The sequence below is a fragment of the Mixophyes fleayi genome, chromosome 5, assembly GCF_038048845.1.
Source record: "Mixophyes fleayi isolate aMixFle1 chromosome 5, aMixFle1.hap1, whole genome shotgun sequence".
Taxonomy (NCBI): domain Eukaryota; kingdom Metazoa; phylum Chordata; class Amphibia; order Anura; family Limnodynastidae; genus Mixophyes; species Mixophyes fleayi.
In genome coordinates, this window is record NC_134406.1 from 229,797,636 (window position 1) to 229,869,724 (window position 72,089).

Below are 72,089 nucleotides of genomic sequence, written 5' to 3' on the forward strand. Positions count from 1 at the left end.
ACATTTTCAGTGATAGTCCAGGGGCCAGGACTGACAATGGGACATAGAACTGTCCCATTCAAATTCACTTGAGTTGGATGCAATTTAGGCTCAATTGGATTCCCATAAAAATAGTGTATTTATGTCAATATGCCGAGTCGGCGCCATCTCTACTCCTGTAGCATATGCGCAAGGTTTGCATCAGTCATATGGACACCCACATACACACAAACTGATTATAAGCACAAGAAAATTTTCTTAACATTTGTTTTGGTAGCGGAAAAAAAACATTTGCTATTTAGCTTTTAAGAGAAAAACCTTCTGTAATAATGCTGCTATAATATTCCTTCTCGCGTACCAATGAAAGTAGCAATAAAATATCTTTATTTTTAAAATGCACCCACAATATCCTATTGTATACTGTTATGTTCAAGGGAGTTCCTTAGTCAGTATTTACACTGGCTTAGTAGGGAGCAGAGCCAAGAGTCAGGAAATGCAACCTGTTGCTCTGACACGAGGCTTGTGTCAGAGCGCGATCTTTATACAGGTGGAGGGGTTTAAAATTCTCCAATAGGGTCACGAGAGCAGGACTGCTGCGGCCCGAAACTGACGGGCGGCCAGCAGAGCGGAGAAGCACACTGAAGGTAAGTGTTACAGTACCCCCCTTTTTAGGGGTGGACTCTGGACACCCTAAAAGGCTTGTTGGGAAATCTCTTATGAAAATGTTTTAGGAGATGAGGGGCATGAATATCCGGAGCCCTGGATCCAAGAGCATTCCTCGGGGCTGTAGCCTTTCCGATCGATCAAGAACTGAAGGGTTCCTTTGGAGTTGCAAGAACTGATAATGTCCTTGACTTCAAAATCTTGGTTCTGTACAGAAATAGCAGGTGTTTTTTTCCTAAAATAAAGGTGAAGTTATTAATGACCACAGGTTTAAGCAGGGAGACATGAAATACATTTGGAATCATCAAGGTAGACGGAAGTTCTAATCTAAACGCCACAGGATTAATAACCTCCAAAATCTTGAATGGACCGATTAACCTTGGAGAAAATTTCTTAGAATGCAGTCGGAGATTCCAAGTGGACAACCATACCTTATCTCCCGATTTAAATAGGGGTGCAGGTCATCTTCTCTTGTCGAAGAATCTTTTATTGGAAAGAGAGGCTTGGGTTAGATTTTGTCTGACTTGAGCCCAACAGGAGGAGCAGCCTTGGAGTAGAGAATCTACTGCTGGAACTCAAGAGGGGAGAAGGTTGGAAAATGGAGGGAGTTTTGGGTGGAAGCCATGGAAGGTGAAAAAGGGTGAAACAGAAGTGGATTCATGAGATAAGTTGTTGTGGGCGAATTCGGCCCAGGGTAGCAAGTCAACCCAATTATCATGGGATGGTGAAATATAGCATCTTAGGAATTTCTCTAATTCTTGATTCGTTCTTTCAGTTAGGCCGTTGATCTAAGGGTGGTAGGCGGAGGAGAATTTTAGCTTGATTCTACAGAGATGACAAAAGCCTCTCCAAAATTTAGGCATGAACTGAAAAACCAGGTTGGAAATTATTTCATCGGGGCATCCGTGTAACCGTAAAATCTCTTTAATGAAAAGTTAGGCTAAAGAAGGGGCCAATTGAAGAGATTTTTTTGGGTATGAAGTGGGCTGCTCGAGAGAGGTGGTCCGTGGCTACCCAGACCGCTGAATATCCTCTGGATTTGGGAAGGTCAGTAATATAATCCATTGATAAATGGCTCCATGGGCAGTCAGGTACAGGAAGGGGGTGGAGGAACCCGTATGGGCTTTGTCTAGGAGATTTATTTTGTGCACAGATGGTGCAAGAAGAGACACATTGACGGGTTTTACTGGGTAAAGATGGCCACCAATAGTTGCGGAGGATAAGCTCCTTGGTTTTCTTGATGCCAGTGTGGCCCGCAAAATGAGAGGCATGGGCCTATTTAAGAAGACTACCACAAAGGTGGAGGGGCACAAATGTCTTCCCCCTGGGTATTGCTAGGGTCGTGGGTGTAGTTGCCACAATTTGGGATCAAATGGGAATGTGTTTCACTTTGTTTGGTTCCTCTTGGTCAGTGGTGTCAAAGGAGAGGATGAGGGAGGGCGCCCGCTTTGATGTTCTTAGCTCCTGGTCTGAAAGTGCACAGATATCGAAACGCAAGATAAACAGGGACCATCTTGCTTGCCGTGGGTTTAAACAAGTTGCTGATTGACGATATAGCAGGTATTTGTGGTCGGTAAAGATAGTTACAGGGAAGGAAGCTCCTTCCAGTTGGTGTCTCCGTTCTTCTGAAGCTAGTTTAATGGCGACTAGCTAACGGCCTCTGATACCGTGATTCTTTTCTATAGGGGACAGTTTACAGGAGAAGAATCCATAGGGGAAAAGTCTTCCCGTAGAAGATCTTTGTGACAAGACAGCCCCGATTCCGACTGAACAAGCGTCAACCTCCAGAATAAAGGGACGAAAAGTATCAGGTTGTTGTAAAACAGGGGCAGAGGTAAAGGCCTTTTTAAGTTGTGCCAAAGCTTCCACTGCTTCAAGTGGGCGCTTTAAATCCCAAAATATCACTGTAGGTCTCATAAGTGACGTAAGTAGAAAGTGCCGTAATTTACATCAATATGGTATATAACAGAAGTATGTCGGCCATGTACATTGTCATTTTTATGATAAATCTGCTTTTTATTTCTATAGGCATTGAGGAAATCATATTTATTTTGTAGATATATTTGCTGACGGCATAATGACAGCCATGAAATCGTACCCAACCCTTTTTGCTGTGTGACCTTGGCGAAATCGAGCCAATGCTCATGTTTAATTTTTATGCAAAGACTTGATTTCCTCATGTGCTGCCATTTCCCATTTCCTGGCTTCATCTTTTAGCAGCTGACGGTTCTCTTCTGAAGAGCTAGATTTCAGTACTCTGTGTGTGTAAGCCTTGTATGAGGGGTTGTGGGCTGATATGCCTTCTGTGATTCGGTTTCGCTTTAACAATTCAGTTCCTCTGCGATTTCTATTTTTGTGGATTTGCAATTTAGATACAGATTGATCTTTTTCATTGAGTTGTTCTATTCCTCCTGTTACACATTCTGACATTTTCTTGCATATTTTTTGGTTATGGAGACTCATTGAAATATGCGCCATGGCTTGCTGTCTTGTTTTGGGAAATTAGAATTTTGTCATCTTTTTTCATCATATCCTACCAACACACCTTCTGTCACTCTGTCTTTCAATTTGCAGCACTTGGGATGTCCTCATAAGTCATATTTGACAATTTTCTCCCATTCAATGCGATTGGCCTCATCATGGGCACATCCCCCACTGCACAATGTCACATCAGTGGGGTCCAGTATGACACGATTAGCGGTAAATCACATCATCAAGCCTTCTGCCCACTTCAGTAACAAATGGGCAGCATGCAAAAGTGTAGTTTGTTCTCCAAAGAGTCCAGGAGAACCACCCAAAATCCGGGAGTCCCCTGCACATTCAAGGAGACTAAACACGTATATCAGTATATCATAAGCCTTGCAGCCAGTTATTCTTAGATTGCTCACACTGGGGTTTTTTTTTTTTACTGCTCCACAGTTTAAAGGTGTAGCTGTTATTGGTTTTGATAGGTAGGTTGCTGTGCTTAGTGCATCTCCCCAGAATTTGTTTGGAAGGTTGTCATCCATCCTGCCATCTCCAAAAGGGATCAACTCTGTTTTTCTCTGGAATAGACACAGTTATGTGCTGTTCAATACTCAGTTCTTAAAATATGGTGTTTCTGCTCATAGACTCTCCTCTATTGTCAGTTTTAAGTACTGCAGTCTTGTGTTGGGAGTCGTTAAATTATGCTGTTTTAATGAATGCCTTGAGTTTTTTTGTGTCTCACTTTTGTGCTCCATTAGATAAGTCACAAAATACTTGTTTACAGCTGGTGTTACCGTTCTTATTTGCCAGCAATCAACACTATGGATCATATCTAAAGTATAATTTGTCCTGCACTGACTTGCTTTAGGTAGTGGCACCTTTTGTGCCTTTTGCATTAATACAGTAGATACATGTCTTAAGCATTTTGCATGGTGATAGAGTTAGATCAGAAGTCATGGGTCCCAGTTGCCTATGCCATGTGTGAGTACACTTTGAGGGTACTAAGTAGGGACTTTTGCTTAATTTTCTCCTCTTTTGGACTGCCTGCTTTTCCCTTTAATATGGTTTTTGAATTGTTAATACTTTAGCTTTGAGCGTCCTGCCTTGGTTGTTTTATGGATAGACAGCTCCCCTATATATGTGTATTTTGAAAGAAGTGTGAATTTTCGTCCAAGATTTTTGGCAAAGTACAGATAGCCTTGGCCAACTCCTTTCACAATGACACTTTTGTAATTGGCAATGAACACTTTATCATTTGTGTCACAGGCTGCAGGAGCATATTGGAGATTCTCAGCAAGTAATAGGTGTCGTGATACACTGCAGGGTCCATATGGACGGCTCTCTAACCTTCAAAGCACCGCACATTACCCTTAATCTCAGTAACAAGTAAAAAAAAATACAATTAATCATAGAAATGGGCACATATCTGTAATGACATGTCAGCGGGCATTTTAAACAAGTGTAACAACCTAGAGTAAATCTGGCAATAAAGCAGGAAGGACCTATACGCTAGTCACTCTCCTTTAACACTAACCACAATCTTTTTACACAGGGCATTGTCTACAACAATAAATATATGTATATATATATATATATATATATATATATATATATATATATATATATATATATATTATATGTTTATAGATATATAGATATACAGTATATATGTATATATTGTGACAAAGGGAAGGGTTTTCCACAGGCCTCTAAGAGGTCTACGCATCAAGCATATTTAAACTACTGTTTCTGCATCTTTTATGTATGTTTGCTATGCATTACATTCACAGAAATCTCCATCATTTAGGCAAATATCATGCAGCATCGCAGTCCCCATAAATTACTATGGGGACTGCGATGTTCTGCAATGCATCAAGCTTTGATAAGCTTTGCATTGCGCAGACAGGTGACGCCATCTCAGGATGGCGCTACCTGTCATTTCATATGGGATTCTGCTGAAGCCTCTCTGGCTTCACAGAATCCAATACAGTGTCACTGGCAACACTAAGCTGCCGGTAAATAGAAAAAAAAAGTTTGCAGCACAGGGGTCACTTTGCCGAAGCTCTAAGAGTAGTCCCGGTATGGTACATAAATATGCATCACTGCGATTTGCAGTGATGCATATTTAATTTAGCTATACCTCATCTTATTGATGCATAGACCGTTCCTAGAGGAATCAGCTATTCAGCTGACAGTCTGCAGGTAAAAGGCTGCAGACCGAGCTACGTACAGGTATAGCAGTGCACCTTGGTTCAGAAATATACAGGTCTGAGACATATGTGACAAAGGAAAGTGTGATTTAACTTACATGCTTTAAAAGTGTCTTCCACAGCTACAGCAGAATGAAGGAGTGTGTCTGCAGAAAAGTAATTACAGAACACCTCTGGGGAACTCCTTTGTGAAGGCAAGGGGGGAGTGTCACCTGTCCGTCAAGCTGTCTCAACTATAAAAGACTGTATTGTGCACTTGTGCATTGTGACCGATGCCAGCTAGCGGCCGGTGATCAGAGAGGGAAACTGGGACTAGCCAGTGTTAGGTTGCCTGGTGATGTCCTGACAAAGTGTTTACTGTATTATTGTGACGTGAACAATAAAGCAGTGTTTGCTTCAAGCAAGAAGTTATCTGTGTGCATCATCAAGAGAGTAGCCGTGTCACAATATATATATATATATATATATATATATATATATATATATATATCTACTATATAAGTGCCAAGTGGCGTGTGTGGAAAAAAAAACCAAGCTGCAGCGCCACCTGCTGGGCAGAGTTATACACTGACCTATATATTTCTTGAAGGAGAAGTGACAGTTGGGAGTGGTTGTTGGTTGCCGGGGGTGACAGTGGGGAGTTTTTAACACCTTAAGTAGCTTGATGAAGGATGTGGCGATGAAGATGAAGGATGAGGTGATGGAGAAAAATGATGAGGTGGCGACATGTGGACAAAACCACGTTAAAAAAGGGCGCTTGCGTCGGGAAGTAACGCTCTTCCCCTGAGCAGGCCTGGGCTAGGCCCAAATGCATGACAAGAACCTTTTTAACACCTTAAGTAGCTTGATTTGACTAGAATGCATGAGTATCATGCACGGGTTAACTTGTATATATATATATATATATATATATATATATATATATACTGTTCAGGATAAACCTCCCTCTCAGCCCCTATCTGTCCCTAGAGAAGGGCCGACTGTGTCTAATGAAGAATCCAGCCCTAGCGTTGTTTGGACATATGAGATTTCACTGTTGGAAAAGAGAACTGCCATCCTTATTACACAAAGCATCTACTAGTGATAAAGTCTTAATTTTTAATAGCTGCTCAGGATCCTTAAAAAAATATTCCTATGATACATGTAACTAAGGTATAAGGAAATTTCACATTCCTACACTTTTTCTAAAACATTTCATACTTTATTTACTGTCTTTGTATTATTGTTAAAGGGTATTTTTGTATATTATCAAAAATAAATAATTTACCAATGTTTATATATATATATATATATATTTAGATAACAGTCTTTCTTAATTACTAAATCGGGAGAGAGTATTGCATGGTGATAGGATAGATGGAGTATATTCCCTGTACCAGCTATTTTCAGCACAGAATGCTCCAGAAACATAGGTTTAGTACACTTGTCATAGGTCGCCCTCTACTCAACTTACTTGCTCCGAAAATTCCCTGATATCAGTAACTTAAAGACACACTTGGGTAATTAGTTTAATGGAGTGTAAAGCACTTACATACAACAGCCAATTAAACAAACAGCAAAAAGCTTTCCAGAGTCTCTGAGCATATGATTGGGGACTATTTGTGTTTAAGAGCTTATTTTAGGCATACAAATAAGATGGGTGTTTTTAAAACAAGATACCACAGGGAGTACAGTACATTACTTACCCTGAAGCTCCATGTATATTTAATATGTGCCATGAACCATTAAATATTTGTTTTATTTTTATATCAGAAACTGCTAAACTGAATACATTAAATATACATTAGATAATGGCCATTCCATCTATAAACCATATTACCAGCTATGTCTTGTGATATAGGTATCATATTTTTAACGTGAGGTGAAATTACAGGTCAGACGCGCCCCACTTAATGTTTGAACAGTTAGTTTTCAATTTCTAATAACCTGTCAGTCCAAGGATTTGAATGTCACAATACAGCTGACAGCAGTAATGCTACAAGGCATCGCTTTGATGAGAGCTTTGGGCAAATCATGAGGAATATTCCTAGTCCACCTCATCAGAAGGTTACCAAGGAGATCCTTTCATCCTCTCCTGACCCTATGATCTGACGACTGACACCTACATAATGAACAGCTCTCTAGTTTAAATTGTTTAACTGTAGCATGATCAGTTTTATCATCTTACTAATCCAGATATCAGCCATTTCATCAGAATGGAAGATATGCATATCATGAATTATTTTGACACGGAGACCTTTTAATTTTCGCCAGCAATATTTCATTGCACCAATCAGGGGATGCAGTCAGTGAATGCTGCTCGTCTCCCGGGATGTCAGAGGACAGTGCACTTGTGACAGCACCAAATCATCTGGGAGCTGTAAAGAGCCACTGCGGCAATGATTATTATCTCTTGTACTCATGCATTTCATTACAGGACGGGCTGGCTGAGCCCTTGGTTCCAGATAGACCTTATTCAGGCATCTGTGTGTTAACATTACACCTGAGATTACAGCAGTAGACCTGTCAACGTTTTTTTTTTTACAGTGAGATGGCCAATAATAATTTAATGCAGCAGAGCTGCTCATCGCTGCACTAAAGTGTTAATTTGCCTTAGCAGAGCACCCCACGAAAGAATGTATTAAATTAATGTCGCACAGATAAATGAACACGCAAAATGATATATGTACTGTCCGGCACATTGCAACCAATACATTATGGCATTTGAAGCTCACCTCCAAAATTTTACATTGCTCTAAAAAAAAATTGCATGGTACACTATATTGTAAAAAATATACACCTGATATGTATGGTTTGGCTAAAAAAAATATTTATTACTGGCATAGAGGTGAATACAGAGCTTGTGCAATGGTAATTGTAGACTTTTTTTTGTGAAAATGATAATACTTAAAGTTTACCATAAAAGTCGCTACTTTTGTATGCGCAAATACATGTCTGCACACTTACATTCCCATCTCAGTATTTACATACATTTACATGCATCTTGTGATAAGTGCAACATTAAATCTAGTGTATAGGTGTGTCCTGAGCTACAATCATTATCATGAAAACTACACCTGTCATGTGTAGGCGCAGAACGTATGCATGATAAGCAAGGCCGGATTAACCCGAGGTCTAACTGGGCTAGAGCCCAGGGGCCTCGGTCTATTGGGGGGCCCGCCGGCATTCATCTGGTCGGGGGCGTCCCCACCCCCGGCTCCGGCTGTTAGCTGGCAGTTGATGAATGGTAGGCAGCTAACAGCAAATGTTATGCTGTTAGCTGCCTGCTGTCACTGTAGTACTTCCGTGGCGCGCAGTAATCTCCTTACTGCGGAGATCTTGTGAAAGTGAGACTATGACTCATAGTCTCACTCTCACCAGATCTCTACTACAGGGAGTGACAGAAGAACGGAAGGAGACAATCGCTTGGGGGGGCTCACAGGGGGAGGGGCCCTCACAGTACCCTATGCCCAGGGGCCTCCATTCTCTTAATCCAGCCCTGATGATAAGGAACGCATTTTAGAAACATGGAAACCAAAGTCTCATCTCAAATTGCATCCTTCACATGCATGTGCATACCATTTATCCTTCACTTGCACATGTACATTCCTGATCCATCAATTGCATGTGCACACCCCTGATCCTTCACTTGCATGTTCACACCCCTGATCCTTCACTTGCATGTACACCACCCCCTGATCCTTCATTTGCATGTATACCCACTGATCCTTCACTTGCTTGTAACCACTCCTAAACCCTCACTTGTATGTGCACACCCCTGATCCGCTTCTTAAAGTACAAGGTGCTGCAAATGTTAGATACATGCAAATTAGAGCACTAGCTGAAGTGGTCCACATGTGCAGTGTGACCATTTTTATATGACGCACAAGTTTAGGAGGCACAAATCCACTTGGGTACAACTCTAATTCATCCCCCTAGTGTGCACAACATGTAAAAAGAAATGTCATGTACATCCAAATGCTTCCATATAGACTCACATACCCCCATATAGTGAATATGCCAACAAATCTCTAACAGATGATACACCTCCAAACATGCATACATGCCAACACATAGCCAATATACCTCCATATAGCTTCACATGTCAACACATTGTCAATATTCCTCTATATAGCCTTACACACCTCAACAAGGCCTCACATGCCAACACATAGCCAATATGTCCCCACCAGCCATTATGTCTCATATAGTCATTATACTTCCACATAGCCTCACATGTCACTAGATATCCACTATGCTCATATGACTGTATATGGACAATGGCCCATATAGTCAATGTGCTGATATAGCTTCATATGACCCCACAGTGTATATGGTGTATATGGAGGCATATATATAACAAAACAAATCTACAAACACAAATGAGACATGTTCAGCAAAGTATCATATATTTATGTGTTTATTTATACCTCAGCAGCCTTTTATTTGTACTTTCCATTTTGAGGGTCGAACCAATATAATGCCTATTAATTCACTGCAAACTAGTTATATCCTAGTAAATTGATGGGCTACATTCCCTTGAAAATTGGCTAAGACCACAAAATGGCTGCCTCCATTGTGAGTAGGTGACAGATCGACTTTCACATTCCTTAGTGAGAACATAATGTAATACAGTCACAAAAGGGGACTTTATAACACTTCTGCACATGGGAGAAGTGAATGAAACTTAAATATATACACAAAGACTAACATTTTATGGTAAATGGTGAATTAATAGGCATATAACATCTCAAAGGAGGGTGGGGCAGATATTGCAAGATAGGTTCTGTGTAAACAGTAAGTATAATAATATTATAGTAATATTCATTAAGGAAAGGAAAGCAAAAAAAATGAGTAACTTTGAACCTTGGCAAAACCATGTTGCATTGGAGGGGGAGGTAAATTTAAAATGTGGGAATTTATAGTTGTGGTAGGGCATGTCCTAGATCCACTTTTAAAGTCAGTGTAAAAATAAAAATAAAGCTATCAAGTATGTGTGTGCTACATGAAAAAACAGTCAGTATTTTCCTTATGTGCAAAATAATAAACTCATTTGCACCCCTTGCATTGTAACACAGTTTTGCCAAGGTTCAAAGTTACTAATTTATTGTACTTACCTTTATGAATCAGACCCAGGCCCGGCGCTCCCATTAGGCAACCTAAGGCAGTTGCCTAGGGCGCCGGTACCTGCAGGGCGCCGCTGACTAGATCTTCTAAGCTAGTCAGCGGTTCAGCGGCTCGGGAGAGAAGTGCAGCGGCGGCAGGGTGCCACCACTGTTTTTCAATGTCCGCGGCGCATTTTACTCTCACACATGATCACTGTGATCATGTGATAGTCTGTCCGGCGGCGCCTCTGAAGTATCACACTGTCTGTCACTGACAAACAGTGTGAATAAAGTTCTTTCTGACGCCCCCCTCCCCTCCCCTCCCCTCCCAGCATGCATCGCGAGGAGCAGCTAGAGGAAGAAAAGGTAAATAAAATCAAATTATTTTTTTATTTAGTGTGTTCGGGGGGCGGGGGCGCGGCGGCGAAATTTTGCCTAGGGCGCCGCGAATCCTAGCACCGGCCTTGATCAGACCCTAACTTATTAATGATAGAGAGAGAGAGAGAAATGATACAGAGAGAGAGAGAGAGAGAGAGATCAAAATTATTTAGAGAATACATGGGGTTTCTTTTACAAACTATTGGTTAGTTGTTTTTTTTCAACTCAATTGAAAAAAAAAATCCACAGTCATTTTCTACAGTTAAAATATACTTCACAGGCAATGGGTACGCCTTAAATGAAAAAGTCTTCATGATAACAAACTGAAAAATGTAATTAGAATTAATTTTATAAATAAAAAAAAATGCTAGTTTTACCTGAACAAGAAAATAAATGTTGTAAATAAGGAAGAGGTGTTATCTAGATTCTAACAATAAATTAGCTATACAAACCAGAAAAAAATCCTTTCAAATATTGCTCAGCATCTGATCCTCCATGAAAGATTAATGTAGTTTAGAGGTTTATTGAAGATTATCATTCTGCCCTGTCACATTTACCACAAATGATGATTCAGTCACAGTTCAGTAATATCCAAGCATATTATTGCTAGAGAGATTGGAGAGCCGAGAGAATCATAGAAGGGCACAGCGCACACATTTAGTTGTAAGGTAAAGCACTTTTCAATATATGATTTCGACAAATGAAATGAATGTTCATTTTATTTCACACTGTTAAACTGGAGCAAGATCTCTATTTGAAACAAAGATAGAGTTCAGCCCTTTCATTTCTGTCTAAATCTGTAGACATTACACAAGAGCACACTACACAGGGCTAAAAATAGAACCATCTGCACAATTAAATACTACAATTACATTTTTAAACATACATTTTTGTGCATTGAATTACAAATTTGTTTCAGTGGCTTGTTCTTGGAGTTCAGTTTTCCCACAAGTGTGAGACCCCTGGAAATCATTTATGCCCAAACCTAGTCGTACAATCCATAAAAGTCCTTCTTTCTTCCTTAAGGTAATACATAAATGGATAACATAGCTCTTAATTTTTTAACAGATTTATGTTTATTTTATATTTACATACAAACCATGGATAAAATGCAACAAAGCAAATGGACAAATATACTATTTATAACATATAAATACAATGGATCTAAAAAGTCTACACAGCCTTATTGAAATTGCAGGTGTGAAAAGTGAAAATAAAAAACTTACAACCCTGGTTGTAGAAGTGTGCATACCCCTAAACTAATACTTTTAAGAAGCGCCTTTTTCTTTTGTTATAGCAGTGAGACTTTTTGAATTAGTTTCTATCAATGTTACACACCTGGACTTTTCAATTCTATCCCACTCTTCCCTGCAAAAAAGTTCAAGGTCACAAAATTATCATGGTGGGCTTCATAGGTATACATTATTTTCTCTATACATCACCCCTGTCCCAGCTGAATAAAAGCAGCCCCAAAGCTTGAAGCTGCCACCACCTTGCTTCACAGTAGGTATCATGTTCCTTGGGTAATGGGCTGTGTTGTCTTTGCGCCAAATGTTTCTTTTAGAATTAAAGCCAAAAAGTTCCACCTTGGTCTCATGAGACCATAAGACATTTTTTCACATGGTTTTGGGTGATTAAATGTATTATATTTGCAAAATGTAGATATTCTTCTTGTGAGAAATGGCGTCTGTCTTGCCACCCTACAATGGAGCCGACATGGAAGACTGTTGTCACATGCAGGGAGTGGCCAGTTCCTGACAGAAATTCCTAAAAGCTCCTTTAATGTTTCCGTAGACCTTTTGATAGCCTCCCTGATGAGTTTTAGCCTTTAAGCACTCCTGAATTCATCAAGGCTTGGATCTCAATGTACGTTGCTAGATCAATATGGTAGTATGGTAGCGTAAAAACTGGTCTGGCGTACAGCTGCTTCTGACTGGGGGAGTCTGTTCTGCCACTGACCACACAGCACACGTACATTTGATTACGCTAGGCATTTGGATTACCTGTTTGTTATAAATAGGATGCTTCAGCTTACTTTGCAGGGGAGCTCATAAGAGCTACCAGGGTTTTGATTTTATTTGAATCCCGCAATTATTACAGATGAAAAGCCTTTGATGTAGGTGACCAATAAACATGGTCAATGGGTGTGTAGGGGTGTATTTATGGCATTAAAAATTAAGTTTACACTTCTGTCTGTGTTTTATTTACATGGCATTCATCAGCTAGGTCACTTCTCTCAGCTACATCCCGACACCTGCAATCTACACCCACAACACCATCCTCATCAATATCCTCAGTAGCGATTGGAGTTAGACCTGCATCCAAGTTGCTAAGGCTAGATGACTCCTCCACTGTCCTGAGAAGTCTTGAGCGTTAGTCCCACTGCTGCTGCTGCTGGGGGTGAATCTTCATCCCAGAAGCAGACCAAGAAGAAGACTGTTAAACAATCCTTTGCAAGAGGAAGCAAGTATGAATGCTGTCACCCAGTCGCCAAGCGGATCACAGACGCCATGGCGACTATGCTAGTATTAGATCTACTTCCAATATCCACTATTAATGCAGCTAGTTTTAGACAATTACCTGAGGTCTTGTGTCCCCGTTACCAAATTCCATCACGACACCAGTTTACTAGAAAAGCTATTCCTCACCTCTACCAGAAGGTTCATAAAAAATGTAATTATTGGGCTACAAAATGCCAATCTACACACTGTACACTTAACCACAGATATAAGGACAAGTGGAACTGGGAAAACTAAAGATTATATGACTGTGACAGCCCACTGGGTTGGTGATTCGCCTTCACCAGCAGGAACAGCAGCAGCATGTACCCAAGTACATCACATTTGTCAGAGGCAGACTACTCTGTGTATCACCGGCTTCACTAAGAGGCATACAGCTGACAATCTGTTACAAAAACTAAGGGATGTCATTGCAACATGGCTTATACTGCTTTGACTCTCCTCAGGATATGTCATTTCTGATAACGCCACCAATATTGTGAGAGCATTACAGCAGGGTGAATTACATCACATTCCTTGTTTTGCTCACACAATAAACTTGGTGGTACAGAGCTTTTTAAAAAATGACAGGGACGCAGGAGATGCTGTGTGTGGCCCGTAAAATATCTGAACATTTCTGGCATTCGGCAACAGCATGTAGGTGTCACACTCCGTTCCCCGGGTGTCTCTACTTGAGCCCCTAAACATTGACTGTCACTTTTAATCTCTCTTCTTAGTACAGATTGTCAGCTATGCCTTGTATCTGTGATTAGTTCACCTGTGTGTTGGTCAGTTCTGCTATTGGTCAGTCTCTCTTTATAAGGTTCCTCCTTTCACCTGTGCATACTGGTTCTTCAAGTCATACCTGACCTGATTCTGATGCCTCCTCTGTGTTCCATATCTCTGTGGTAATCGTGCTTCAATGCTGCTGGGTGTCTGGACTTTGCTGACCTCTACACATCGGTTTGCTTACCTGTGGTATTGCTATGATTAACATCCACTGCCTACTCGGCCTGCACTACTATGTTTGCAGTGTTCCACGTCTCTGTGGTAAGCTGTACTTCATCACTGCTGTGTTTGGACTATGCTGACCTTTATGCACCTATTCCGCTTACCTGTGGTAAATTGCTGTGATCAACATCCACTGCCTACTCGGCCTGCACTACTGACTACTACTGCCGTATTCCACATCTCCGTGGTAAGCTGAACTGCTTCGCTGCTGTGTGTCTGGTCTTTGCTGATCTCAACGTACCTGTTCCGCTACTAGTGGTAATCGCTGTGATCTACATCCATTGTCTGCTCGGCATGCACTACTGATTTCTTCTGTTATGTTCTACATCCCCGTGGCAGCTGTACTTCTTCGCTGCTGTATGTTTGGACTTTGCTGATCTCAACGTTCCTGTTCCGCTACTTGTGGTAATTGCTGTGATCAACATCTACTGCCTATTCGGCCTACACCGCTGACTACTACTGTTATGTTCTACATCTCTGGATAATTGTTGTGATCAACTTCTATTGTCCACCTGGTCCGCACCATTGACTCCTACTGCTGTCTTTTACATCTCCGCGGTAAGCTGTGCCTCATTGCTGCTTTTATCTGGACTTTGCTAATTGCTGTACACCAGTTCCACTACTGTGGTAATCGTTATGTTCAACGTTCGCTAATCATCTTGTCTGCACCGTTAATTGCTGATGTTTCGTTCCACTTCTTGTGGTAAGCTGTGACTCATCACTGCTGTGTGTTTCTGAGACATTGGGAAAGGGGGATGTATTTTACTCAAGCGCAGTGGAGAATATTTTCTGTGTTGTGCAAGGTGCTGAAAGTGTGAAGTGAGTTCAGACCCTGCTAACTTGAGTCAAGTGATTCCCTTAGTTAGACTTTTGGAAAAACAGCTTGTGAAGCTGAAGGAGGAGATTAAACAAAGCAATTGCACTAAGTATATCGGACTTGTAGATCAAGTACTTTATTCGCTTCTCCAGGATCCAAAGAGTTATCCAAATCTTGAAATCTGATCACTACATTTTGGCAACAGTGCTTGATCCTCGGTTTAAGAGCTATGTCTTCTCTTTGTTTCCAACTGACCCAGATCTGAAGAGATGCAAGGAGCTCCTGGTGAGCCAGATGATAGCTCAAGTGTTACATGATAGGACGGCATCTCCTCCTTCAGTTTCTCACTCAACTGCTGCTAGGAAAAAACTTAGCTTTCCCAAGAGACCTAGGGATGATGCAGATGACTCAGCACAACATCTTGACATCTGGTCTGGTCTAAAAGAATTGACCAAAAAACGTGACACCTGATCCTACTATCAACATGCAAAGAATGGTGGAGCATTATTTTCACGACAACATAGAAATAGACACATCACACAGTCCCGTTACATACTGGGAGGGACTTGGAGATGCATGTACCAACTCGCTTTGCACTGCCTTAGCTGCCCACCCTCCAGTGTGTACTCTAATGAGTTTTCAGCACAGCCGGGAACCTTGTCAGCGATCGGCGTAGGAGGCTACTTCCTCACAATGTGGAAAAGATGATGTTCATAAAAATGAACTTCAATTTCCACGAGGAAGGCCTTTCCCGCCAAATATATCAAAATACTGAGACTTCTGTAATTTTGAATTCCAGCTGTGATAAATTAATAATGTGTGAGGATGATGTACTAACTGATTAAGGTGAGGATGAGGCTGACGATGATGACAACATCTTGCCACCGTAATGTTCATTAACAGCACTGTTAGATTGTTTTGTGGGGGCCCAAACAAACCAAGTATATCAGCCTTAAAGTGGCACTCCTTGTCGCTGAAGTGCTTGGTTTGTTAAAGTGTGCATGTCCTTTTCAAGATTATTTTTATTATTATTATTATTAATTTTTATTTATAGGGCGCCACTAGGTGTCCGTAGCGCCGTACAGGGACAAACAAAATTACAATACGAGGTGAGACAGCACAGTACAGTAAACAATAAGCACAGTAACTCAGTGAGCTCAAAGCACAGCTAGGGGCGGGGGGGAGGGTTAGAGGGGAAGGCCTGCATACGACGGAGCCCAAGAGGGAGGGCACGGATGACAGGGAAACCCCCAGAGGGGAGAGGAGGGAGCGAGAGGGGCGGGGGGAAGAGGGTCCTCGAGGAGGAGGGCTAGGTAGCTGGAGAGCAGAGTTAAAAGTGGTGAAGACAGGAGGAGAGATGACCCTGCTCAAAGGAGCGTACAATCTAAGATCCAACATAAGGGTGGGTGGGAGGGCCCAAGGACAATTCCATCTTGCACCACTATGACTCATTTTAGTGCATTGTCTGGCACCCTGGATTGGTCTGGGTCTGATAAAAGCATGCATCCCGGGGGGGAGGGGGGGTTCAGCGCTTGTCGCCATGTATTAGCTGTAGAATTACCACAGATATCCAAGGAACTGGTGGAGCGATCAAATGAACCATAACTGATTTCATGATCCAAGGACAATTCCATCTTGCACCACTTTTCTTTACTGACACTGCTGTGTGGCAATATTTCCTAGATGTGCTAGGAACTGCCTTGTGTTTGAGTCATAGCTCTGTCGCTTAGCATCCAGCCAGGTCACTGCAGTCTTTGTTTGAAAGTGTATGAAAATAATATTGTGACCTGTGAGGTGCTCAAAATTGACTGCAAATTACTTTAAATTAGTGTTATTGAGGTTAATAATAATAATGTAGGGGGGGGGAACAAAAATATGCGATTTTAGCAAAAAACAAATAGGGATTTTAGAATAAATCAGGATCCAAAACCAAAACACGCAAGGCGGGTTTTGCAAAAAACCAAAACACGAAGTTAATCCAGATCCAAAACCAAAACCAGAACACGGGGGTCAGTGAACATCTCTAATTATAACATCAAGATACTTATATCCTTCAACAGCCTTCTCCTCCTGGCCCTCCTCCAAATGTATGGCCTCCTCGGCCTCCTGCATGGGCTCCACCCTCGCCCCACTTCTTCGCTGGCATTAGGTGTAGCCGGCAGAGCATTCTGTTGGAATGAATATGACACATTAGTTGATTTCTAAAGGTTATATGTGTCTCACAATTACATGAAGACAACAAGATAATGTTAGGCTGCATTGTGGAATATCTAATACACACATAGACAAATGTGTGGCTAAATAAACACACCTCTATACCACTTACAAATGGGAGAGGGAACTATTGATCCCTACCATTTTGTGATTTAGGATCTCATCTGAATTATGAGCTTCTACATTGCTGTAATATCTCTGAATGTTTGTTTGAGACATCTCTTGGTCTACAATCTGCCCTCCATTCTGTTCTATTAGTGAGTAGCAGGCCCTATTTGAGCCACTTTACAGGGCAATAAAGTACTGTAACTAATGTCTGTTCATTTACTTCTCTGTAGACTCATGTCTGACCACAAACAGCCAGGGCTGAGTCAGGCCTCAGGGTCCTCTGCTTCAGCCTCAAAGCGGAGGCAGGCCAATTTTACATCACAGGAGGTGAAGGTATTGGTCTAGTTGGTTGTGGACAGGCTGCACTCCACCACCCAGCAGCTCTCCAACCCTGAAAAATCTCATGCTTGAGATGACATAACAATGCAGGTCAGTGCCGTCGCTCCTTCCCCATTAGCACAACACCTCACTCCTGTCCATCATCCTATGTTACCCACACAAGACCCTCTGTCACCGTATAAGATGTTAGAATAGACCACAAAACCTGCTCAGGTGATGACTAACCTCCAAGAGGTGTGAAGTCTAATGGACAGAGAGGTGTTCACCAGGGATCTCCACAAGGAAATATGGGCTTGGCTGCTCTCTAACCGCATGTCGCGGTCCTCTAGGAGGCATAGAACAGGGCATGGCAACCAGGATTCAAAAGAGACGGGAAGCTGAGCTGGAGCTCCGGAAGGTAAGCACATAGATAGATGGATTTGAGGAATGAGGTAGGATGAGCAGCAGAGCACTGGATCGCTGTGATCCTAATAGGTAATAGAGCATAGGTTCAGGATCAATGAAGATGCACGGTGTTCTGCGGAACAGGCTACAATCTGGATTGAAGAGTAGATGACACGGACTAGACGATGAGGCGATGAGCTGCAGAGTACAGGAGCGTTGAGGTCCTGGTGGGCAGTATAGCCTCGAAACAGGACAGTTGATGATGCGCAATATTCTTCAGATTAGCCACAGGTCTCGATCGTGGAACAGGTAACACAAGTACAACAGAGAGTTGATAGCTGCAGGGAGCTGAAACGCTGAAGTCCTGATGGGCAGTGTAGCCTGGAAGCAGGACTGATGATGTGCAATGTTCTGCAGATTAGTACAGGTCTTGCTCATGGAACCGGTAACACGGGAATAAACGATACTAATAGAAGATAACAGGAGTTAGAGAGAACTGCACCCTCACAGGAAGAGAGACCTAAAGATCTGACAACGGAAGATAGGAGGACATGTCTTAAATAGTGAACTGACCTACTGTCAGCCAATGTGAATCCAAGGGAGGTTTAAAAAGTGCCGGGCTTGCACATGCGCAGCAACTGCAGGCCAAAAGGCGTCAGAGAGAAGAGGAGCGTTGTGCGGGCCAAAAGGTAGCGGTAGTCAAGGGAAACCACAATATTAGTCGTCCCGAACAGAACAGCAGCTGAGATGCGTGATACCCTCTGTCAGTCATCAAGCACCATTTTCCCATGGTTATAATCCCCACTTTTGCAATGCTGCCCCACTACCCTCTCCAACCCAAATGCATTTTTTGGCCCAAACCCATTTTTGCAACAACATAATTTATCAGTACCAGCCTCTTATTTTCAAACCATGTCTGCCAACCCCCCCGGCCACCTCTTTCTTCCAAGCCCCTTCTGCACACCCTCCAGATACTTCTGTACAACCTCCAGATACTTCTGTCCCTACATTGTCTGTCACACCATCACTCTCTGATGCCCCAATGAAACTCTGCTTCTTCTACACTGTTACCTACCACACCACAAGTAACCACAAACCAAGTTCATTATCTAGCCTAACGTGAAACAACGGGCAAGAAGCGCCGGGAAAAAATACATTAATTTATGTTCAGTTTGCTTCATGTGTGTCTTGCGTGAATTTATTAATACACTTTTTTACCAAATTCAAAACTCAAATCTCTGATGTTTATGTTCATTTACTTAAAAATTTACATTTATACAAAATTTAAAAAAAATTACTTACAGGAAAAATAGGGGGAAAGTACATATTCTTTATCAGTGGTTGAAGTGGGCGTGTATACGGTGGCCTTTATTATTATTATTATTATTAGATTTGTAAGGCGCCACAGTGCTCTGCAGCGCCGTACAGTAGAGAAAACAGGACAAACCTAAAACAAGGACATACAAGGCGGACAAAATAAATGCAGATATGAAAACAAAGGGTATGGAGGACCCTGCTCATTAGAGAGCTTACATTCTAAAGGTAAGAGGGCACAGCTGAAATAAGAGGAGAGAGTGTGGCTCAGAGTGGAGATTGGGACAGCCGTGAGGGTGTATTAGTGTAAATAGTATCATCAGGGAGGGATAAGCTAAACTTTAAAAAAAGATGGGTTTTTAGAGAATGTCTAAAGATTTGCAGACTGTGGGAAAGCCTGATAGGCTGTGATAAGGAATTCCCTAAATGGGGAGTAGCACGGGAGAAGTCTTGTAGTCTTGTCAAACTGTAAAACTATCAAATTACTTTCACTTACATCCCCATTCCATTTTTCATACCGCCACTTCTGAATATACACTTCAATGACTGTTCTTTATAATAAAGCCATTAATGACAAAACAGCAAAAAAAATTAAAACAAGTGTTTTTTTTTAAATAATCCCCCACCCCATAAAGACATTTATTAGGCTGTTCTTAATGTCTACTGAACATAAAATAAATTTTTACAGTTGCTTATGATTGCAGACACATGCATACGATACTGACATAACTAGGACTCAGGACTTAGACTATCCATATAGTTGGTGCAAGAGATACGGCACAAAAGCAAGTAACTTTGAGATGTGTAGAGCTTCATTCGGACATACGCTTGAGCATGGCACATCCACTCTGTACAGCATCTATGGAAAAAAACGCCCTTCCCCGTCCTTTTAACTCCTCAAAATCGTAGGCTGTAGTAAGTATCCTTTGCGTTCGAAGACGCAGACAGGGCTGCGTTCACGGACGTATCTCTCAGTTCTGGGCATGCGCAGAGTGATTTTGCGTACGATTCGCTCAAACTTGTCAGATATGTACCTTGATGAATCAGACCCTATATGTGCTTATTCATTAAAATATTCTACACACCAGACATTGTGTCGATGCTCATTCACCAAAATTTCTCAGACATATCCATTGCAGAAGCAATTCTGTTTGTCCTTAAGAACTTTCCAAACTTGCGTCTTGAGGAGATTTCACTCCAATGTACACATAAAATGAACAAGTGTAAAATGTCAATTTTACTTTTTCTTACCCCCATATGTTATCAAGGTGATAAAGAACCTAATAAATTCCAAGTCTCCACCGAAATAAAATTCCAATCAAGTGAATGTTCCAATATTCACCAAATCACATTTCATAGGTAGTGACCTCTCACAACACTGCCCTTGTGTGCTTGCACTTACTGGATGTTAATATTTCTCTAATACAGCAAGTTATACTGCATTTGAGGCCGACACCATGGTAATTTAATGACTTTCTCCACTGTTAAGCCCCCAGTTAACTCTGTACATTATTATTGCCACTGTATTACCAACATTACTTAGAATATAAAATATAAGGTGCTTCTCCTAAAAATATTATCACCTAGATATTCTGTGCTTCATGTCTCTGTTATGTCACTGCTTACTAATAAACATTAAAGGCTACATAAATATTGATTCAGCCCATGAAATGACATCCTCAACAGTGTGTAGATGATGGGTCAAAACACATATCATAAAATATTTATAACTGAAAATGTTTTGCAATTGCTTCTGTACGATGATAGTAAGAAAAGAGGCTGCCAAATGTTAAAAAGTATAAAATAGTTGCAAAAAGCAGTCAGAACAAGGCAAAAGACAGAAGGATTTTAAACACAAATCTCCAGTAAATGTAGATACGATTTTTTTAGGTTAGTTTTTCAGTGGAATTGTGGAGACACTACTTGTCCCTCGCACCGGTATTTATAAACGCACCCCATAATTTCGTCTTCAATAAAGTTGAGTGACTTAAATAAAGTGGCGGTCTGAACTGGATATATGTAAAATCGCAAATCCCAGAGGGTGCCAAGGAGTGCAGGAACACTGTCCCTTAGTAACACTGTCCCTTAGTTACACTGTCCCTTAGTAACACTGTCCCTTAGTTACACTGTCCCTTAGTTACACTGTCCCTTAGTCACACTGTCCCTTAGTTACACTGTCCCTTAGTTACACTGTCCCTTAGTCACACTGTCCCTTAGTTACACTGTCCCTTAGTAATAACCCTGTCCCTTAGTTACACTGTCCCTTAGTAACCCTGTCCCTTAGTTACACTGTCCCTTAGTCACACTGTCCCTTAGTCACACTGTCCCTTAGTTACACTGTCCCTTAGTCACACTGTCCCTTAGTTACACTGTCCCTTAGTAATAACCCTGTCCCTTTGTAACACTGTCCCTTAGTAACACTGTCCCTTTGTAACACTGTCCCTTAGTAACACTGCCCCTTTGTAACACTGTCCCTTAGTAGACATTTTTATTTAGTCCTAGTTGTAGTTTCAGTGCAACTAACAATATTCAAAGATATCTAGTAAGGATAATGTGCTCCTTACTGTAAATTCTAAGCATACTGTAAGTCCCCAGGGAGCTCTGTGACTATATACAGGCACGAGGCCACAGATCAAGTGCTTTAATACAAATCATGGATCTCTGAGGTGACATATAACATCCAAATACTTTACTGTGTTATTCCTTATAATACACAAGTAATGACATTCTTCTGCCAAGTTTATAAATTCTCAGTAACTACACACTCTGCTTTACAATATGTAAAGCAAGTCTGGAATGTAAAACATATTAACCCCTATAGAAAAACCTTTTGATACGTCTAATTAAATAAGCCGCATTTCAAGCATGGCTCAAAGTCAGCTGAGAGTGTTAAACTTGAACTGTAAAGATCCACTCCAAACCTCTGACAGCTCAAGACATGAAGGCCTGAGAAATGTCCATACAGGACTAAAATGTTGCTTGTGTATATGGGATAAAAAATGTCTTCAATTGATAAAATCATATGGTGCTCTCACATTATGCTGTTAAATCACATTTTTCTTAATACTTACCCCCATCCTATCCCAAAGCAGGACTTTTAAAATCCCTGTGGATTTTAAAATAGTGCTGACCCCGCACTGGGCCCTGACAATTCAGCTACAGTAAAACATCCCATTCAGAGGCACTTGCATTTTGTTACAGTGCACCCTTTATGCTTGATTTTAATTACTCATAATACACAGAGTGACATACTGTGGCACACCAGATATAATTGAGACGAATCCGCTCATTTACAGCCGTTGTAGTTTAACCTGAAATTATAAGCAAATTATGACAAATAGCTCTGTGGACACAAAACAATTCACACAGATATAAATCTTACCTTTTGTGTGTTCTAAGTATACAGTGCATCTGTGTACACACCACAAATGCTGGTAGTTTAATGTATACTCACAACAAGTCCTAACCCTAGTTTCTAGTGAGTTGATGAGTTGCAGTCTCATGGATATTAATTACACTTACAAAAATGCTGCCTCCATCGTGAGTAGACTAAAAGGTGTCCTTTAACCCTGTAGTAGCCACGGGTACCTTATATCTTTGTGACCAGAACAATTGTCCTGGTAGAACTAAAATAACCCTTTAATTTGTCTGTGTATCTACCAATGGGCCAATTACCAATATAGCATAATGGTAGTTATATCATTACATCAAGGGAAGAAGCTTGTGCAGGCAAGGGAGCAGAGAGGCTGGCGCAACAAGGGAAGAGCAGAGAGGCTGGCATAGGCAAGGGAATAGCAGAGAAGCTGGCGCAGACAAGGGAATAGCAGAGAAGCTGGCGCAGACAAGGGAAGAGCAGAGAGGCTGGCGCAGACAAGGGAAGAGCAGAGAGGCTAGCAAAGGCAATGGAAACCAGAGAGGCTGGAGCAGGCAAACGAGGAGCAGAAATACTGGCGCAGGCAAGCGTAGAGCAGAGAGGCTGGTGCAGGCAAGGGAAAAGCAGTGAGACTGGCAAAGGCAAGGGAAACCAGAGAGGCTGACACAGGTAAGGGAAGAGTAGAGAGGCTGGCACAGGTAAGGGAAGAGTAGAGAGGCTGGCACAGGTAAGGGAAGAGTAGAGAGGCTGGCAAAGGCAAGGGAAGAACAGAGAGGTTGGCGCAGGCTAAGGAAGAGCAGAGAAACTGGCGCAGTTAAGGAAAGATAAAAATATGATGACACTTCAAGCCAGCAATATCAGCTCAGCCCATAAAATGGCTGCCCATACGTAGCTGATGGGTGCACTTTATTACAAGTTCATTTGTTTTGCCACTACATGGTAGTATTATGAACACAGACCATAGTAGATATATACAGTAGCATCTTAAATCAGCATCTTATTTTGTAAAATGTAATTTTGTTAAATTTGAACCATCTATCACACTCTTCCTCTCCTTTAATACACTGTTTTCCTCCTTCATCAAATTGGTCTCTTCTTCATCACACTGCTCCCCTCCTTCACCACATCGCTCCCCTCCTTCATCACATTGGTCTCTTCTTCATCACACTGCTCCCCTCCTTCATCACATCGCTCCCCTCCTTCATCACATTGGTCTCTTCTTCATCACACTGCTCCCCTCCTTCAACACATCGCTCCACCTCCTTCATCACATTGGTCTCTTCTTCATCACACTGCTCCCCTCCTTCATCACATCGCTCCCCTCCTTCATCACATTGGTCTCTTCTTCATCACACTGCTCCCCTCCTTCATCACTTTGCTCCCCTCCTTCAACATACTGCTCCCCTCCTTCACCACCTCACTCCCCTCCGTCATCACACTGATCCCCTTCTTCATCACACTGATCCCCTTCTTCATCACTTTGCTCCCCTCCTTCAACATACTGCTCCCCTCCTTCACATCACTCCCCTCCTTCATCACACTGCTCCCCTCCGTCATCACACTGATCCCCTTCTTCATCACATTGGTCTCTTCTTCATCACACTGCTCCCCTCCTTCATCACATTGGTTTCTTCATAACACTGCTCCCCTCCTTCATCACATTGCTTCCCTCCTTCATAACATCGCTCCCCTTCTTCATCACACTGCTCCCCTCCTTCATTACATTGGTCTCTTCTTCATCACACTACTCCTCTCCTTCCTCACACTACTCCCCCACTTCATCATTGCTCCAATCCATCATCAAGCTTGTCATCTCTTTCATCACACTGTCCACCTTCTTCATCAATGTGCCCCCTTTTTTATCACCCCACTGTGTCCCCTTCTTTATTACCACACTGTGCCCCCTTCCTCGTCCTGTTTTCCGCTTACCTTTCTATGGTTTTCTTTTCATCTGTCTTCTTTCCTTCTGAGCGTGGCTCCTCACTGACATTGTTGGAAAGTTATGATGATGTCACACTCGACAGTCAGTAAGAAAGAGGGCGCCGGAAAGTAATGACAGTAATGCCCCGGTGCCCCTCCATCTGAATCCGCCACTCTACAGTTATGGCCAAAAGTTTTGAGAATGACACAAATTTGCTACTTCAGTGTTTTTAGACCTTTTTGTCAGATGTTGCTATGGTATACTGAAGTAACATTACAAGCACTTTATAAGTGTCAAAGAAATTTATTGACAGTTTATGCAAAGAGTCCATATTTGCAGTGTTGAACCTTCTTTTTGAAGACCTCTGCAATTCACCCTGGCATGCTGTCAATCAAATTCTGGGCCACATACTGACTGGTGGCTAGTATAGAGTGTGCTGCTGACAGGGTGTGTCTGTAGTAAGACTAATAAATCACCTGATGAGAACTCCTCTATAAAGGCCAGGTAGGAGTGCCACCTGTCCATCAAGCTAGGGCTGTGGGATGAATGTAAAGTATTTAAGCCTGAGTTTTTCATTATGTAAGGGTGACCGATGCTAAACAAGCTGGCCGTTGACCTGGGAGTTGGTTTCTGTATAACTTAGCATTAGGGCAACAAGAAAGTGTGTGGAACTTTATGTTGTAAGTTTGCCATTCTTGTTCATTTGTGCATCATCAGAAGGGTTCTCGTGTCACAATATATATACCTGAAACATCATTTAGACTTGCGAAATTGGGTACAAATATGACCTGACCTGAAATACCCACTTTTGAGTGAAACTCTGCCTGCTTTCATATAAACCTGATCTCTGTCGATAGTCCACGAATTGAAACTGTCCTGCCAAAATCGGGATGGTTGGGAGGTATGTAATGAAGAATTTCTACGTTCAATTACAAAATCTAATTACAATTACAGAGAGCTTTCCTTATCTCTCCTTCTAATTTACCGATTGAACCTGTTGATGGGAGTTGTTGTAACAAAGCTGATTTTTTTTATATTGGTCACTTTAGTTTTCACACAGAAAACAGTTATAATATTTAAGATGAAGTATGAACATATATTATTAAACGTTGCATTTAAGAGGTGGGAACTTATCACCCGGAGATTTTGGCAGTATATTAAGTATGGTGTGTGAGGACAGAGGTTATTGTGACTGGTATTGAATAAGCCAGCTTCTCAAAGTAGATACTTTGATGGCCGAGTGTAGTAAATGAATAATTAATTCAGATATACCTACTCTGATATTGGCCTAAAGACTGAGAGAGGTGAGTTTCACCAGGGATCACAGGTTATACATATATGTGCAGTTGTTGGTAGCGATTGTAAATTTCCTAGAAAAAAAAAAGAGTTCTTTGTCCTAGAATATCTCCAGAGAGACTATTGCAAGCCCCTTGTCTTGAAACATGACAATAATAAAAGAGAGATGCCTGGAAGCATATTTTACAAGACAATAAGCTGATCCTGTACAAACAAAAAGTGCACCAGAAGCTGGTTTCACCATGGCCAGTCCTCACAAAATGACACCAGATAGAAAATATACCCTTTAAATTAATAAAAATGTACATGTGTTTAAAAATGTGCATGACCTCTAAATATCAGTAAAATATATCCATATGTCAGACCAGCTATTTCATTGAAAATAAACCATGCTTTTGATAATATGGTTTATGTTTGACCAGCAACTTATTAGCGATCATTTGGGAAAATCCTTGGTTCATGGCTCAACAAAGCAATGCTGAATTTTTTTCTAAATAGGATAACACTTATTATTATTATTATCGTTTATTTATAAGGCGCCACAAAAGGTCTGCAGCGCTGTACATCGAGGATAAAATAAAATTGCACGAGGCAAAATCAGGACAATACAATAAAAGCAAAAAAAGTTTACAACAAAAAAAGACAAAACAGCAGAATACACAGCAAAGGAGTAGACAAAACCAGCAGGAAATGAACTCTGAGGGAAATAGTCGCTTACAATGACTAGAGGTGTGTGGGCAGCAGTGGCGGATCCAGGGGGGAAGGGGGCGATCGGGGCGATCGCCCCCCCCTACCAGGGGCTTGCTGCCGACAGTTGCACACTGTGCAGGTCCGTTCAGCAGTGACAGTGTGCTGCCCGGCTGCTCTGATTGTGTTTTAAACACAATCAGAGCAGCGGGACAGCACACTGCCACTGCTGAACGGACCTGCACATACTGTGCAACCGCCGGCAGCCTTAGACATCAGAAAGGGGGCGAGGCCTAAATCGCCCCCCCCTAAAATCACCCCTGGTGGGCAGGGGGGCTAATTAGCAGAATTTGAGCCTGCACCCAGGAGTGTGGGCGCAGCAAACGGGATCAGAGCCATGGGTTGAGGATAGAAGGGAAGACACAGGTGAGCTGCTGGTGTAAGTAATAAAAGGAGGACAAGAGGAAAGAGGGCCCTGCTTGTATGAGCTTACAATCTAAGGGGGAGAGGTAGACAAGCAGGGTGACACAGATGGATGGATGTGATAAATGGTTAAAATAAGCCTAATGGACTTCACACAAATGTAAGACAGAATAATTAAAATCCATTTTCAAAAGACCACTTAGTTGCCTTTGTTTTTTCTATTTTATTTGTAAAATAAAAATGTAGGAACCATAATAAAAAAGACTAGCTGAGGAATTGTTGTGACTCCTAGCTGTTTGCATTCAAATATACCATTCTGTACATAATGCAATGTAAACCAGGGCCGTAACCAGGGCTGTGTGAGAGGGGTGACCGCCTAGAGCGCAATGAAGGGTGGGGTGGTTTATGAATATTTTAGGTTATTTTGGTTAAAATTGAGGGCTAGGGGGGTGGCAGTTTTCCTTCTCGCCCTGGGTGCTAAAATTTACAGTTATGGCTGTGATGTAAACACTATAATCTGTGGTTTCCCTAGAACCCTGTTTATCCGATCATTTGAACCAGCACGTTATGCTCTCTCCTGGGCAGACATCTTTCAGGCCCCACAGCAGTGGAGCTGTAACATATAAAGGAAACGGATCCTGGAGCGATCAATTTTGTCTGAAAGCCAACTTGGCTTCTAAGTAAAGCTGTCAGACTCCTCTATGCTCACTCCTGGCCGGCTACACTTCACATCTATATTACTGTGGCTGGTGTAAGAGAGCAGGAGGAGAGGAGTCCCATTGTTACCAGGTATAATGTGAAAAATTAGTCAATAATATTTCTATGCTGCCATCTAGTGGATTGATGAAGTAAAAGGTGCATTTCTTATATCAAGCTACTTAAAAGCATTGACAAAAAACCTTGCAAATTGTTGTCGCTTTTAACAATGCATTCAAAGCATCTTTGCAGGACAGTGAACAAAGTGCCAAGAGTTATAGCCCATGAACACTGCAAGCAAAGTTGAAAACTGACTCAAAGATTTTCAGAAAGTGTGTGACTACAGATCAGCGAAACCAAAGTGAAATTTTGCTTAAATAAAGTTTTGGGGGGAATGGACCATTTTGCAGAGGTGTAAAGCTTCATAAATAAGATCTTATGCTCCACTTTTACATCAGCGGACCTCATGCCCAGTGCTGACACATCTTGGCACCCTAGTTGTCCCAGTATAATAGACGTGGGTCCCCATTATAACAATATCCTATTTCAAATGGAAAAAAAAACGAAAACCAAATAAATCAATCTCATGGGAAAACACTTGCAATTGGCTGAAGATGAGGTCAGGGGTCTCCCACTTTTGTCACTTTGATTTGGCCATTTCAAGTGTGCAGGTGAGTTATTTATTTTATTTTATCGGAGTTGGAATTCTAAGCAGAACAAAAATCATAGGAGGAATTCGACTTAAAGCCAAACGTGAGAATTTGGAACATAATACTGAAATTGTGAAATTTTGCAGCAAAATGTGGTAGGAGTTGAATATTCTGCTGAACAGATCCGAACATTTCTCTTATCTCTACGTTTCAGAAGTAAATTACCCAATGTTAAATAAGATACAAGGTCTGGTTAAAACTCATCAGTTTAATACATTAAATTTTGTATGTATGATGAAAGTCAGCTTTTCATATTGAAATGAACATTTCTTAGTATATTGCTTCCAAAATAAACACAGTAGTTGGCAGGGCTGCCACCAGAAATTGCGGGGCCTAGTACAAATGTAGTAGGCAGGGCCCCCTCCTTGCTTCTCTCACCCAACCTCCATTTTTTAATTATTCTCTACCCGTTTGCCTCCCCCCATTCTCTAGTCACCCCCCTATCCCCAGCTCCATCTAACCCCTGTAGTAATTTACTTACCTCTGTGCGTCTTTTTGCTGTCTCCTTTCGACTCCTCTCTATTGACAGCACTGTGACGTTATTAACTACATCACGACAGCGATGATGCAAGGAGATTCTCTGCCTTGTCGTGGCTTTCTGTCCGGGAGCCGGGCACCTGAGGCTGGAGCAAATAGCCGAAACTGTGGGGCCCCGACATCTTGGGAGTGGAGCCAAACATGCCTACAAGGGGACCCACTGCCACATCCTTAGTTATGCACAGAGGTCTCTCCCCACACCACCTCTCACATCTCAGGAACAGCTGCTGCCTAGAAATAGCGCCCGCTACTTCCCTTAATTCACTCTGGATGACTCCTCCGCTAATAAATTTGTTTGGGCCCAGGGCTGCTTGGCCCCATACTGCTGTACTCCCTGTACCCCCCTGATGGCAGCCCTGGTAGTCAAACGTACCTCATTAGTTTCCACATCATTGAAGAGTTTTTCACATTCAATTCAAAATTCAATTCAAAATGCTTTACAGTTGCTTTTACTGACATTAATTCAATCATTGTAAAACTAGAGAAGGAATGAAAACTATAAAGTATAGAACTATAACAAATAGTCGTAGCAGTATTTTAATTTTTCAAGAAAAGTTCAAGTTCATTTTTACTGATTATTGTACTTTCCTACTCTACTGGAATGTCTGGGAGACCCCCGAATTTCATGGTGTTCTCCCTGATTCCCGGAAGAGTAGGCCTCCTTCCCGGATCCCGCCTGATATTCTTACAAAGTGAGTGGGCCCTGCAAATAGCGTCATCTTGGCCCCTCCCCCTGATGCAAGTCACGGCATTACACAGCAGGACCATGATGACGTGGATCCAGTCAGCATCCCCTATTGGACACGTCTCCGGGACCAGAGGGGAGGAATAAGAACTAAACAAATATGATTATCATTCCTGAAAGAATATACATTGCACATATTTTATGATTACACAGGGTTACACTCTTCTATAAAAATAGCCTCTTATTTTGAAATATTGCAGTTAGATCTGTCCTTTTAGAAATAACCACTTTCTACTCCACTCCCATATTTGTTTGACCACACCACGAATAACCCTTTTCTAACTGTCCTTGTACAATTGTTTAACAAAAGAATAAATATGAGAACTTCTAGCAACATCAACAAGTATATATGCAAAAGATTTAAAAAAAATAATAAAAATGTTCATATCTAAAGATACTTGAGACAAGTATATGATCATACGTCCCACGGGACAGTCCTGATTCAAGGTCCTGTCTTGACTGGCCCGGAAAGTTGGGAGTTATGTCACATTCACTACTACTCTGCATAGCACAAGTGTCCCCTGCACCCTCCACTGGTCTGTGCAGCAGAGTGTTCTTAGCAGAGGGGTGGCTAAGCTTATCGGAAGCACTGGACTGATGCACTGGGGAGAGACCATGCCCACTGGCCAAACCCCCCTTATCATACAAACACACTAGTGGCCGCTTACAATGTTGTCATTGCAGCACAATACCAGAGAAATAAAAATATATTGTTTCCCCCAAATGTACTGTGGAAAATTGCACTCAGATATAAAAAATACTTTAAACCATTTAATCTATTTAAAAGCACTATCTAATTTGGATGATGATATTATGGTGGAGGGTCTAACCTCTACTCCTGCTGCTACCAAAATACAGCTGAACAGCCATTTACTGGGATAACATACAATACTGAAAACAGAAAATTCCTCTCAAAAAATAATTGCCTTGAAAAAGACCTTCCTACAGGTTGAAACGCATTGGGGGTGAATATACTAGGAAGTCAGTCTTTAGGCGTCTATGAGGTACAGCCGGAATAATTTTTGGGATAAATGAAGTCAAGCGTTCTTCTAGGATTCCATAAAATTGGGTTTTAAACATATGGCTTTCTGGTAGGAAATCCGACAGACCCCAAATAGGGTTTCCCCAGTCCTGTTCTTTTTTTTGCATATATGGAGATTTCAAGGAGTACTATTTGGAGACTTTAGAGAGAGACCCAACGACGGGATACTACCAAGTGCACATTTAGGACTAGATTTACTAAGCTGCGGGTTTGAAAAAGTGGGGATGTTGCCTATAGCAACCAATCAGATTCTAGCTGTCATTTTGTAGAAAGTACTAAATAAATGAAAGCTAGAATCTGATTGGTTGCTATAGGCAACATCCCCACTTTTTCAAACCCGCAGCTTAGTAAATATACCCCTAACAATGCTTTATTTTGATGCTACTATGTGAGTATCAATGACAAAGGACTTGTTGCATAAGGTATTCTTGAACATGAAAACATCACATCTTCATCATCTTGCAATGGGGGTTTACTTTTAGTTGAATATTGCACTATTGTGTTTTTTTTCTTTTACATATACCCTACACAATAATGACTGGAGAAAACATCCATCCTTTTAGGGCTTTAGATACTTCTTGGACTTTTATGAATAGTAACTTTCAAACACATTTATTTTATTGGTTTTCTATATTTATTTATAAAGAGTAACTACACATATTGACATCCTTAGAGGCTGTGCTACAAATCTTATCTTATATTTTTAACTAAATCTTACAGGACTGTTTGGACCATATCTGCTTACTGTGGCAAAAAGTATTTACATTGTTTCAGCTTTAAAAAGATAGTTGGCTCTTACAAACATTGTTTTCTCCTTCTCCGGAGGCCTAGAGTAGTAACTAAATCAGAGCTAGGGAGGTTTTGATTTAAAGCTCAACAGGACACCCATTAACCTGCTTCAATGTCTTGCCATAGGATATGCAGGAAGTCTGTTACATTACAAGTCTCCAACAAACACACCCAAGACCCTGAATTAAGGAAACAATGTTTATACTGCACTTAGCCACTCTGTAAAACACTTCCCTGACATCCCTATTGCTTCTAGAATTCAATTCAAGCTGCTTAAAAAGCTCTTCCTAATGCATCCCCAACCTCATCAAGACATATACCCCAGCTCGACCGCTCCACCTCAGTTTCTTTCCCTCTAATAACCTCCTCCCCCTGCCCTCTACAAGACTTCGCTCGTGCTGCTCACCACCTATGGAGCTCCTTGTCTCACCCTACCTACAATCTTTCAAATTCTCCCAAAAACTCCTCTTTTCATGCTAGCCCTAACCCATCCTAGACCCTCATGTCTACACCTTTAATCTCTCACGGACAGGATCTTCTCTTCTCTATACCTCATGTCCATTCATCTTGTACGACCCTGATGTCATGTCTTAAGCTGAATCTTCTGCTGTTTGTTCACTCACACGCCCAGAATTCATACTAGGTGTAACTGTTAGCTCTGACTTTCCATGTATGTTATTATGCATGACAGTATTTCTGCATGTTGTTCTATTCCTGTATGTCATATCTGTAAAATGGATGATTGTCCAGAATTTGTGGTGCCCTATAAATGTTGACTATTAAATATATTAAACACTGTGTTTACACTAATTGTTAATCTGTACGATGATAAAATATACATTATATACAATAGAAAACATTGACTGTCTATAGGAAATGTATTTCCCAATATACTAAAATCTATATTCAAACACACAAAATACTCTCCCCACCATTTAACCTTTGTACAGTGTGTTAAAAAAAAACAAAAAAAAAAAAAAACCATCAGACAAATATGATTTTATTTTTTATTTTACACAACATATTTCAAAACGTAATTTACAGGCTGCTTCCACTGTTAGACCAGCAATAGCAGACAATGCATTTTTGGTGACTGGAAGAGAAATAATAATCAGATTATAACAGTTATTACCACTATTTAGATGATGCACAAATAATAGCTGGAATATTTAAAGGCTTATGTGCATTGCTGCAAACACAGGTGACTTATCCATATAGCTCCACAAGACACATCTCAGGCTGCAGAAAGAGGTCACAGGCATTCAGAAACATTTGCTTAATGTTGTTTTAAAGAGGATATTTTGCTGTGGATAGCGTTTGCCTTTAATCTGTGTATATATATCATTATTTGCCAGTGCAAATTTGTTAGAAAAAACTATGTCCAGTAGCAGTTTGAGTACTAATTTGCAGCATTATATAAATAGAGCTTTATTTTAAAACTCTTAAAATGCTATAGATTAGCAAAGTACCAGTAGTCTGTGTGGTTCCTCTGCATTGGACAGTAATAATGCATAACACACACAACCTTAGTCATATTAGTCTAAATCTCAAAATATTGTGTTGTACTCCGTTACCTGAAACAAGGTGAATCAATCAGTGACCGATAAGGAGGTGTAGGATTATAGCCCCCATTACATAGGCTACAGCCAAATACACGCATCTGTGCTCACATTGCAGCTGGGCCAGAAGACTAATTCGTTTTAGTAGATATGACCCAGTAAAGTGCCAGTTAAACTGGTCCTGTCACTTACACACAGTGGAGGCAGCCATTTTGGATTTTGAACCAATATTGAGGTCATCAGTTCACTAGGCGTACGTGACATCACAGAAGTACATGCTCCTCGTGGACTGAAAAGGAGAATATTGAAAGCCTATGCAATGGCTGCCTCCAATATGAACACTATGAAGACTCCACTTTCACAACCATATTTTTTTTCTCTTTAATGTGCAAAACCTAAATAAACCCGAATTGCCATTGTGACGGTTTTGAAAATACAGAAATACGCTGAGGATATTCAGTTGTGATAACAGCTTTAAGCAGTAAATGTTGCTACTATAACTATGTAAGGACAGCAATGGTATCTATTCTGTTTACTGACTCTTTCATAACCATAAAGCTACATCAGAAAGCTTCAAATAATAATCCTGAATCCGAATTCCTTCTTGGAGGCCACAAAGTGTAATTATAGAGAGAATACATTAAGCAGCAGATAAACTAGTTTTCACTGCCTTTGCTCATCTGCTACCATTAAACAATATTTTAGTACTCTGTATCATCAAAATAGACACCTTTTCCGTAAACCTGTGAGGCGCAGCATCTTGCAACACCGTCTGCTTTTTTCACACTCTTAATCCAATTGCACCACATAATTTCTGGTCCGTAGGACACCTAAAACATTACACCTCACCCTGTTTCATCACAAACATTTGCAAATATAAAAACATCACGATCATAAACAGAGAGGGAATGAAAACGCATGTATTTCTCTCAAGGGATATCATAAGCGCTTTAAAAAAAAAATTGGCACCATGGTATTGCAGGCAACAGATGGAATTTTAAAAGTATATATATATATATTTTTATTTTATTTTTTTTAACAATAGTGGTTCTTAATAGAACACCAAATCTACCCTGGTTGCTTGTTCAAGACCATTACAGAATTCATATCGGATTTAGTTAGAGGTTTTCACTATTAGCTGTTAACATGATTGTTTCATAATTACAACTTCAGGCAGAACTAAGTTAAAGGTGGAAGGAAAAGTTGTGGATTTGATCATATGAATAGGTTTGTGCGTTGAAATCCTTCTGTGTACCCTGTCAGCACGGCTGTCACTAATACTCAGCCAAGACACCAGCACATATGCAGTATGTGAACTCATAACTTCTCTATGATGTCAAAGGCATAAACACGTTTTAAGTTTGGAAAGTTTTCACTCTTTGTGACAAGATACAATAAAAAAAAAAAAAAAAAAAAAATAGGAGATGGTGTTGACAACAAGAGTCACAGAAAACAAATACGTCTTATAAGGCAAAAGGAAAGAAAAACCCAACATCTCTTAAAAGGCATTCATGCACTTATCTCTAATCAGAATGAGGATAAAGGTCCTGAGTATCGAGGTGAAGAGAGAATTCCTGTGTATTAAACAGACCAGTGACCTTAAGGCTGAATCAGACACTTATGAGTGTTCACTATCACAAGTATTTGGCTTATAACATGACAGCGATAGCAAAGGGTGGACCCATTTACAAAGCGAGGCAACACGCAATAAAATGAAACAACGCGCCGTGACTTTTATCCGTGATGCCGCTGTACAAGTTCGGCTGTTGTACATGTAGAGCACAGCATAATTTGCACAATATAAAATGTTGGGTAGTATTTTATTGCAAATTGCACTTCACTGGGATGATTGAAATATATCTTCGGATCTTGTTGCAGTGTTTAATGAATAAGCCCATGTCACCAGTAGAAGGATCTTGATAAAAAGTTTGCTGCAGTGCTGAGCCAATTGCTTCCACTGTCCGGATGTGCCCCAACACGAGACACTGCTTTGTCCTGTTCCTTCATAGGGCTTTCATCCTCAGGTAGGTAGTCTGGTAAATCTGTGTTCTGCTCCACATCCACGGGAGTGTCTTGAAATGGAACCAGCAACTTAAAGGGATGGATAAAAGAGAGAGAGCATGGTGATGCTGAACTGTCAAATTCATAGAGACAGCAAAGGTGTCATCCATATTACAGACACTTAATATATTTCAGAAGGAAAAAAAGAAGACATTCTCCCTTGGTAATGCCCATGCTTTGTACGTCATTGCTGCTCGCCTGGCACATACATCAAAAGATCTCTATCCCATGCTTATTCTTGTGATGTGTCCTTGCCCAAAACTGATTATTAATTATAGTAATGCCAATTACAGTAAGATCACCCACCAGGTAAGACCCTTATTATTTTGCTTTTTGGCTTGCTGCCCATCAAGTTTCTCTGTAATTAACATAACAATAGAGTCCTCTCACTTCAGCAGAACTTGGACTGATGCAGCAAAGGAACTTTTAAGTTCCTACAACACAACACAGATCAAAATTAATTAGCAAACTGTATTATAAGACCTTATAGGGGTGTCTGGGCTTTTTATATTTACATTTAATACATGCATCTCCAGTGGGAAAAATAGAAGACACTGCTGTTAACTATTATTATATGTCACATAATATAGATTACCTATTGATTATTTTGTTAAATGCAAAGTAGAATTGCATTATACAATATATATTGGTTTGATTTGGTATTAAAAGTACCTGCATCTAGGAATGTTTTTGTAGGACACAACTTTATTTTTCAATGTGACCGACAATCGTCGAAATATCAGGGTAAAGTAGATAATTGCACAGAACATTGTAAAACCTTCACCAACAGAACCATCTGTCTAATCTCTTTTCTATCACCGATAACATATTAAGTCAAGTACAACATGAATAATATTTTATATAGATCATTTAGCTAAATATTCAATGACATGACGTAAAATAATATTTCAACATTTAAATCCATGTTCAGTCACACAAGAGTTCTCACAAGTTACATGAAACGAACACACACATGCAGTTAAAGTGCTACACTGGGCAAAGTCACTTTAGATGCTTGAACATAAAAGAAACCCGAGACAAGAGCACCACGCGCACATATCCTACCTCTTCTCCGGTATCGCCTTTTAGAACTTGCTGTGCCTTCATCACTTTGGTAGATGCTATCGCTGTTGCCAAAGCCTGGAACCAAATCAAACATGAGAAATAATTAAGAGAATATAAAAGGAAGGTAGAGGAACAGGGTTTAACCCCAAATAACTGATGTATGTACTGAAATAAGAGAGTGTGAGTCAGTTAGGCATTTTTTCCAATATAACTAAATGTACACTTACATGTAATGTGTTTATGAACTTGGAAAGACACAGAGAGTCTCATGTTTTATAACAATGACATAATACATTAATGAAGGACCATTAAAACAAAACCACAAGTGTCAATAGTGCAAAGAGTAATCAATTACACCATTTAGGGGAGTTAAGAGTTAAATAGACTTCCTGTTTGTTCGTCTAATAACAATTTGTCTGGCATTGGCCAGACAAATGAATGAACGGATGTTGTATAAACTTGAACTTTAGTGGCTCTTTAATATTATTTCCCAATATTTGGAAAAAAGTTTTCACAAAACCACTCTCTGGTGCATCTACATTTATTGATCAGTATTTAGGAATATAGGTTCAGGCAATCCAAAAATGCACATTTTATATGGAGGGGGTCATATGGATAAAACATACCCTGTCTAAAGTTATTTAGCAAATGACAGACAAAGAGCCAGGTCTAAGACAATGAAATGTCAAAGTAAGAGTTGGTAGTAAATAGGGACCTGTAGAAATATATATTTGTAAAAGGGAATATGTACTATTGTACCTCCAGCTGACTGGACAAGGTGGTCATTGAACCATTATAGATGGTTATAAACTGATAAGTATCCTTCAGCACAGGACGCCTGTTTATTTTTATTTACGGTTGTTTTCCTGAGCGACGTAGGTATCCTGAAGAAAAGTCTGATCTGTAGTAACAGCACATGTAAGGCCGTGGCTCCGTTGATGATAAATAATAATTTCAGCAAATAATTCAAAAGAGAATAAAATAGATTTAAGAAGCCCCATTCAGGAGAACAGGGTATGACCAAATGTGTTTTCCTTTGAACTGAAATCCAAAATCATTTCTTACCTCTGCTTTTAAGTCTGAGCGGATCCGGACAACACATCTTTGAACTGCCATTTGAAATGTAAAGCTAATGACTCCTTTGATTTTCAAGAGGGCATCTTCACAGAGACTCCTTCGTGACTGGGAAGAAAAACACTACTGCTTTCAGGTGAATGATGGCAATACCCCATAACTGTGCTGTATAGCGCTTACAAAAACACAAAGGGGCATATTCAATTAACTTTCGGATTCGCGGTACCGCGAAAAGTGCGCGTTCTTGCGGGTATTACGGTACCGCAATAACGCGGATTTTCGCTCGCAACCCTATGGGCTGCGAACGAAAATCCACGTTATTGCGGTACCGTGTATTATGTTTCGCGGCTGTTCCGGCGCGTTACCGCGAATCCGAAAGCTAATTGAATATGCCCCAAAGAATTACATTTCTCTAACACAAACTAAAGACCCAGTTAGATGCTAAACTTTCAGCTCAGAGTTCCCCTAGACTGTATGTCTCAGTGATCGGCAACAGGCGGCCATCTGAGCAGTCACCTGCGGCTCCATCCTGCTTTATTGGCAGATTGTGTTTTTTTGTTATAGCTTTCAAATCTATTTAAAACGCCTACTAAACATAGTATTACAGATCGGAGTCCTTTTATTAAATATATTGTTATAAAAAATGGTCAAAGTGGAAATTTAGAAGTGGTGGTATGGAAAATATAAGTGAGTGGAATGTGATGGTTTTACAATGAAGACAGAAGAAGTGTCGATATACCACCATACAGCAGCCCACTTCCACCAAGTCAGTGTAGAAGTTTAAAGGACCGCACCATCCGGCAAGTATCAGGATGCCTATCACCGCTGTATGCTGCTTCTCAAACTACATTTAAACATACATATAATACTCAAGTGACATAAATATATGTAAAACACAACCACATATGTGCTGAATGGTGAGGTTATCAGCTGATCTTGGCCAGTAGTGTTCTCACAATACTAATGTTTACCAATCACGGGTCTTGAGGCATTGTGTTTTTATTGTGTCGCAGAACTCCTTGTCCACTTCTAATATCCTTATACTATGACAAAATGTAGATACCTTACAGCAGCTACAAATACCTCCTGCATAGAAAAGTTATAATTAGACCTGCTGATTAATAACACATTCTGGAATAATCAATTGGTGCGGCCATCCTTATAATTTACAGCTGGATGAAATCTGAAGCCTATTATAAATAAAGGGAGCCAAACCTAATGGAGCATGATATGTATATACAAATCTATACAAAAATACTATAAATACAAAAGGAGTCTAATGCTGCATATCTATAAACTGAAAAAACATGTATACATCTACTATTTGGATTCTCCTTTTAAGCATATGTGAAATAAAATAAAAAAATTATTGCACATGCTTTACATCTTGTTTAATACATATATTATGCATGAAAATATTTAATAACTATTCACAAAAATCTGAATACACAATGTAATGTGTGTTTACACAACTTGTTCTCTTATGCTTGCAGCCAAGCTGTTAAATCAAATAACCCATGCTTGGTTACACACAGAACAACCTTGACATGAGTTCTCCACTTGTGACTAAAAGGTACAATGCTTACATGTAAAAAAAAACAAAAACATAAATCGAACTGGATAAAATAAACTGTAAATCAAAACATTGCTAAAAAGCCAAGAGTTGTTTGTTCCATATGATAAGAAAAACATTTCCCCTTGGTTAGGCTTTGATTGACTGAAGTGCTCATTGCTAAGCAGTTAGTGTTTAGTTCTCTGTTTATCAGACACCTTGTAAGAATGCTGACGGAACGCATCAAAGCAGATGTTGCAACCCTTCAGCAAATCTGCAGATCACTAGAGCACGATGCGCGGCTTTCACTCGTTACTCTCAAGCCAGACAGACAATCTACTTTATTTTAAACAACCTGACCGTTTTCCAAGTATGGTGGGAGAGTAGAGTCATATTTTTGGAAGAAATTAACCTACTGTTCTAAAACAAACAAAAAAACTCTGACAAAAAAAAAAAAAACACACGTTACCTATGAATAACCTAAGTTTTACCTTTGGAACTAGGTGGGGAGAAGAACAAAAAGTATAAGGAGCCAGGTCTTGTAATAACATTATCTTAAAGTACAATTTAACTTTAAAATGTATTATTTCTAAAAGGTCACATTTAATGGGGGTCTATGACCCATTCCTCTGTGCTGGGAGGACCTTCTGATGAAACAATGTTATATGAAAATTCTGGTATCAAATTATTATCAAGCTGGAACGTTAAAATGATGGTACGGAAGGGAAGCGTCTCATTTTTCCGGGGAGAGGGGAGTAACATTATTCAAGGGGTCAAGTAATAAAAAATAAAGCTCAATTGGCCTTTTAAAAAACTGCAATCCTCGTACATTAAAATGAAAAAAAAAAAAGATGCACTGGACAACACCTATTGAAATTTAATAACCCTAATACTAGTCTTTAAATAGCATGCAGTTATTCCAAACACACTTTTTCAAATTTGAACTCACTAGGACATTCTTATGCAACGTTTAAGTACATTTATTCATGTTAGCTGAAATATATTTGCTCTAACACTCCGATTAATAATTAAATACATTTTAAATGTGCTTCCTTTTTTCACACCCCCCAAAGTTTAAATCTAGTGTCTTCCATGACATGTAGGATCCCTTGTTTTCATGCAGGTTTGAACTGTGCTGACAAGTGTCATCCCTGTGCTTGAATGATTGACAGGCAGGACTAAGGAGGATGTGGATTCCACAGTCAAGTCAGTGGCTTCTTCATTACTAGATGTCAATCATTCATGAATCACGCAGGATTGGTCTCCTCAGTTTAAGCCTCTTTCTTGTCACTGGAATGATACATACTGGGTAAGATGCACACTGTGCAGAGGGCACCTACAAGAGAAATGGATTTAATGTTTACCGTATCGTCAAGGCCATCGATATGCAAGACCACCGTTTTGGCACGTTTATTCGTTGTTCCGAGAAAGAACTGGGCCTTCCGCCTTCGCGAGTTCATCTCATTCATAGAGTCGCCATCTGCTGTGCTAGATGATTGTAGAAGGTCATAGACTTCAGTGGCAAGAAGCTGTGTGTCCCCAGGTGTAGTGGTCCTGTATTAAGACAAAGACTATGAATTACATTCACAAAAACAGGTGTCAAATGGTGATGCATTCTGTGGACATAAAGCTCAGGACTTTTTTAGGCTGGTTTACTGTGTAAAAGCAAGACAATCAAGTGTTGAACTCCCAAATCCAAGTGCAAGAAGAGGGGTGCAGAGCAGCATCAAGAACGGCCACTCTCCAGGTGGTCCCACAGCGTACAATCCTCTCACTAATCAACACTATGGGCAGCTCGAATCTAATGTCAATACAAATAATAGGCTTTCTGCTGAATATAATTGTGCTGCCTCAACTTCCACTGTCAATTTATAAGCTCTGACGAAGCAGAGTTAGAAAACTAGTCCAGCGGAGTGCAGTAACCTCTGGAGTTACCCTAACAGAGAGATTTCGGGCTTAATGATGAGAATGTTTTTAATCAGTGCTTATTGACATGTAATACGAATCCTGAACTTTTACTTTAGAAGCAGGACACTTGGAATTCTAGACCTCAGAGAGTCATTGTCCACACAGTACATGAGTGAGAAGAGTTTGCCCTAGGGGCTTAATGAGTTTGGGACATACAACCCTATTACTGCGCCTATGTTTTACAAGCAGTTGGAGAGTATGTCCTATCAGTACAACAAACGGGCACAATGTTAACTTTAACCATTTTCATATGAAACTGCAAAGCGATCAATGATTACTTTCAATAAAAATGTAAAGCTTTAATATAAATGAGCCATGGTGGAAATGAGGGCAATGTATATGTAGAATCAGAGGAAGGTGGTGGGTAAGTAAGCATAGGGCATGGTGTTAACCTTTTGTGCATGGAAAATACAATATGCATCTGTACTGCAGTTTATGGGCATGAGATTTACTTCCGTCATGCACAGAAATCTAATGGTAAATGCTATGGGCTATGTTTACAATATAAATGGAGCTGGTTATTCTTGTTGAAATAAATATATAATATACAGCAGTCTTTGATAAAAGTGCCACAGGAGCACCGAAACGGCCATTGGGTATTTTATGACACACTATCATGAGCTCTGTTCCATCAGCTCCAGCACAAGATGAGTAGATTGTGAAATAATTATGCTGCTTGTCTGTCTTTTTTGACTTGCTGCAGAATTGCCTTTATTTGCTGCTAAGGATGGTATAATGGAACAGCGTCATATTGGACTTTTAAAGTTTATTTTTACACAGAGAGCTGGTTTCCAGGCGAGAGTGAGAGCGAGATAGATATAATTTTTTATATATATATATATATATATATATATATATATATATATATATATATATATATATATTTGCATTGCACCCGTTTAACTAACTAGAAAGGTGAAGTAAAATTAAGTAAAAGGGGGCATAATTGCAGCTGTATTTTTCTACATACATGATGGACCTTTAACTACTTAATTTTGGTGATTTTTTCATTCCACAGGGAGTTACTTGTATTGGTTAGTCCATAAATCAGCTGTATACTGTTTTGTGACGGATAGGGCTTCCTTTTTGGTAGCTTAGCGGACTAAATATAATTTTTACACTGTCTGTGGGAGACCGTTTAGACAAGGACGTGAAACATACCACCTGTCCCCAGGTATTTTGATTGGATTATTACACAGCAGTAAGACTGACAGAGCAGTAAGACTGACAGGAGTACTTTGAAATGCAGATAAAAACAGAGAGAAAAGCAATGGCATATATGATCATCCATTTGAGTGTCCCATATGATCACTCTCTTTTCCTCTCTCTCACCTTTTGGTTTAGAGAAGCAATGGCAGTCTACTGAATGTCAGGTTCTAGACAGGTTTTTTTTTTTACAGCTACTTTGCCACAAGTGTGACCGTACAAAATGACTAATCCTGTCTAACATGTGGTCAGGAAGAGACTGGCAGAAAATGCAGATGCAGCTACTTCAGCGTGTACGTGGTCATCACCCTAGTTGTGCCCCGTGGGAGCTGTCTCATTTGGCCACATGTATAGGGTCAAACTTGCTATAGATCTGGTCACTCGGTGATCGGGTCAATGGGCTAGTTTAGCTAATGTATGGGCACCTTTAGCAGCTAATATTTAGCATTAATAGTTACATAGGGAAAGTAGTACATTTAAATACAATTTAAAATGTCTATAAATAAATAAAAAAGTTAGATCCTTTGATTGCTGTAGTTTCCAAAATTATTCAGCAACTACATTCTGTATTTTAAATACCCAACACAGATTTCAATGCGCTCCACTTTATAGCATGAACAATAAAAAAACATTTTGCACTTTATCAATGCTGAACTTAATAAACCCATCACAAAAAACACAAGTGAAAAGCAATTCGAAACACTAAAGAAGATGTCTAATATCTCTATTCTTAACAACAAAAATTGGTACCTTTAAGGGACAGCTGATAATTAAGGTTGTATTATCGCTCCTAATCACTTTAAGAAAATCCTAATTTGAAAGAACAGATTACTGTACTGAATTTTCTTCAGCTTGTTAAAAGACAGAGGATCTGGCAACGGCTTTATCTAATTCTCCACAAGCGGATAGTTATTTAACATACCGATTATCTAAAGCTACATAAAGAAACAAAAGTTAATTAACGGAAAAAAGTTTGGCCTTTGAAATATAAAACAAAGCGGTTGCCAGAGGGAACAACCTTCTTTACAGACCATAAAATTCAATTATTAAATAGCAGTTGAAGCTGCTAGTTTTAATGTAGTTCATATGGACACATTAAAATGTGTGAAGCATGCATAAATACCAGCATTGACAAACTACTCTGCCTCTTTATTATGCTCAGCATCCAATGCGCTCAGTGTTATTTTCGCATGGAACTGTGGAAGGTGTCACTTCTGGTCTTCGGAAAAGTCAAGGAAATATGTCTTTAAGCTTGACTTGAAGAAAGACTTGACATTTTACATTTCTGCTGACAAAGATTTCCCAAGTTGACATAACATAAATGTCTTTAAAGTTTAGTTTCCTTGTGGAAACCAGATTAGCCCTTCACTGCCGGCGGCCTGCAAAAATATTCCTCTATACAAGTGGAGTGCAGTCAAGCAAGCAATGAGAGATGAAGGAGTTAATGCTTGGAATATCTCCCCTGCAGGAAAAACAACCATCAGACATTGTTCAGAGATGTTTCTCCAACTATAAATTTGTTGAGGCAGATTATTAAAACTAGTGGTAATTGTAAGTTAAATTATCATAAGAAAAAGGCATATTTAACCTAGGCAAGCATTTGCTAATCTACTCTTTAACCTTTCAGATGTCTTAGTAAACCATGCACAGCTCGTGTGACATTTTCTGAATGTCAGGATTTGGCAGCAAGATCTCTCTGTACATGGCTGTCCTGTACATAGTAATTATACACAGGATTTCCAAAGCTTGTCCTCATATTCAGTTTGATATTTATAGGCACATCACTGATACATAAATGAACAAATCATACTAGATTTGCAAAGTTCCACCCAACTTTTTTTTCTCCCCATGGAAATAAGAATGTTTTTTAACAAAGAAAGCCAGGTGTTAATTCAGACTTGTCTACTCTTCCTGGTATATCCGGAGATACCAAATTTCAGGTAGTTCTCTCGGGAAAGCAGGTCTAGTGAAGCGGACGGGGGGGCTCAATGTCGTAACTGGCTGAATTTGGCCCTCCTGCGGCGATATGGTACAACTGCATAATTTCACAGCGGGGGACAAATTGGTGTGATTTGCGGCACTAAGCCGCCCCCCCTTCCCCACAGAGATCTCCAAATTCAAAAGATTACATGTAAATTATAATTATTGCTTATTTATAAGGCGCCACATAGGGTCCACTGTGCCGTATATTGAGGATACAATGAAACCATACAAGGTAAAACCAGAATATTACCATAAAGGCAAGAACAGTGCACTACAAAAGAAGGGAAGACACAGGAGAGCTGGTGGTTAGGTAGTGAGAGGAGGAGGACACAAGGGATGAGGGCTCTGCTTACAATCTAGAGGGAGAGGTAGACAAATAGGGTGACACAGAAGGAATAGGACAGTGTGTAGAGGGAGTAGAATGGGTTAGGAGGTGAGCTGGTGGCTTAGGGAGTGAAAGGAGGAGGACACAATGGAAGAGGGTCCTGTTTATAATCTAGAGGGAGACGTAGAGAAATAGGGTGACACAGAAGGAATAGGACAGTGTGTAGAGGGAGTAGGATGGGATAGGAGGTGAGCTGGTGGTTAGGTAGTGAGGAGGAGGACACGAGGGAAGAGGGCCCTGCTTAAAATCTAGAGGGTGTAGGCTGGGTTAGTAGAGCTGGTAGGCTTTAATGGAAAAATAGGTTTTGAGAGTACGTTTTCAGTCTTGGAAATCTTTCATCTTCATCAATTTAATATTGTTGCTAAAGAGCCTCTATCACCCTCATCCTAATCAGGCTGGACAAGTACCAGGAGCCAGAGCTCCTGAAGTCTGCACTATTATGTCCACACCTGACCAAAACCTAAACTTATAGATTAATTTAATACTTTACTAGAACATTAAGGAAATAACTGAATGTGTCCTTCCATCTATGATTCAGCCATTCAATGCCCATAAGTACACAGACTAAAACTAGCAGCTATTGGGGAACGTTTACAGAACACCTAGTTCATCTTCAGAAATAACCCGTTCCTCTCCTCCAATCACAAGAGATTTAAGGTAGTTTGTGCAATCAAACAGCCGCAGCAAATCAGAAGTCAGCATTATAAAATGGCATTTCAGATTTATAGATTGTAAGGGATTGAGCAGTGTTCTCTTACCTACTGCGTCTTAGTTTGTGTTAAAATATAAAACAAAAAAATAAATAAAACAAGTGTAATTGTTATAATGCCCTGCATGCATGTAATGCATGTTTCGCATAGAGCTGAAGGAGATCTTGATGCTTTATAAAGTAATAATTTTTGAGATGATATTTGTAGTTCTAGTAAGAACACTTACTATGGCTTTATACTTGAAAATATGGTTTTACCATCATACTGCTCCCCCAACAAGTAACTCAAAATGATTGCAAACAGAACACTTTGATTGGGAAAGTCCCTGAACACAGCTCACCATATGGAAACACACAGACATTGTGAGATTTTTGCCAGACTCGTCATATCTGGTAGTACCTAGCACCATATATTCTGGTTAGCAGATGATGCCACACACCAGCCAGGCCTTCTACTGAGCAGAACAATCATTGGTAAACATTTAGATGCCACATATGTAATGATGCTGGTCAATTTGTTTTAAAAGTGACCAAACTACCCTGTGTTGCCAGCTTTAGTATTATAGATGTACACACAACTGCATGGGATAGGTCACTCAAATATACAGAAGCTGAATATAAACATTTATGTAACGGACAGTAAACGTAAAAAATAAAAAGTTAGCATGTTGTCTGTTCATATAACAGTCTGTGTTAGTAATTAGTCCATTCTACATTATGTCCTTTAACATACACCACTATCACATGGTATGGATGCCTTCCCTGGTAACCCCCTTCCTCTGTATTAGCAGAGAATCCCTCAGAGCACCCAATGTGCAATGTACAGCTCCCTTTATGCCCGCCCCATCATTACGCTGATGTAGTGACATATGAATGTACAGGTACCTGTTGTTACTGTGCTAGTATATCAATAAAATGAAGCAACTGAGTGACTCAGACATCTATTGCAGAGTCCCGATTTTTTTCTCTCTGACCGCTACAGAGCATTAGGGTCAGAGGTTTGTGGCAGCAATTATGCAGGAATAAAGGAGGGATAGTCATGTTTCAAAAACATTTCTAAATGCCTTTGTAACAAAGAAACACCACAAAACCCGTTTATGTGTGTTGACAATGAAGACAAAATATCATTAATTTCCACCCAAATAGTCCAAAAACTGTACTTTTTAAGGCAATTTACTACAAGTACAGCATTGAACTAAGCCAAGTACTATTAAGTCAAATTCCATTTAATGGTTTCCATGCAGACACAAAATATAGATCAAAGAACAACTAGAACTTAATGTGGAAATTGAGATACAATATATATATATATATATATAAATATATATATATATATATATATATATATATATATATATATATATATAATATGTGTGTGAGTCTTCTAACCATAGTGGAACTTTATCTATTTTCTATTTAAGCGATAACATTCACATAAGAGTTTTATACACTACCCATATCGTATTTTACCTGTGCAGCATTACACTTGTTGAGTTTTGGGAGCTGTGTCTATATAAACAACACAAGGTTTTCCTGGAATAATACTACAATTTCATAGTATATAACATTTTGGCAATGCCCTTGTGTGCTGCAAAATACCATATTGGAAGTGATGTTGCACATCTTATAAAAATATGTAAAGCGTGGTGTGTAACTTACTTCTGAATGACATTTTGCAAGCTCAGCATCATTCCCAGTTCGCATCTCATTTTCTCTCTGTTGGAACGGCATTCTGCTAAATATCGAAGAGCCTTCAAATACAAAAACAATTTGTTGGTGTAATGTGTATAAAAAAACAAACAAAAAACAAACACACCCAAAAAAACTGAAACCAGAGGAGAGTGTACACAAACAGATTGTGTAATAAATAGGAACACTGTAACAAAATGTCAGAATCATCAAATATAACAGAGGATTTCTTCCTGGCTATAAATATTTTCTTCACAGCTACCTAAATTGTTAGTCATTTTTATAAATATCAATGGATATATCCTCACTCAGTAAGTCCAACTGCTTTCCCCACTAACAAATGAAGTTTGAGGGTATTCGTACAGTAGAGATTAAGTTCCATATGTACAATAGCAATTTCACCCTAACATAACTTTGCATAACATTGTATTATGTATAATATTTGTTGCCGATATGCATCAAGCTGCCCCAATTTAAGATGTAGCATATACATTGACTTATATCCAGTCAGAATCATGTCAAAATGGATATTTTCCAAGTTTTATCAATCGTATTCACTTTTTACTAATATTTTAAAAGAAAGTTACATAATTTCTCTGTTTCGATTTTTCTCCACTTTAAAAAGGACCACAAGACCTAAAATAAAAGGTTTACATAAAAGCTACAAGCAGCATTCACAAATGTAATAAAAGTCTCAGAGCCTATCAAAATGAGGTATATATATCTGAGGTAAAGGTTATGATATCCAAATGATTACACAGGTTCGTATACTTACCAGTAAGGCGGAGTAAACTACTTGGGGATTGGGATGGTCAAGGAATAAGATAAGGCCTGGGAGACAGCCCTGATCCTGTACAATGGCTCGCCGGTTTAAAGGATCAGAAGCCAAGTCACGCAGTTGATTAACAACCGATAACGCATCAGGCTCCCCGCTCATTGTTCACAAGATGTTGATGTTTATGCCATATGCAAATAACACCTTAAGAAAAACAAAAATTCAGTTATTAATGAGTTAATATTAAAATACAACATATGGAAGAATCAGTAGCATTTTACAGTGATAAGAGGAAATATGCACCTGTAAGAACTTCTCAAAGTCACTTGTTTTCTAAAATTTACACTGGCATCATGTGATTTATAAGGTTGATATACAGTGTACTGTAGTTCCTGAATGCTGTGTTTATATGAAGATTAACGTGACAGTATGATATTTCACACGTCTTTTCCAAGTTTTTGAGGCTTAAAATGCAGAGATGGAGGATTCAAAAATTACTTTAAAATCTACTACAGGTTTAATATATCAAATGCATAATTAATCAGCAAGCAATACAGGTAGCAAACCTGCCAGTTCATAATACCAAAAAAGATGATGTGGGATGTCTTACAGAGGAACACTGGCTTTACATGAAATAAAGTGTTCTAAAGGTGGATTAGCTGTGCTCGATGTTAAGGAGCCTTTAGAGAGAGAAGTTTGATTCATGTTCAGACGCAAGTCCGTTTGGTGCCGTATCTTGCGCGAAAAAGCTCTGCACATGTTCAGAAGCAGACCTTACGTCAATTACCACAATAGCATGCAATTCGTGTCCAAACGCAAATTACACTTAAGACTGCATATGATTTGAAGGGTGGGAAGGGGCGAGCGGAACTTAGGCAATATGCAGTAAGGGCGTGCCAAAGCAGATGTGGTCTATTCAAATACTGGGTTTAAGCATGATTATTGAAGCCGGATTATTTGCACCAGACCCTGGACAGGTGTAAGTGCTGATAGTGATGACTGACAGAGCATAGTCTTTGTTTGGAAAAGTACATTTATGCGTGCCACCAGCTAGCACAGAACATGTGTATGCAAGTAAAACAGACCATACAAATGCATTGAATGATAGTACACATTAAGAACATTTAATGTAAGAACATATATATTACTTTTTTAAACCAACCACATTTATGTAAATGATTATACTGTTATAATATACATTTTTTTGTATGCATTCTGACATGACCTTATACTGCACGTTTGTGCGTATACTGCACTCTGTTCTGTCTGTTAACATACGGCATATACCGTTTAGACAGAACGTACTTACACCCAGATTCAAGCCAAAAAGCATCTTGACAGCCACTTGGATTTGAATAAAGTCGGATCTACGCTCAAGTTCCGTGCTCATTTTTAAACCGCAGCTTGCGTGTACGTTACATTCCGAGTTGAATTAGGCCCAGTATGTTTAATCATCCATATCAATCTTACACAATTGTAAATATTACGCAGAGACTATAAAAGGCCACATAAGATAGAAATTTCTTACACTTCATCTACAGTTGTCCATAGATGATGCCGTATTAGATCCTTGTGGCTCATAAGTTAATAATATTACATTTGAAGCTACACACAAAATGTTCTTGGGGCGACGAGATATATACTAGCTGCAGTTCCAGGATGGCCTGTAAAAGTAAGTTATATCTGGATGGCAGATGATTAGCAAATCATCTTTGGTTTATTTTTGTGCAACAAGTGATTACAAATAGAGCAAATGTTGCAGCGTAAGAGATGTCCTCTCAAATATCCGTGGGCAGTGCGGTGGCTCAGTGGTTAGCACTTCTGCCTCACAGCACTCCAAAAACATACTGGTAGGTTAATTGGCTGCTAACAAATTGACCCTAGTCTGTGTGTCTGTGTGTATGTTAGGGAATTTAGACTGTAAACCCCAATGGGGCATGGACTGATGTGAATGAGTTCTCTGTACAGCGCTGCGGAATCAGTGGCGCTATATAAATAAATGGTGGTGATGATGATGATAGCCTAGCTCAGTGCCACTAGTCACCTTCCTTCCCAGTTCTCTTACCTATTATATATACCACCTGAATATTTCATATCTAGGTTTTGAGAGAGCTGAATATGGACATGCACCTATATGTAAAAAGTGTCAAAGCCAGATTGTAAGCAAAATGACAATTGTTCTGAGGTTCTTGTATATTGTGTTTCCTGTTCATAATGCTGTGAAAAATAGCACAATTCCACAATAATGAGATCATCTGGCTGTTTGGTAAATTAAGTTGGAAGATGACCACTATCGGCTTACGTTTGGTCACCTTCTGACTGCATGAACAGGCTCCTGTCAAGTGGCTGTGTATGCAATGGTAATTGTAGGTACACCAAAAGCTGTAATACAGTATATTTAATATTATATAAAATGTAAAAATAGGTTTTGAACTTGACAGACGACTCGGGTGCTACTTTAGCATTTTGAACAGTCAGCAACATTTTAGATAGGGTACAAATAAATGGACAGAGGAGAAACTTTTGGAGATATTTATGAAAACTAGTGCAAAGGAAAAAGACAGTGTTGGCCATAGCAACCTCCCAGATATGTTTTCATTTTGTGAACCGACAGTGAGAGACTGCAATTTTCATAAATGTCACTGTATGAGCTGCATTTTCTTCAAGTCATCTAGCTGGGAACAGCAGAATGACAATCTGTAATTGAGGGAATCAGGAGTGGGGGCGACAGTTGCATAAAGTCATTATCAGCAATATATAATCGTATTATAGTAAACATGTGTTTCTTTTTAATAATACAAAATTTGAATCAGGCCCAGTATATTTAATCATCCATATCAGTCTTACACAATTGTAAATATTACGCAGAGACTATAAAAGGCCACATAAGATGAACATTTCTTACACCTTATCTACAGTTGCCTGTTGATCACAAAGCTCTATTATGTGGTAATGATGTGTTTGATATAATGAGTTTTCGAATAACAAAAGGTACTTTACAGTCATACTATACACTCATGTGCTCACTAATCTTGTTGGAAAGGCTTCTTTGATAAACACAAAGAAGTAACTGTTCCCACATAAAGCCAAAATAAGCCTCATTCTGTAAACACAAAACAAAACTTAAATACAAGATAAAAAGATAAACCTAAAAGGCAAAATAAACTATAATGAACAAACTGTTTTGTTTTTTGAAATCTACAAAGATGTTAAAATTATTGTAGTGTCCTGCATAGGTTACAACACTAGAATTATCAGATTAATGTTTCTCACTGTTATACTGATTTTGGGATCACTCTGTGTTCATGTCCTTTGTCTCTATAAGAATCCTGGACGGCAATCAGGTTTCACTTTGTGAAATATTTTGCTCCATTCAGTAAAATTGATTATCTCAGTTAAGTAGAGACAATACTGCTGTCTACAGAACCACAGTGAAAATCCTAGGACTGGGTACACAGCACAGGCTTTTCACCCGATTATCGTGCCAATTACACAACAAAACCACTGTTTGGCCCGATATCACATAATCATCATTTTTTATCAATCCAATACTCATCATACCCTTTGATTTTAAGCTGGGTACACACTACACAGTTTTCATCCAATAATCGGCTAAATCAGCTGACATACGACCTCTCGTTCAAAAGTCGGGTCAGTGTGTGCAGTGCCACGATGGTCGAAAGTCTGCCCAAATGGATGATTGTAGCCTCATTTGGTTGGTCGTACCGTTTAATATTTTCGTTCCAATCTCGTTTACGACGTGTAGTGTGTATAAACTTCCGACCGATCCACAACAGTGAGTATGAAATTACTGTCATTGCTCACGACAACATGGCTGTAAAAAGTCGCTAAAGGGACGTTCGCTCTTCCCTTTATCGTCCTAAACCAGGCTAGTGTGTATGCAGTCCATTGACCGAGCGGTCGGAACATTGATCGCATGTAAAATCGCTCGGCATAAAAAGTTGGTTGAAATTTCTGTAGTGTGCACCCAGCTTAATAAACGGACTAAAATTCTCTATAAACAATGAAACACTCTCAGGCAAATTCTGTGTGAAGTGTGTATGCACTCACAACCAGCAGTGTAGGCAGATCTCCATAGTGTTTACAGAGTCACAATCTTTTCAGCCAATGGTTATGACAGATGAAGAGCACAGATGTGAAAGTAAATTGTGTAAACGTGTAAAGTGTGTACACATGAATCGACATGCTGATCGGGACTTTCAGTCGTTGGCAAAACCATTAACGATATCACATTGCAAGAAATTTTCTGTAGTATGTACCCAGCCTAAGTCTATTTAGAGTAGGACTCATTGTACAAAGCTGTGTTGAACTTTGGCTGTGGGCAAACATCTAAAATGACAATTCAAGTAAAAAAAAAATCATACGTTATTGCCTCCATATTGAAACTGTACTGCACGTGGCAGCCTGTTTCAGTTGGTCAACAATTGCCAAGTCCATTACAATACTAAGCTTATATACCCCTATTATACATCAATCACGTCATCTACACAGGTATGTCTCCTAATTTTGAGATCCGTTACATTTCTAGATAGAAGCTTCATTTTAAAGTCTCCCTTGCACAAAACTGAACCCTCCATCAGCTCCTAGAACTAGAAGAATTCCATTGTACAAAATGAATGACCTGCTGCAAATGGATGAGTCACTTCCATATACTCTAGGTATTTTTAATACAGGATTGGTGTTGACTCACGTGATCCTTTTACTGGCATGGGGTATGTGCTGTATAAAAGAATGGATTATCATTGCCAGGAAATAAATTACAATACAGTCAATACACTGTATAATTTGTATTTTTCCATGTCAATGGAATTTGAAAGTTTATTTATATTATAAATCTACAGTACGTAACTATAAGAATTGCACCTATATCAACCAACCACTTTGTCCAGGTTTCTTTAAAAAATGTTGGTATGTAAAAAGGTATCTTAATATGTGCAACTCAAATACGTATGATGTTATGAATTATCTTGTATATCGAGCAGACGGCTCAAAATGCAAGTGATACAAGCAACTGCTGCACTAAAGCTTTAAAGTGGAAGCAACAGAATCTAATTGATGTTCACAGGCATTTTATCAGTAAATTAATCATAAACTGAGGAACGAGTCAATGAGGCATAGTGAAAAAAGTTGCAAAGATGACAACTGTAGGCCTACAATATATGGCAATTTAGGCTGGTTACCCACTGGTGTAAAAGAAAAATCATGCTTTTACTAACTAGTAACACTAGTAAAAGCATATAAGTGGGTATAGGAATGGAATGACGCCATGTTTGGGACTTTGGACACTGTCTGCTCTATTTACTCTTGTCCTCTGCAAGTGTTGAACATAGATTGGTAGCCGAGGTTTGCACTTGTAGATAGCGACAGTAGTGGTGCTTGTGGAGTGGGAAGGATGTGTCAAAGGAGGACACTGTCTGACTGTGTGGGGTTTCTATGCTCGCCCCAAGATTGAGTGGGTTTCCTCCCATAGTCCAAAAACACACTGGAATTTTACGTGGCAAAATGGACCCTAGTGCAGGGGCGGACCTAGATTTTTTTTCTTCAGGGGGGGTGGAGATATTTACTGCCCACCTCTTTAATTTTTCATCTTGTGCGGGGTGTGTGTAGGGAATTTACACTGTATTCAGTGGGGCAAAAACTGTGAATAAATATTCTTTTTACAGCTCTGCATAATTAGATTGGCGCTATATAAACAATAATTATCATTTGTGTAGGCCAAGAACCAGGAACATGGAAGATGAATGTGAGAACAGAAACGTCTATGGCCAGCCTAGCTTTAGAAAGAGATTGGTATCTTCACCTCCCACCTGAATCCAACCGTACCACACCACTGGTAGCTGCACAGAAACATCAGTCGGCTGGTTTAATATTGGGGGCCGATAGTGCTTCTACCTTACTCCAGTTACACACGCTTTCCCCACTACTAGTTAAAATTGTTATTCTGCAACATTTTAAATTGAATAGGCCCCACACCTTTTATATTTAAGCTCATTTGGGCAGGACCACTTTTATGGTAGACTATTTTAACCCCCAAAAATTGAAAAGTGTCACTTTAAATTCATGCTAGTTTGTAGCTATTTTTTAACAAATTTAATTTGCCTACATCTAAAATTATATTATAGGAAATATGGCCACTATAATGTGAAGACAAAGCTATGACATCCCTTTTAGCATCAGAGCACTGGGTTACAGATAGTAATTTAGACTAAAGCACTTTGAAGTCTGTAGTTACAATAGGTTGCATATCTCACATTGGTGCATATTTAACAATTGGGAAATATTTTGTCCAGCTCTGCTCCATAAAGCAGAGCTGGACAGATATGAAAAGGGAAGAGAAGACCAATTACGAACATAAACATAACAAGTTTACGAACTTATTAGATTGCGGTAGGGAGCAGTCCCCATACTATTTTATGGGCACAGCTCAGAAAACGAAATAGAATGCAAAGCAGCAGCTATCCACGATATCTGCTTCAAATTGCAACTGAATCACGGTAAGCGTACTTTGTGGATATTACACTGGTTGATAAATAGGCCCCTTTGTCATTCTATATTTACCATTTAGTTGTTACATGCAAAGGAGTACAGAAATGACCTCTTCATCATCAATAAAATATTTGAAGATACGTTGAAACGTTTATGATCAAATGTGTTTAAAGAGGTCAAAACAGTGAGCAACATTCACTCCAGATAACTGCCACAAACAATGACCATATTTATGCATTATTAGGAAAGAGTTACAATAAAAAGCAGACAGGTTTGCAGTTAGTGGCTCTACAGCTGTTGTGGAACTGCAAACTCCAGGATGCACTGAGACTTGTAGTTCTACAACAACTGGAGACCCAAAGGTTGCACCCTGCCAACTCACACTGACAAATTCAATACAAGGCCGGTGACAGTACAACCTGACTGCATCTGGGTCCATGTAGACAGCCACCATACAGGGAGCCAGCAGTGTGTGGAACTGAGATTTAATCCCCTCAGCTGTATAGAAACAACATAGAAAACATTGATGGAAGGACCCCCTAGCCTATGCATCTGGGGTATAGTATGATCAAGTCCCAATGGTGCCCTGACTAGGGCCATGCAGCCATTCCTATACATATATCAGTGCACTGGAGGGTGTCTCTGTATTACACAACATCCTCTACCACCCACACACTGGGTAACAGGGCCTACATGGCCGCACATCAGCCACACGTCACTGTGGCGTTCCCCAGAGAGACAGCAGAAGACACTCACCGATTGCACGTCCAGGCCTCTCCGGCGGCGGCCCGGGTACACCTCCCGCAAAACCGATCTGTAATTGGCTATTAGCAAGACACGGTACAACAATCCAATCATCCCACTTGTTCTAGATGTGGACTGTGATTGGCTAGCGCATAGACTGGTGTCACAATGGCCGCCATGTTTAGTATGGGCAGGCGAGGAGTCCGCTAGGCGAGAATTGCATCGATTGAAAGAGATCATTAGCAATTACTGGAAATCAATATGTGCAGACATATAAGAATGTTGTAGTGCCGATACAAACATAACATGACTTACTGATCAATACTATATTTTAAAATTACCTTGTTGAAATGGTCTCTTTCCACCAAATGTGATGGAGTGACATTGAATGTACCCGTTGTTACTGTGCTAGTATATCAATCAGATTAAGCAACTAAGTGACTCTGAGTCATCTGTTGTGGAGTCCCGATTTTTACTCGTCTCTCTGACCGTCTGACGGCACAGAGGATGAGGGTCAGAGGTTTGTGGCAGCAATTATACCGGAATAAAAGGGATAATCATGTTTCAAAAACACTTCCAAATGTCTTTGTAACAAAGAGACATCACAAAACCCGTTTATGTGTGGTGACAATGAAGACAAAATATCATTAACGTCCACCTAAATAGTCCAAAAACTGTACTTGTTAAGGAAATTTACTACAAATACAGCATTGAACTAAGCCAAATACTTTTAAGTCAACAAATTCCATTTAATGGTTTTCATGCAGACACAAAATATATATCAAAGAACAACTAGAACTTAAATACAATTTTGATCTAATGTGGAAGTGGAAATGGATATATATATATTAGATATATATATATATATATATATATATATATATATATATATACAAGTTAACCCGTGCATGATACTCATGCATTCTAGTCAAATCAAGCTACTTAAGGTCTTAAAAAGGTTCTTGTCATGCATTTGGGCCTAGCCCAGGCCTCCTCAGGGGAAGAGCGTTACTTCCCGACGTAAGCGCCCTTTTTTAACGTGGTTTTGTCCACATGTCACCACATCATTCTTCTCCATCACCTCATCCTTCATTTTCATCGCCACATCTATCCAGATGTCTATCCAGACACAGGGATCTCTCTCAGCGGTCCTGAGTATCACACTCCTCTCGCTCTGTCACCCCTGGCAACCGCCAACCACTCCCCACTGTCACCCCCGGCAACCACTCCCAACTGTCACCCCCGGCAACCACCAACCACTCCCAACTGTCACCCCCGGCAACCACCAACCACTCCCAACTGTCACTTCTCCTTCAAGAAATATATATATATTTTTTTTAAATCTTTATAAACACTTTTAACAATTAACAAATTAAATTAACAAATTAAAAACATCTTAGTATACCAAATTTCAGCCCTTTCTGATTTTTTTTTTCCACACACACTAAGAATTTAGTAGGTCAGTGTATAACTCCGCCCAGCAGGTGGCGCTGCAGCTTGGTTTTATTTTTTCCACACACACAGACAGACTAACACACGCCACTAGACATTTATATTATAGATAGATATATAGAAATATATATATATATATATATATATATATACACATTATCTGATATTTATAGGACTCCACAATAGGTTTGCCATGCCATATATGCAAGGGGGGGGGCAAGACTCGACTCACCATATATATATATATACAAGTTAACCCGTGCATGATACTCATGCATTCTAGTCAAATCAAGCTACTTAAGGTCTTAAAAGGGTTCTTGTCATGCATTTGGACCTAGCCCAGGCCTCCTCAGGGGAAGAGCGTTAGTTCCCGACGCAAGCGGCCTTTTTAATGTGTGTTCATAAGGTAAAATTACCTCACGAAAATGAGTTTGACCCCTCAACTCGTAAATTTAGCCTTTACTACCCCTCCCACGGGGGGAAGGGGGGATGATGGAAGTTAACTGACTTGACTATTCTAATTTTTTTGTCAAATAATGTCAGTATACCATATTTCAGGTCAATTGGATGAGCCCTTTCTGAGAAAATAGTTTTTTCCACACACACACACACTAACGCACACCTCTACACATGTGTGTTCATGAGGTAAAATTACCTCACGAAAATGAGTTTGAGCCCTACCAAATTTCAGCCCTTTTTTATTTTTTTTTCCCACACACACTAAGAATTTAGTAGGTCAGTGTATAACGCTGCCCAGCAGGTGGCGCTGCAACTTGGTTTTTTTTTTCCACACACAGACGCCACTAAGCATTTATATATTAGATATATATATATATATATATATATATATATATATATATATATATATATATATACAAGTTAACCCATGCATGATACTCATGCATTCTAGTCAAATTAAGCTACTTAAGGTCTTAAAAAGGTTCTTGTCATGCATTTGGACCTAGCCCAGGCCTCCTCAGGGGAAGAGCGTTAGTTCCCGACGCAAACGGCCTTTTTAATGTGTGTTCATGAGGTAAAATGACCTCACGAAAATGAGTTTGACCCCCCAACTCGTAAATTTAGCCTTTACTACCCCTCCCACGGGGGGAAGGGGGGATGATGGAAGTTAACTGACTTGACTATTCTAATTTTTTTGTCAAATAATGTCAGTATACCAAATTTCAGGTCAATTGGATGAGCCCTTTCTGAGAAAATAGTTTTTTCCACACACACACACACTAACGCACGCCTCTACACATGTGTGTTCATGAGGTAAAATTACCTCACGAAAATGAGTTTGAGCCCTACCAAATTTCAGCCCTTTTTGAATTTTTTTTCCCACACACACTAAGAATTTAGTAGGTCAGTGTATAACTCTGCCCAGCAGGTGGCGCTGCAACTTGTTTTTTTTTTTCCACACACAGACGCCACTAAGCATTTATATATTAGATATATATTATTTTTATTGCGGTTAGAGTGGAGTCACAAAGGCTCTTAGAACGCTAGTGAGAATTAGCGCTCCCCATTCACTTAGTCACTTCAGCACGGAGCGACTTTACTGACTTCTTTAATGGTGAGTTTCTAGCTGAAAAGTGCCCGTGTGACACCACCTCAGAACAAAAGTTAGTGTAAAATATGTTATTGCCTTATATATATTTTGGTTGACTAGTAAAATTGAAGCCAGTAAAAATGGTAATGTCTAAGAAAAAATATTTCTTCCAGTTTTAATGTTCGGTATTAGGGTAGGTACACAGTGAAGAATTTTCCATCCAACGTGTTATCTACAACAAGTTTCCCTTCGACAGAAGGTCTGATTGCTCTGACGATTAATGCGTACACACTAGTCACATTTTATACGATTAAGGAAAGACCGACCATCTGGAAAGCGACTTTTCACCGACATATTGTCGTGAGCAAAGATTAGAGATTTGTACACATTTAAACGACTATGTAACGATATCCCCAAGAAATATGAATAAGGGACAGAGCATGTTCAATAGTAATCACCCCAAACCTTATAAAAAAGCAAAGGCAACTCATTTTCTTCATACATTTGCTAGCACGTGTACATTGTACGTTCATTCTCAACCACAAGAAAAAAATATATTTTTACTAATTTGGATACTTTTGAAGAACGATAAGCAACTGGTCACTGCTCACTGTGGCAAGAAGACTGCAAGTACAGACTCGAAGGGAAAGAAGGAGAAAGAATAGATCTTGTTGGACCAAAGAGTGGTTAAAGAGGAGAGACTCATTCTCTCATATGTCCCTGCAGCAGGAGATACGGGACAACAACCCTGATGACTTTAGGAATTTCCTGAGAATTAATGGGCCCACATTCCAGGAACTGCTCCAACTAGTCACCCCCATCATCCAGAAGGACACCCATTTAAGGAGACCAATATCTGCTGAGCAGAGACTGGTTGCTACTCTAAGATTTCTGGCAACAGGAAGAACACTAGCTGATCTGAAGTACAGCACAGCAATTTCACCACAAGCTCTGGGTTTGATAATACCTGAGACCTGTGATGCTATCATTGAAGTTCTCCATGAACAGTATATGAAGGTTGGTAAATATAAATGGTCTTTTTTTAGCTACAAATGTATAATTTTATTTACATACATACAAGTTACAATATATACTAAATTTCTAAAGTACAAACCAATAAAAGCAGGGAAATATACAGTTTGTAGTTGTTCATATTGCAACACTTCGCTATTATCCATGTGTGATGACCTTCCACTGAACTGTTGCATGTTTGAGCTGGACATAGGGGTAGAAGTCAGGAATGGTTTTGGCATTAAATATTGTCCTCCCATACTACCATGCTGCATCTGTGTATGCCGAAATATGTATGAAGGTGTCTGGCTGTGGTTTGCTGGCCTTAGAATTGTATTTGTGTACAAATCTTCCTTGGTAGCCCTACACATGAGGTCGCATACTAAATGCTCCATTTCCACTTCTATCAGTCTACTAGCACTGTTCATTTTGCCTGCTAGCATTTGTCCAAGTAGGTCAAAAGTGTGTCGTTCAGGTTTTTTGGCCATCAAAGTGTTTGTGCATTCCACCATCTTTGTAGTTAGCGCATCACTATTATCAACCTCACGGCAGGGACAAACGCAGGATTTGAGGAGGGAGTTTTCCACCGCACACCACCAGTGGGCGTGACCAGCATGCATGGGGGCGTGGCTATAATTTTAGACAGAGCTAGGTAGCTCTCCAACTCTTCCAATTCACCTTCGAATACACAAGCAATGCTGCGTGCACTACTGTTAGGTGCTTGCAGCGCCCCCTTCATGAGTAGAGCAGTGTGAAGTGGGACATACCTCCCAACTGTCCTTGTAGTTGGGACAAAGTCCTGACTGAGTGGGTCAGTCCCCAAACTTAGGACTGCCCCACCAGAATCAGGAGAGTTGGCAGAATGTCCTGCTCTTTCCTACCTGTTCTTCCCGCTTTCAATACTTGTTGCTGCCGCTTGGGTCCTAAGCTCAGTTGTGCTTGTCTGAATCCTGGAATGTTGGTACCCTGTTTGAAAATAGAATAGGTACATGACATATAGAAATATCAGCAATGAGTGAACACAGTAGGCCTCTCTGCCTCTATGCAGTCTGACATTAAATCAAAACAATTCATGTTTTATTATTAGTGCCCCTTTCCTGTAACCAGCCCGACTGTAAAATAATTTTATTCACCTTTAATAAAAAGACCCATTGCCCCCAAATAACCCCAACATTAAATGAATAGTAATCACATTTATTAAATACACCTATTTCCTACCATACATTAAATAACTTGCATTCACTTTTAAGAAATAGTAATCCTTTTTCCAAAACTCTGCCACACATTTAATTAATAGCGCCCAAACCACCCCAACATTAAATTAAGCATCCCACCCTACATTGATAAGTCTGCACCAACCCCACAATTAAATTAAATTGACCCACCATCACCCCACAAACAAAATAACACCCATTAATTAGCCACTACCTACCTCACACATAACATTGCCACAAGCACCTTGTGCCCTCACACACACTACATTGCCACAAGCCCCCTGTGCCCTCACACACATTATACTGCCACAAGCCCCCTGCTGCCCTCACACACATTATATTGCTACAAGCCCCCTGCTGCCCTCACACACATTATACTGCCACAAGCCCCCTGCTGCCCTCACACACATTATACTGCCACAAGCCCCCTGCTGCCATCACACACATTAGACTGACACAAGCACCCTGCTACGCTCACACGTTAGACTGACACAAGCCCCCTGCTGCCCTCACACACATTAGACTGCCACAAGCCACCTGCTGCCCTCACACACATTAGACTGACGCAAGCCCCCTTGTCAACAAACACACACACACACACACACACTTACCTTGCTTTCTGCTGCAACACTCTGAGCTGCTCATACAGGAAGTGAAATGAGCTCTTCCTGTCTGAGGCCAATCAGCAACAGGCAGCATCACAGTTGGCTGCCTGTTGCTGCCACTGACCACCAATGATGTTTTTATTAACTTTCTTTTTCCCTACCCCTCCGCGAGCGGGTACGGATTCATTTTTTTTCCCTCTCATGTTGCGTTTGTGGTGGAATTACTTCAAGGCTGTTGACTGTCAGCTGGGTTCCCTGTCCAATAGTTGTAGGTGTCTCTTCTTGGTCATCAAATTCCATCATGAGTTCTTGTGACAGGACAGTTGGCTGAGTATTTGAAAAAATGAGAAAAAAATTTGTACAATATTAAATGCATATAATTAAACTCTTTCACTCATCTTTATGTTTCAATTTCCTGCAATGGTAGAACAATGGCAAATTATTGCGGACGAATTTGAGAGACAATGGAATTTTCCAAACTGTGGAGGTGCCGCTGATGGAAAACATGTCCGAATTATGCCTCCATCCAACAGTGGATCTTTTTATTATAATTATAATGGATTTTTCAGCATCATTCTAATGGTCATAATGAATGTGAATTATGAATTCTTATTTATGGACATTAGAAAAAATGGTAAAGCGTCTGATGGCGGTGCATTGGAGCAGACTCCTTGTCATGCTAAATGAAAAAACTATGAACTTAATATTCAAAGTAGTAATACAGAATATGGTCTAAATTCTGTGTTTGTGGCAGATAAAGCATTTTTATTGCACAACAATGTATTGAAACCTTACCCACAACGCAATCTGTCTACAGAAAGGCGGATATTTAATTATAGACTGTCACGAGCTAGGCGTGTTATTGAAAATGCGTTTGGAATCCTCAGTAACAGATTCAGCGTTTTCCATTCTACTATTAATCTGCGTTTGGACAAGATAGACAAAGTGGTGATGGCTTGTTGTGTTCTGCATAACTTTCTAAGACAAAAAACCTCCTGTGTACGCAGTTCCCATACTTATGAAGACAACAATGTTGATGAAACGGAGGTAGTTGGCTTGACACCTCTAGAGTCGTGCCACCTTCGAAATTGTAAGACCGTTTCCTGATGGGATCTCAAACAGGTCAAAAGATGATTCTGCAGGCATTTGAGTTACTGTGATGCCCATTTTTAAGGACCTGCGCCTTGGAATGTTCCTCGCTATGCGATGGGGGGTGTGTTTGTTGCTTTTGAAGTTAGGCTTTCACCCCTCTCCTTCCTTCCAATAACCCATTCATTATAGCACACCCTGGCCACCTCCTGTGCAGAGCAGCAATGAATGGAATATACTTTTCAACTTCCTGCCACATGGGACAAATCTGTCCTGATCTTGTTGGCAAGACAGAGTACTCAAATCGAGACAGTAAGGAGGTATGGAACAAGCTACACCTATGGAACAAGCTACGCCCATACTTGCCAACTCCCGGAAACTTGCTTCCGGGAGTTGGGGGGCGTGACTGGAGGGCGGGATTGGCGGGGCAAGGCCAATCACGTCATTTTGGCCCCGCCCCCACAAAACCGTACACCGAGAATCGCGTCAAATGCTGCGACGCGATTCTCGGTGAAATCTTGGATCCGGGAGAAATGCCAGCTCCCCCGGGAGCCCTACCCGAATTTCGGGAGTCTCCCGGACTTTCCGGGAGAGTTGGCAAGTATGGCTACGCCTATGCCAGTCTTGAAAAACTACATGCTGATAGCAGTTATATTCCAACTTGATATTCTGTACTGCCCAATAATGATGTAGTGCCCAATAGTATTGTTATCTGATATTGTGGTCCTTTAACTCCAGATGAGTAGCTCTGTACAGGTGACTGCATTTGTAAAACAAGTTATAAAAGCAGATGTGAAATACTCTTTAACTGAAAAAAAAAGTCAGGTTGAAACATTTGGGGAAATCCACCTAAATCACGTCATACATTGGTGATATGGGCTTTTTGCCAGTATCAAAAATGTCTGTCACTTGAGGCACGCACGTAGCGTGCATTCCAGACCCCGCCCACACAGCTTGCCGGGTGTATCGCGCACGTCGACTGACGAAACGTGGATTGCCGCCGTTGGTGTTGACGTTGGAAGAAGTGCCTGTGAGCTGTCAGCGGATGAGGGAACACGTGACCGGGGCGGGTAGTGAGTTCGGGGCCGTTATCCGGTACTAGGTGGTTACGGTAAGGGATGTGTATGGTGTAGTGAGCGGTCTTCCCGGTGTGTGAGGGTACATGGCTGCAGATGTGCTGTGTGAACCTGTCGCAGGTGCTGTTGGCTTCGGCTCAGCGAGCAGCGGAAGGTCAGAGACATTGGCGCTGGGTTATGGAGCAGTGTGGGCTGCCCTGCTATCCCTATGGCTGGTCCTTTAGTCCTGTTCTGTATTACTATATTAGTGGCATCAGTGTGGTCTGTCATCCCGGGCACGTTATCCTTCAGGACTGTGTCTACAAAATAGTCCTACACCAGAAAACTTGTTCCTGTAGTGTTTGCAGCCCATATGTGGGTGCAGTGGTATGGGGGAGCCCATGCAACACACTATATGCTGTGGAGCTACATGTCACTGCATGCTTGGACTTGTAGTTCCACAACAGCTGGAGAGCCACAAGTTGTCTAAACATGTTATACTGCAGTATTGTATTCCCTTACTGAGAGATGACGTATCCGTGTCAAGGAGCTGGGAGGGCATGCTGGCACATGGAGTTACATGGCAGCCAGACAACCACACATTGCCTCAGTCTGCTCTGTGTTGTTTCATTACCACAACATGTCCTACAACTGATTTACCCTTTTTAAGACATTGATGAAAGGATGGGGTGAATGGTATGGCCTATTCAAAACCTAAGCCACATGGGTGTCCTGGTTGTCAATTTAAAAATTATGGGATAGCCGTGTTAGGGATTACTCCTTCTTGAACTATCACTTTTAATGCATTGCCTATCTATTTTTAAAGTAGAATTGCTTTGAGTCATCTAATTGTGTTTTTCTTTTTGTGCAGTTAAAATATACCAAACTTGTTCCTTCTTTGTTAAAGGTCTAACAAATTTACTCATCACCCCTGCACTTTTTAAAACAATTGTGACACTTGTTTAGCCTCCTGGAACATTGTTTTATGACAGAGTATGGTATACGATAACAGTTTTGGACTTTATTTTTTTTTAACATTGCTTATATATTTGTACAGTACTGATTCTACAGAAGTAGAAGCGTTTTGCTCAGAGGTTTTGATTTCTCTGCCTGGGTGCATTCTGTTTGTTGTGTTTGAGGCAATAATAAGTCACTCTATATCCAAATTATCATAAGGTTAATAGAGTATTTGTATAGGCAATGGTAGACAGAATCTAAGGGCTAGATTTACTAAACTGCAGGTTTGAAAAAGTGGAGATGTTGCCTTTAGCAACCAATCAGATTCTAGCTGTCATTTATTGAGTGCACTCTACAAAATGACAGCTAGAATCTGATTGGTTGTTATAGGCAACATCTTCACTTTTTCAAATCTGCAGTTTAGTAAATATACCCCTAAGTGACGTCTTTTATCTTGGCATTCTCTATGAAAACAAAATGTTCTTGCAAAGTACATAGATTATTGTACAAGCAGCACCTTCTACTTTTCCATATGTATATTAATGTGTGAGGGCTGTTAAAAGGAGTTTTACACCTTCAGATTTTTTCCCCTGAGTTTTTCACCATAGCTATATTTTGCCTGAGCAGGTGTTTACGTTCTTTTTCCCTTGGTTATGACTTAAAACTGTTCTATGGAACAAAGCTGAAATGTGTTGTATCCAAGGGTAATAGAAAATAACCAACTCTGTCTAGTGGTCTTAATGACCAAGGTGAAAATCACTGGATTCTTCCAGAAAGATAAAGTACTTGCCCTCCTGCAAAAAGTTAATAAATACAAGTTGTCAGCCAGGAATAAAACCAGTGCTGCAAAATGAAAATGAGACTGCATATTATATTTGAACTAAACATCTCTTATGACACAAGACTGCTTGGAAAACAATTATTTTAAAAAGATGTAATGTCTTTTTACAATCGTTCATTATCATCAGCGATTTATATAGTGCCACTAATTCTGCAGTGCTGTACAGAGACCTCACATCAGTCCCTGCCCCATTGGAGCTTACAGTCTTAATTCTTGAACATACACACATTGTCCTGATATAATTGAACATGGGCTTAAATATTTTTTTTATTTATACAAGCTTTCTGTTCTTGAATATATGTACTGTAGATTTTTAGTTTCACAACTCTTATCCCAGCAGTGTTTTTTAATTGCTTTTTACACTTATTTTTTTTAAAACCTTTCTAAAACGCACGTAAACAGATTTGACATAACCATTGTGTCTAACATTTCCATACCCATTGTTGTTTATCTTGCATTGCAGTAGCTGTTTTTGGAAGCGCTAACTCAAATTCCACGCGTTTAGACGCATCATCCTCAAAATACATTTAAAAACTCATGAAACGTGTTTACATTTAAAAAAGCATGTAAAGCTCCAATGGGTATGTGCCTTAATTTGTTAAATTACTGCATCATATTGTTGGTAAAGGAAGATGTTCAATATTTCAAGATCTTTGTTTAGAAGAGTGACAACATCTCATTTTCTCGTGTTATGTTTCGTATGGAGGGAAAGGCGTAGTGTAAAACGAGGGTCAGTTCAAAATGTAGGAAAACCGTGTATATGGTAATATTGCAGAGTCTTGTCCTGACTTGAGTTTTAACACTGCTGCCAGTGTGAACAAAAGACTCCTGTTGCCACATATATCTATGAATTTTGCACTAGTCTGTTTAAAAACGCTGGCATGATGCAGCAGTGGGGACCGATATAAACAGAGAGCCTCATACACCCAGCACATATTATGCAGAGCTGTGCAGAGAATATTTAGTCATTTACATCAGTCCCTGCCCCATTGGAGCTTACAATCTATATTCCCTACTACATGGGGGGTAGGGGGGGTGGCATGTCCATTTTGTCACAAGTCATCACCCTACCAGAAGGTTTTTGGACTGTGGGAGGAAACTGGAGCACCCTGAGGACACCCACACAAACACGGGGAGAACATACAAACTCTATTTTTCAGGATGTTTGTCTACACCCCTGTGACTCATACATATTAAGTTTATTTAGACGCCCTGCAAGATTCACCTTTTTCATGGTTAACATCTTGCATGATTCTCTCGCCTTGAAATGAAGAAATACGTCTTGTGCCATTGCTGTTAATGTCATGTAAATCTGACTTAAGTGTGTTATATTGATATTGTCAGTTTTGTATTTCCTTTTATTATTTCTTTTTGCAATTTTTACTAATATTGCTGTCTTCCTTATACATGCCAAACTTAGGCTGTGAATCACTCAATTTGATGCTTATACACATACTGGCCTAATGCTGACACTTTTAGGACAAGAATTGTCACCTTTGGTTTACAATCGTGTCATATTCTTTAGTTCTAGACACTCCTGTTTATTTCCATTTTTTTTATATACTCCTTCAAAATACTTTCAGTTTTCACATTACTGTACTGTTGACTGATGTGACCTTGACATTTTTTAGATTTTTTTTTTTTAGTCAATAGTTAACCTAAGTAAAACTGCGAACACCATATAGTTTCTGTTCTGGGTTTGCATCAGGGTATGAAACTAAACTTTGTGTTCTGCCTTGTCTACAGGACATGACAATATTTTTCTTTCGAGAAGTATTGAAATGTACACATATCTGCATGAACAGATATTTGTTACCCAAAAGTGATGCAATTTCTGTTCACGAACAGTGCTCGCTGCATTTGCGGGGTTGTCTGACAATACAGTATTCAATATAATAGTGAGTGCTCTACTGTTGACTGTTTGGACAACAGTTCAGGATGCCGTCACTATCTGCTGAGTACACCTTAGGTGTATAAAAACTGCCTGTGAGTCCAGGCGCTATACATGGCAGATATTTGTGTGGCTCAAAACTTAAATACCACCAGGTCAAAGACGGTTGTTAGTTTTAAAAATAAGGGTTAAACAAACCTCTTTGCATGATTGAAATAACAAAACAAACTTGTTTATGTTAAATATATGTCTCATAACCAGCTAAATTATTTCTCCTCTTTCTGTGTTATCCCAACATTTCAGTCCTATAAAAATATAAATATTTAAGCAGTCTTGGAAGTCTTGCAATAAAATTCTATGTTTTTTACACGTCTCCTATTTCCTCCTGTATGTCATGTGTGTTTGCAGTCCTTTAATATAAATGATCTTGTGGAATTTGAGGACCACAGAAGTTCCAGCCTGTGCTGCCTTGTATGAATGGAAAGATATGTACAGTGTAAAGTAACCTTGCACACTTACATATTTCTGTACTTTGGGAACAGTTGCTTATAAAAGGAGCACTAACTCAAACACTGACATTTCCAGATATGAACCATGAATGTAAACTGCAGCTCTGTTAAAGGGAAACTCATTATTTACCTTGTGTACGTATCTATTGGATGGGCTGTCCATTTGCTAGGAACCAGTAACATCACTAAAGCTCTGTCTGACATACTTGAAAGGTACTTGTTCCCAGTGAATTGATAGGCTACATTCTCATGAATATTGTTGCAGCCCATAAAAAAAACACTGTCTTCACTGTATGTAGCTTATCTGCTTTAAAACGTTAAATATGACCTCCTCTCTCCAGTATTGAAGAGTGAAGCTACTTCCACATGTTTTGAACTGTGTTGTAATGGGATCTGATAAATGGCAATAAGCCTGAGATTAGTCCTCTGAGCTGATGTGACATCACTGGCTGTGTCCCAGTCTATAAATTAACCAATCCACACAGTGTATATCTGTAGCACTAGTCTGCATTCCTGTTTGGTGTTCAAAGACCACCTCCCTCCTAACATTGCAACAGCGCATAGTGGACATATTCAGTCAACTTTTAACAAAACGACCACTGATTCTTTGGCTGTTTCCAGTTAAAACCAAAAAAGACCTAAATCTGAATCCTTCTTGAAAGAACTTGTGCAAGCTGCAGATCAGTAAAGAACTTTTCCAGTGTAGCAGTATTTACAGGGTGCAGCATGGTGTCGTTACTGAGCTGATCTGCTGATTGCACAGGGAGGAAGAGAGTATGGAGAGGTAATGAGACGGGGAGAGACATAGAGGAGGAAATAAAGGTGAAAATTACGCAAAATGTGAAACTGCAGTGGTATGTAGAGATTCTCTTTTATAAGGTGTCACAAAGTTTCCGCAGATCGGAACATGGGGAGATGAATAGAGTACATTTTTACAAATTAAACAATGAATACATAGTTATTCAGAGTACAGGACAAATCATGCAAAAGAAGAAAAGATCTGTATGATAACAGCAAGCATATTTGGGCACAAATAAGCAGAATAATGTATGAATGCAAATAAGACTGCAAATTGTATAGCATACAGATACAATATGCATGACAGGAAAACGGAGAGTGGACAGACATGAGACTCTATACTCCTCCGCTCTATACTTAATGCGGCTGCGAGACTCATCTTCCTCTCACGCCGCTACTCCTCTGCCTCCCCTCTCTGTCTTGCCTTACACTGGCTCCCCTTCCCCTTTAGAATCCTTTTCAAACTCCTTACCACCTCTTACAAGGCTCTCTCCCAGTCTACTGCCCCTTATATTTCTAACCTCCTCTCCATTCACATTCCTGCCCGCTCCCTGAGCTCGGCCAATGACCGCCGCCTCTCCTTCCCTCTTATCACCTCTTCCCACTCTAGAATCCAAGACTTTTCCCGCACTGCCCCCCTTCACTGGAACGACCTCCCTTGCTCCATCCGTCTCTCACCCAACCTGTGCTCCTTCAAACGGGCACTTAAAACTCACCTGTTCCTTAAGGCCTACCAACCATCCACTTAAGCTCTCATCTCTTCTGTTTCTCCCCTGGCCCCATTTTTCTCTCCCCTTTGCTCACTGGCTCCCTTCTGTGACTGATTTTGTTCACCATCCCTTAGGATGTAAGCTCGTATGAGCAGGGCCCTCTCTCCTCCTGTCTCCATACCTGTTCTTCCGCTCCGTCTCTACTGTATTTGCCTGCCGGAGTTTCTGAAGTATTGGTATTTTATATTTAATGTTCTGTACTGTTTTACCCTGTATGGTCTACTGTTTGTACTGTGTACGGCGCTGCGGAAACCATGTGGCGCCTTACAAATAAACAATAATAATAATAATATATTTACTAAGCTGGTTTTGAAAAAGTGGAGATGTTGCCTATAGCAGCTAATCAGATTCTAGCTGTCATTTCATAGCATGCATAACTAGAATCTGGTTGTTATAGGCAGCATTTCCACTTTTTCAAACCCGCAGTTCAGAAAGTATCTCCTCTAGAGTAGGGGACCCTGCTTGTGAGCACTTACATTCTAAACGGGAGGGGTAATGAGAGACAATGGCAGCAAGTTGGACAATAGACAGTTAGGTCCTAGATGGTGCAGGGCACAAAGGGCTGCGTATAGAGTTCTGAATCAGATTTATATTAATGCGAGATGTGTGTGTGTGGTGGACGCCTATAGAACAAGGAAAGAGCTAAAAAATCCGAGATTTAGAGGTGTATGAGATTTACTTTTCTGGTGGCAGTTTTGAGGAAATTAGATTTAAGCTTTTAATATAGGAAATAAGTTTGAGTGTTAATTAGTGAGGGGGCAATATGGATAAAGGGGTGTAGAGAAGTGATGGGCAATAGGCGGCCCTCTGAGCGTCCACCTGTGGCCCCCAGATCCTTCCTGGTTTGTCAGGTTTGTGTGTTATATCTTGTAATATTTGTTTAAAGTTCCTGCTGATATGTTAAATCAGTGGCTCTTTGACTAAATGTATTGTTTTAACTTATTAATGAAAGTAAAGGTAATGTGCAGGTTTGAGGGCCACACCATGTGGCCCCTGAAGGTTTCATGTTGCCCATCACTGGTGTACAGGACGCTGTAATTTGAAAAATAATGCCATGGAAGGACTGGAAGAACTGTTTAGTAAACGTAGTGAGTTTTAGGTTTAGTGAATATGTGACGAGGGAATAAGACAAAGAAGCAAATTAAATAGAGATCATTACTTAACAGAATACCTTGTCCAGGTAGAGACATGAGCAGATTCTGGAGATGTGGGATGAAGGTTAATTGTTTGTAGTTCTCACAAGCTGTTTTACAGTTTTTTCTTTTTTTTTTTTTTGTAACTATGACGTTTGTACACTTTGTGAATTCATGCTGCACTTATTTTATACTCTCTCCCCTGTCTTGTTTAAAATAAAAGCAAGAAATGCACCATATTAGATGCCATGTTTAAATCATGGAATATTATTATTACTACCATTTATTTATATCGCGCCACTAATTCTGCAGTGAAGTTCTGGGCTTGCACTAATGCAGGGAATAATTGTGAAGTCTGCAAAGATATTTATACAAACAAAACAAAAATACATGTGTGTAAAAATGTAGTGAAAGTCTTATTTATCCCGACCCATTAGCTTGAATAGCAGACTTAACAGACATAGGAACATGGTAAATGTTATAGTTCCCTAGATTGCAGTTCTCAGTACTTTTCCATTCTTGTTTTTTCTTTAGCAATCTTGTTTCTCTTTGGCATCCTATAGATTAGTTTCTAGCAAGTTAGTCTTTTACAATGACATGTAGTAATTTTGCCTTTGTAAGATGATATGTAATTGTTACTCCCTTTTATTAAGGTGACTGTTTGAACGTGCCTTTCTCTCATCAGGAGGTATATAAAGAAAATCTTTCTGAACCATCTTTACTCCGTAATGACATTATAGTAAATTGCAAATTCTAATTTGATTAGTTGATTTGCCTTTGAATGCAGGTGAAGAGGATCTCCATAAATTGGTTGTCTGCTTGTGGCCAACTTATTAAATCCCACTATAACCTCTGGTACCTGTAGCTGGAAATCCAGATCTCTTCACAGCTCACAGAAATAAATGGTTTCAGTCCACCCAGGTCTCAGTAGACTGTAATAGTTAGGTGTGAGTTGTAGCAGGTTTATGCAGAAAATGAGCCATTATAAATGTGACTACTTGTCCTTCATGGCAGGCAGGTAATATTAAATGAAGATGTTCAAAAGACAGAGTATCACCTGACAATGGAACTTGCATTATAAGTTGCATTAAAAATGACTTGACTACCTCCATATCTTTATAAATGTTGATGATGATATCTTTGCACAGTTTGTTACCAGGCGATGTTTTTGAAACATCCCTCTGTTTGCACAAGCGCTGTGGACAGTGCAGATCCATTGTAAAAGTGTCAGGTGTCCTCTCAATATCTCCAATCGTGGTGTCCATGGGTCAGTTTTGTATCCGTTTTAGCCCAGATGATCACTCCGTAAATAGTTTGTGCTTGGGATATCCCAGATCCTGGGCACCAGAGTTTAGGACCCCTGTACTAGTGTAATAAAACATTTTTTCCAGTATGTTTAGTTTTTCACTCTTCTTATGGCATTGAGAAATAACCTATTTGTGTTTTTACTCTGCTGTTAGGAATACTTCGAAGACCGGAAAATGCTTTGCTGATTGTGAGGCCAGTATACACAATATCTGATGAAGGTATGTGCAGATTATATATATATATATATATATATATATATATATATATATATATATATATATATATATATAGGCTTAGTGGTTAGCACTTCTGCCTCACAGCACTGGGGTAATGAGTTCAATTCACGAACATGGCCTTATCTGTGTGGAGTTTGTATGTTCTCCCCATGTAGGCGTGGGTTTCCTCCGGGTGCTCCGGTTTCCTCCCACACTCCAAAAACATACTAGCAGGTTAATTGGCTGCGAACAAATTGACCCCAGTCTGTTTGTGTGTGTTAGGAAATTTAGTCTGTAAGCTCCAATGGGGCAGGGACTGATGTGAATGAGTTCTCTGTTCAGTGCGGAATTAGTGGCGCTATATAAATGGTGATATATATTTAATCTCTTGTTTTACTTTCAAATCTTTATAGTTCTTTGTGTCTGTAGTGTATGTCAGGCCTGAATATCTAAACTATTTAATTTATTTTCCATATTTATTCGCCTTGTTTCTGTGTTTTATTGGTAATGAGAAGGATGATAATTGTACGTGTTGGGATTTGGAATGAAAGCACTAGGTTCCTAGTCTTATACATTGACAGAACTAGCGATTCTGCATTTGACTAAAATGTGCAGTAATCCTAAATATATCTATAATGTCCTGGTTCTGTGAATCTTTGTCTTTAACTTGACAGTGTCATCGGCTATATTCTACAGCTTTCCTGTCTCTCTTTCTTCCCCGTCACTGAAGC

General features: G+C 39.9%; 2 protein-coding genes across 4 annotated transcripts in view; one reads left to right on the top strand and one right to left on the bottom strand.

Annotated features, from left to right (window-relative positions):
- Positions 1–32,677: 32,677 nt before the first annotated feature.
- ARMC1 (armadillo repeat containing 1) lies at positions 32,678–55,060 on the bottom strand. Of its 2 annotated transcripts, none has more exons than XM_075213580.1 (7): positions 54,974–55,060; positions 47,711–47,914; positions 46,906–46,997; positions 40,360–40,549; positions 37,435–37,551; positions 36,370–36,444; positions 32,678–35,334 (listed from the first exon to the last, which is right to left on the bottom strand). In XM_075213580.1, the coding sequence occupies exons 2-7, from the start codon at positions 47,870–47,872 to the stop codon at positions 35,143–35,145; spliced, it is 828 nt and encodes a 275-aa protein (XP_075069681.1). In that variant the 5' UTR covers positions 47,873–47,914; positions 54,974–55,060; the 3' UTR covers positions 32,678–35,142. The 2 variants fall into 2 exon arrangements, with proteins under 2 accessions (XP_075069681.1, XP_075069682.1); XM_075213581.1 differs by lacking the exon at positions 32,678–35,334 and adding an exon at positions 35,676–35,738.
- Positions 55,061–62,835: 7,775 nt separating this feature from the next.
- The window catches only part of MTFR1 (mitochondrial fission regulator 1), a 35,995-nt gene continuing 26,741 nt past the window's right edge, over positions 62,836–72,089 (top strand). Inside the window, exons 1-2 of one of the 2 annotated variants that reach the window (XM_075213582.1) lie at positions 62,836–62,992; positions 71,296–71,361. The gene's annotated coding sequence lies outside the window, so the exon portion shown is untranslated. The remainder of the gene's footprint in view (positions 62,993–71,295; positions 71,362–72,089) is intronic. The other variant, XM_075213583.1, reaches the window with a different exon arrangement.

Coding starts and splice junctions, on each gene's coding strand:
- ARMC1 (XM_075213580.1), bottom strand. CDS start 47,872: ATGAGCGGGGAGCCTGATGCGTTATCGGTTGTTAATCAACTGCGTGAC. Junction 40,550..46,905: donor TTGCAAAATGTCATTCAGAA/GTAAGTTACACA, acceptor GTCTTAATACAG/GACCACTACACCTGGGGACA. Junction 35,335..36,369: donor AAGGCGATACCGGAGAAGAG/GTAGGATATGTG, acceptor CATCCCTTTAAG/TTGCTGGTTCCATTTCAAGA.